Source organism: Lactuca serriola, chromosome 8, assembly GCF_051521515.1.
Source record: "Lactuca serriola cultivar US96UC23 chromosome 8, Lser_US96UC23_V15, whole genome shotgun sequence".
NCBI classification, from domain to species: Eukaryota; Viridiplantae; Streptophyta; class Magnoliopsida; order Asterales; family Asteraceae; genus Lactuca; species Lactuca serriola.
The window spans coordinates 44,666,156-44,738,244 of NC_136415.1; the positions used below are offsets into that span (position 1 = coordinate 44,666,156).

At 37.5% G+C, this 72,089-nt stretch overlaps 2 protein-coding genes across 3 annotated transcripts; both read left to right on the top strand.

Annotated features, from left to right (window-relative positions):
* The first annotated feature begins 26,954 nt into the window (after positions 1–26,954).
* Positions 26,955–42,391, top strand: LOC145068530 (Zinc finger, C3HC4 type (RING finger) family protein). 2 transcript variants are annotated; one of them, XM_079015508.1, is made up of 12 exons: positions 26,955–27,586; positions 27,688–28,405; positions 28,486–34,340; positions 34,458–35,908; positions 35,987–36,253; positions 36,328–36,545; positions 36,613–39,792; positions 39,891–40,023; positions 40,102–40,625; positions 40,726–41,616; positions 41,692–41,880; positions 41,986–42,391. In XM_079015508.1, the coding sequence occupies exons 1-12, from the start codon at positions 27,237–27,239 to the stop codon at positions 42,181–42,183; spliced, it is 13,974 nt and encodes a 4,657-aa protein (XP_078871634.1). In that variant the 5' UTR covers positions 26,955–27,236; the 3' UTR covers positions 42,184–42,391. The 2 variants fall into 2 exon arrangements, with proteins under 2 accessions (XP_078871634.1, XP_078871636.1); XM_079015510.1 differs by having other exon boundaries at positions 41,698–41,880.
* Positions 42,392–43,814: 1,423 nt separating this feature from the next.
* Positions 43,815–48,098, top strand: VCL1 (vacuoleless1 (VCL1)). The gene is made up of 15 exons (XM_079013534.1): positions 43,815–44,661; positions 44,750–45,040; positions 45,132–45,271; positions 45,652–45,757; positions 45,838–45,930; positions 46,039–46,128; positions 46,212–46,325; positions 46,412–46,519; positions 46,596–46,669; positions 46,760–46,814; positions 46,904–47,085; positions 47,178–47,307; positions 47,406–47,508; positions 47,596–47,693; positions 47,796–48,098. The coding sequence occupies exons 1-15, from the start codon at positions 43,885–43,887 to the stop codon at positions 47,955–47,957; spliced, it is 2,523 nt and encodes an 840-aa protein (XP_078869660.1). The 5' UTR covers positions 43,815–43,884; the 3' UTR covers positions 47,958–48,098.
* Positions 48,099–72,089: the final 23,991 nt, after the last annotated feature.

Below are 72,089 nucleotides of genomic sequence, written 5' to 3' on the forward strand. Positions count from 1 at the left end.
CTTAGGGTGGTTATTTTAAGCTTTGCGGAATACGCTAAGTATTATAATGAAATGGTTGTTCTTATCCTTACGAATACACTAAGTATTTCAATAAAATGGTTGTTCCTAGACTTACGAATACACTAAGTATTTCAATAAAATGGTTGTTCTTAGCCTAATGAACACACTAAGTATTTTTTTATGAGAAGGCTATTGCGAGTATTGTAAATGCACTGGGTATTTAGATAAAATGGATGTTATGAGCCTTAAAATACACTAAGTATTTTGTTGTTGAAAAAAGAGAAAATGAAGCAGATTGCAAAGGTACTTTGAGCCTTGGGTATTGACCGTCCCCCCGGGTGACAAGTTTCTTTTTAGAAATGAAACTTCCTTAGGTTTCTGACGTTCCACGTCCTTGGGATTTACATTCCCTCCATTGTTTCGAGCATGTATGCGCTATTACGGTGGGCCTCGATAACCTTGTATGGTCCTTCCCATGCAGGGCTTAGCTTCCCATGTGGTTGGGCGTGCTTTGCCTCGTTTTGCCTTAGGACGTAATCCCCTATCTTGAAAGCTTTCTCTTTGAATCTCTAGTTGTAGTATATCTCTACAACATTTTTATAGACTGCTTGGCGGATGTTCGACCACTTATTATTCTCTTCGATGAGGTCCAAGTTTTCCCTTAGGTCATGCTCATTGTTTGCTTCTTCGAAGTAGCCAGGTCGTTCAGGGTGATCCAATTGTTAGTTCTACCAGCAACATTGCTTCTGTGTCGTAAGTTAGGCTAAAAGGAGTTTCCTCCATGCTCATTCTTGGCGTTGTTATGTACGACCAAAGTACTTTTGGTAGTTTTTCAACCTAATTGCCTTTAGCTTTCCCCAGACGTTTCTTTATTCGACTCGCCAATGTTCCGTTGGATACTTGGGTTTGACCGTTGTCATGGGGATGCGCTACTGGTGTGAACCATTACTCGATCCCCTTCCCAACACACCAACTTAAGAACGGGTTTTCAGCGAACTGCAATCCATTGTCACTAATGAGTACCTCGGGTATTCTGAACCTTGTTATTATGTTCTTCCATATAAATTTCATCACATGTCTTCCAGATATGCATGCTAACGATTCGGCTTCTATCCACTTAGTGAAGTTGTCAACTGCAACTACCTGGAATTTCACCTTTCCAGGAGCCTCTGGGAATGGTCCAACATGTCGATTCCCCTTTGGTATAAAGGCCACATACTAGAAATGCTTGTCAGGAGCGTCGAGGGGAACCCCTTGGACTGGGGAGTAAGCTTGGCACTCTACGCATTTTCGCGTTATTTCTGACACATTTTGGTGTATGGTTGGCGAGTAGATGCCCATCCGAAGTATCTTTCCTGTGAGAGCCCTTGTCCCTTCATGCACGCTTGTTGGGCCGGCGTGCGCTTCTTTGCCCCTCGCTTCATCTATGCATTTTAGCCATGACGTCATGAACCCTTTCCGGTATAGTATTCCTTCTATGACTGTATATAATGGTGCTTTAATCTGTACTTTCCAAGCTTATTCGTAACTATCTAGCAGCATGTCATGCTGCAGATACTCGACTATCGACGTCATCCATGTCTGTCGTGCAGGAGTTAGAATGTGTACCCATCTTTCATCTATACTCCTCTCTTTGAGAACTTCTACCAAAACCTTCTAGGATAAGTTGTGACAACCCGAAGTTCGTTCCGTCGTCGTAACCCGTTTCGTCATTAAAAATTCGTCGTCTTGAATTGTTTCCGTTTCATTTCTAAATTAAGTCATTAATTTTGAGTTTGCTATTATGATTTAATGGTTTTCCAAAAACGTTAGAAACTCATGAAAACGCCCCAAATCATTATTTGGAAAAATTTTAGTTTTATTCCGTCAAGTTATAAATCAATTTAAATCGGGTACGACCAAAAGCCTCGCTTAACGTCAGTATCGGGTAGAATTCCACCGTGTCCCAAACTTTAAGCATATATAAAGTTGAGAGAGCCTCATTTGAAGCCTTTTCCACTCTCTCTCTACTTTCTCTCTCTAAAACTCGAAATTGAGCCAAATCATCCAAATCAAGCTCCAAATCATCAAGGTAACTATCCTAGCTCCTAGTATAACACCTTTGGCCTTCAAATTCGTGAATTATATGAGAAATAGGACCATAAACATGCGTTTACGGTCCTGGAACATCCTTAGGCCGTGAACACATGTAAATGGGGTTTTTGAGCCATAAAACCCTTCCAAACCTCATTTGGAGCTTAGATATGACCTAAGGACTTATTTGCATGGACTTAGAACACCTTAAACTCTTCACTTAGGGTGTAAACATGAGTTTACGGCCCAAGAACATGCTTGGATCGTAAACACCTATTCATAGGGAGTAAACTCATTTTTAAGTGTTAAGATGCCACTTAAACACACCATAAGCCTTGGAATAAAGTCTAGAAGCAACCCCAATCAAGTTAAGGGCCTTAAACATGCTAAAACTACCCCCATAGGAGCTTACGGCCGTAAACCCCCCAATAATGGGTTATTAGGCCGTAAACTCCTAAAACTTAGTCAAATGGTGCCTTAAACTCATTCCATGGCTTGTAGAATTAACTAGAAACAATTGTAATGACATAGGACCACCAAAAGCATCAAAGAAAGGTGTGTGGGGGAGTTTACGGCCGTAAACTCTTAGTTTTCTGCCGTAAACTCCATTAGATGGTCCATATGTTGGTTTAATCCATTCTTATACCTTAGATTCGATCCTAGCCAATTTTCCCAAGTGATATAAGACCATTTAGCACCCTAGAACACCCCACCATGAGTTTACGGCTGTAAAATCATGGGGAGTAGGTCATTAGGGCCGTAAACCCTCTTATGAGTTTACTCTTGAAGAGTAAACTCCATATCCAAGCCATATACGTCCCTAGATGTCACCGGGTCACTCCAAACACTTATTTTGAAGTGTTTTCACGTCTTGGAGTGTATAATCTCATCTAATTAGTGGTTCAAAGTCCAAATTAGATACAATTGTGTATCATTTCACATTACATAGGAACCACGCACGTTTTCAAGCCTTGAACTGACGTTTAGCATCCTAGCCGATACACTCCTCGTCCGGTGAGTTCATACCCCTACACCTTTTCTGTGTTTTTCAATGTTTTCAGGGGGGGGGGGGAATACAAGCAAAATTATAAATGTTTTCTAAACATTAAAACTGATGAAATTCTATAAATATCTGGCAAACTTTTAGATATCGTTACCCCTTTTGTATCATGCGGAGCATAAGGGATGTTTTACTGAATATAACTAAGTAAATTTCAAATCACAGTGTAAGAAACAATCAAAACAATCAAATTATTATGGGAATAATTTGGGATCTTTAGTTCTTGTTTTACGAGCTCATATTTATGTAAAGTTAATAGATAAACTATGTCTGATTAAGTTTATCTCTGTTTATACTGTATTATGTTTCAAAACGATTAGTATGTTGATAACGTCTGAGAACACCGTGAATAATTTGATACTAGCTTGTGAGATTCGTCATTATTAAACCCATTGGTTTATCAGTAAATCCTCCCCGGAAGTGTAACCAGAGTCTCCTGGAGGGAGAGCGTGGAATTTGTGAATAGATCTATTCGGGACTGACAATCCCACACCTAAACTGCTAGCTATAGTTAGGCGGGCATGCCTGGGGTGACAAATTCTGGAAATCGTCCGACGTCTGACGAACGTCAAGGAGGTCTCGGTGTCGTATTAGCATGGTTACCCGACTCACAATACGTATTAATATAAGTTTATTCATGGATTTGATTTTATATCTATCTTCTATCTATAGTTCTTATATCTAGTACGGGAGGGTATTCCCATGGTTTTCAGCCTACATCTAGTACGGGATGGTAATCTTATGGTTTTTAATCTATATCTAGTACGGGAGGGTATTCCCATGGTTTTCAGTCTATATCTAGTACGGGATGATAATCCCATGATTTTCAATCTATATCTAGTACGGGAGGGTATTCCCATGGTTTTCAGTCTATATCTAGCACAGGATGGTAATCCCATGGTTTTCAATCTATATCTAGTACGGGATGGTAATCCCATGGTTTTCAATCTATATCTAGTACGAGATGGTAGTCCCATGGTTTTCAATCTATATCTATCTATAGTTTTGTGTATATCTAACTACCTTCTATCTAGTACGGGATGGTATTCCCATGGTTCACAATCAATATTTTTAATGTATTAAAAATATCTACTGTTGTATTGGATGGTAATTCCCAGTGGTTTTCAATATATAGTTCTATGTAATAAGCTATACACTGTTGTATTTAATGGAAATTCAGAACTTTAACTAAACTTTACATTTAGGAAAATAAGGGTTTTTCCTCGGATAACCGAACTGTTCTTAACTAAACCGAATAACTAAACGGATAACTCAACTATACTTATAAGAAAATATGGGATTTTCTTGGATATCAAACTTTTCGAAAAACCAAAGGAAACTTGTACATTTTCAGAAAACAAAACTCTTATGAACTCACCAGCTTTATGCTGATTTTTAAACTGCTTGTATTCTCAGGTCCACATTAGACAGGTACCCAACGATCCTTTTGACGAAGACAGAGTACGTAGAAGACACGTCTTTACTTTTGTTCATATGATATATATGTATGACACTTGTAACACTTTGTTTTCAAACAAATGTAATAACTCTATGTAATGTATTGTTTTGTGTTTACTATGCTTACTATGTACATTGGTTGCGATATACATGATGTCCTCCGCCCCGGAATGTTTCCGCCTTCGGTTTCGGGGTGTGACATAAGTGGTCGAAGCATGTCGATGCTAACTTGCTTAAGGCGTCCGCTCTTCTATTTTTCCCTCTTGAGATTTGTTTGATGGTTAACTCTTTGAGAGGTTCGATGAGCCTTTGCATGGCCTTTACATATTTTTCCATTCGACTTTTTGATCAATTTATGGTAGGGGTAGCAGTATTTTGGGCTCACTTTATTTAGATCATAATAGTCGATGCACATACGCCACGTTTCGTCATGCTTTTTAACCATGACGGGGTTTGCAATCCAATTTGGGAAAACTGCTTCCCAGAGTATTCCTGCTTTGGTTAGCTTGGCGACCTCGACATTGATTTCCATGTTCTCGTCTCCCATTTGAACCCGTTTTTTTGCTTGATTTCCTTGGTACCCGGTTTGATCATGATTTTGTGTTCTATGACCTCCCTATCTACTCTTACCATGTATGTAGGAGTCCAGGCGAAGACATGATTGTATTTCTTTAAGAGGTTGATCAATGTTTGTCTCGTGGCCGGGGGTAGGCTATTAACTATGTCGATCGGTTGGTCCAGGTATTCCCTATTGATGATTTCTCTACCGCTTGCTGGCTCCACCCGTGACCTTTTGCTTTCCTGAATGATCTATTTTGGCTGCATGATTTCATGACATCATAATTTTCTTGGCGGTGTTTCCAAGACTGTCCCCAGTCCTTCCGCTATGTTGAATTTTATTATTTCGTGCATTGTCAACGGGACTGCACTGAATTTGAGTAGGGTCATCCGTCCGAGAACGATGTTCTGTTATGCTGGGTGTCGTATTACGACAAAATCTATAAGGGTTGTCTTCTTCTTTGCTTTGGCGTGATTGGTCAACATGAAGGGCATGTGGATCGTGCCCAGTGGCCATAGGTTGTTCCCTGTGAAGCCTGTTAGTCGCCCCGTTGCAGGTTTGAGGCTCTCTTTCCACCTGTCTGGTAGGAGACGGAAACAATGCTCGTAGATAATATTTGTTGAACTACCGGTATTCATGTATACTCGGTGGATATTAATATCTTTGTTGGACCCTTGAATTATGAATGGGTCGTCTCCTCGCCAGCCTGCCAATCGAGGATCTTTTGCTGAATACGTCAAGCCTTGCATAGATCTAGTGAGGTTGTCTATACCATCGTGTTCCTCCTGCATTCCCTTCTTTGACCTGATCATAAGAATTTCATGAGGTTAGTCATGCTCCCTGACTGCGTCCTTGGCATTTTCGGCATCGAACTTACCATGGAGAATCCGTACCACCTCCACGAGGTTCCCTTTTAATTGGTTCTTGTAACGACCAAAATTTCAAAACAATTAAAACTTTTCAAAAACCACCCATTTGAATAACGTTGTTACAAAAAGGTTTTCAATACATTATTTAACAGAGTATTTTCCCAGGTTCATATCATAAAACACCAACGCGAGGAACGGTACGGTCACGCCTTTGCCTTGCCACAGACTCCTGAGAACCTGAAACATAAAACCACATTGTAAGCCCGAAAGCTTAGTGAGATACCCCCAATATACCAACCACATATACGCCCTTCCGGGCCACGACCTTCTGGTCTAAAACATATCGCCTTCCGGCCCATAACGCAATGCCTTCCGGCCCATATCATATTGCCTTCCGGCCCATAACATATTGCCTTTCGGCCCATAACATATTGCCTTCCGGCCCACAGCATAAAAAGCATACATATCATAACAGAACATAGAACGACCCTGCATACCGGGTCACACCCCAGGTCTAGCAATCATACGCATAACACATAATCATATAACAGTTCACAGTCAGCAATCGATCAACAGACCACATAACATAGCATTACTCTATTCAAGATACCGGCCTAGCCGGTCACTAGCATAACATCACCCTACGAATCAGTCAACATACTAAATGCACACATACGCCTTTCCAGGCCATGACCTTCCAGTCCACATAGCAATGCCTTCCAGCCCACAACATGTAATGCCTTCCGGCCTGCAACATATAGCGCCTTCCGGCCCATATCATAACAACTGACAGCTACCCGGATTTCCATCCGATAAAAAGGTTGGCCTTGGTGCCATAAACCCTAGCGATATAGTGAGGATAACTCACCTCGAAACTGCCGACTGAACAGATAGCTCAAGCTGCTCCGATCACTGATACGATCTCCACCTCTGGACAGCCACCAATGCACTGAACTCAAACAATAATCAACAATTACCAAAATACCCCTGGAACCACTGGACAACCCTTGGTCAAAGACAAGGTCAAAGTCAACCCCTGATTAACCCTACTCGCCGAGTCAACCCGATGACTCGCCGAGTCCCCATACTCAGAACTTCACTCAATCCGCGATCTAACTCGCCGAGTCACCCCGAGACTCGCCGAGTTCAACAACTCTGAGTCCACTCGCCCTCAACTCACCGAGTCATCCCTTGACTCACCGATTCTCGACTCAACCAGAGAATATCAGGACTCTTCGACAAGACTCGCTGAGTCTATGGCTATCTTCAACCTACTCGCCGAGTTGTTCATACAACTCGCCGAGTTCCAAGCCATCTTCATCCGACTCGCCGAGTTGTTCTTCCAACTCGTCGAGTCCCAGCTCATCTTCAAGAAACTCGTCGAGTTCACCCATGTGACTCGCCGAGTACCACCGATCTGAATCCATACAAAAGCATTCCAGACCATGCAATTGATCCAAAACATAGATTTAGCCTCCTACAATTCATCCATCACGTAAAGTGGCAATCTTTACGTGAATCCATAGAGATCTAGGCCATATTCACTCATAACTAGGGTTTGGGACTTGCAAGCTTCACTAAACACTCCAACACAGGGACTTTCATGCTCTCTGATTCTCCTCTTCTCCAGATCTGAGGTAGCAACCGCAGATCTACCCTTTAGACTTCCAATTACATCCATAGGCAAGATCCCACAAACCCCAAAATGAAGAAACAACATACAATCAGACCAAGAACGAGATATTACCTCCAATGGACGCCCCCAACTGCAATGAAGTTGATTCCAAGCAAAGCCCCTTGCCCCAAGCCTTCAATTCCCACAAAATTCCTTCAATGATTACTTCTCCAAGATTCAATCCACTCAACAATGGAGCTCCTCTGCGATTTAGGGTTTCTGGAACTCAAGAGGGAAGTAAAGAGGCTGGGGAAGGAACATAATGTTCCTTATATAGGGCTCAACCCCGAGAATTAGGGTTTTCTCCACCCAGCGCCTACTCGCCGAGTCCATCTCATCGACTCGCCGAGTCGGCTATTTAACACGCGGTCAAGTCGCGACTCTACTCGCCGAGTCCAGCCATGGACTCGCCGAGTCACTCTTTCCCAATTAACACTTTTGGCCCTTCAACTCTACTCTCGCTATTTCGGGATGTTACAGTTCTCTTCCATTTCCTTTTTTTAATACCGAACAGTTGATGGTTTTGTGTGTATTTCTCTTGTGGTACTCATAATACCGTCCTTTTTCATCCCTTAATGGTTGCTTGTCAGAGACTGCATAGACGTCTGGTCGTCTGCCTCTTCTTTCGTCTCTTTAGAATGGCCTAAAGCGTCCTTGCGGGCGCTTTCCTTACCCGAAGTGTCTGCCACTGCCCGAGGTTTACGAGTGGTGTGATAGTGAGTTGTGACGCTTTGTGGACGAGGTGGTCATGGGTTTTAAGTATGCTTGCTTCCTTACCTCCCTGTCCTCTTATCTCAAGTAGTGTTCTACCTTCTATTTTAGCTCAGCCTGTGTCTGGGGTTTTTCTCCACGAGCTTTTGGGACAGCAGTCCCGGGAGGAGGCCCCATGATGTGTGTAAAACCAACTAGTTTTAATCCTACTAACTTAATCACATAGACAAACACACGAAAAGCAGTGTACCTATCGATTAGCAGTTTAGTTCAGGTAAGTAGGGTATCGAACACAGGAACGGTAAACAATTAAAAGAAATGCTAATATTATCTAAATAAAACAAGTAATGGAAATGGGGTTTCTTTTGTTTTGCAAGACTAGAAACTTAAACAATTAACTAAAACTTAAACTAAGAAATTAAGAGCTAAGCAAATAAAAATCAACTAAAGTCAATAATAAAGAGGACTTCTGTTTAGGTTCGACTCATTTGTTCCCATGGATGATTTCAATGTATCGGATTAATTCTTCATTGGCTACCGACTAATTAGTTTCACGTTCGCTATTACTAATCCTTAGGAAACAAATTAACTCAAGCAGTGGTCAGTTGTCTAAATTAACGGATTTCCTAGTTATTGATTCGGGTTAAATAAGACTTGTAATGGTTAATTAAATTGGCCCTTCAATCAACCTCTTGTTGATGTTTATCAAACAAGCTCACACATTAACTTACCTATCTTCTAGTTAATTCTAGTTTCACATTCGCTATTCCTAGACATACAACTATGTGGTCACAATAAATCATATGAAATTAATAACTAAGAGATGTTCATACAACTTAATTTCTGATTTATTAACAGAATAATAGTTATTGTTAACACATAAGGTTCTTTAACAAGATTAATAAAACATAATGACCAATTAAAATTAATCCTAATCAAATAATCAATCCATGTTCACAAATTCATCTACCTAAACAGAAGTTATGAGTTTTAGCTCATGATTACATCAGAAACAAGCTCAAAAACGAAACCAATTGGTAAAAACATAGTTCAAACAAGATATTAGGTAAGAGTAAACTTGATTTTGACTTGATTCTCCTTAAAATTGAATGTAGGGTTGATTCCTTAGCTTCCCACGCTCCAACAGCACCTTTTGTCGACAATTGGCCTCCAAGGGTTCATCTATATCCCAGGGTATCGATCTGAAAGTCCCTTTATATAGATTTTCACAAAACAGGGGCTACTCGGCGAGTCCAGTGACATACTCGGCGAGTCCGTCACTTAAAACCCGTGTACGGCAAGTCAGCGCGTCCATAATCGCGAAAGTTTGAAGTGACTCGTCGAGTTTATGGCCTACTCGTCGATTCTGTTTGGAATCAGCATTTTCTCAAAACATGAAAGTCGTCCGAAGTTATGTCTAGTTTTCAGAACATTTTGAATCTCATCAATCGGAGTTACGGTTCATGAGATATGGCCAAAACACTGACGAGGGGTCAAGCTGTCCAGCAACATCCTTCTTTCTTCAAAATCCAAGATCCATGCTTCCAGTCGCTAGTTCTGCTTCCTTTTCCATCCGAGCATGTCATTGTTGCTGAAAAATGAAATTATAAACTTATTAAGCACCTTTTTTTCATTAAATGAGATAAAATCAACATAAAGTATTAAGATAATGCATGGATTTTATAACTAAATATGCCCATATCACCCCACATGAAAGCGCATGCTATTAACCCTTTGTCATGGCCTGGGCATCTAATGTGGCGTTAGTGAACCTGGTAAAGTATTCTCACATCGTCTCTCCTTCCTTCTACTTGCAACCAACGATCGAGTGTGAATCTCCTTTGTATTTATGCAATTGCATGAAATTCGTCAGGAAGAGATAGTTTAGTTGGACAAAAATTGTAGATGCTCCCTGATCGTAGAATCTTGAACCACGTTCCTACGTTGCCATCTAAGGTTGTCGGAAAATATGTACACCATAATCGCTCATCTAGTTTGAGTGAGGTTGTGACATCCCCATTTTCACGGTCAGAAAAGACCGATTTATTTATGCTTATTTAAAAATCAGAGTATCCTTTTTGAAAAATAATATTGCGGAATTTGTTCCCATAAAACATGATAATGATATTATCAAAGCATTTCCGAATAAATTTATTTTATTTATGTTAATACATTGGGATGTCATCGCCAATACATAAACATAAGCATAACGAAATATTACAAGCCTTACAATAATTAAACTAGTGGCCTAATACTCCTTGAATCTCTCATCAGTATGTGTCTTTCATATAGCCACTTGTGATACAATAAACTTAGTGGGTTAGGTTGGAAAACATGGTGAGTACATAGGGATTTCAATCACACAATGTGATAATAATGTATATCTCAAACCTGCAGATCCAACTATTATCATTAACACAAATATATCATATCTCTACAGCAAATTTCCCCATCTCGTCGATTCCCACGTATAGATCCTATACAACGATCTTACAAGAGCTAGCCTAAAGGATCAATATAAACAACAAACTGACGCGGTTGCTTCATAAATTCCACGGCAGCAAACGAGGATCAATAAATATATCAAGTGAGGGTGTAGCACCCGGTTCCTGGTACGTAAATCTTATTTGAGTATTTCCCTTCTTTTAGCCTTGGACTCGGCGAGTCATAGGTCCGACTCGCCGAGTGGATGCGGGACCCGGGACACGTTTAAGTTGGCGACTCGGCGAGTCCATATCCTAGACTCGGCGAGTCACAGCTGTTGGATGAAACCCTAAGTTTCAGGGGTTTGCACCCTATTTAAACGACATATCCGCCCCAACCTCGCCCCCATTCACCCTCAGAGCCCTGTATCTCTCTCTAGCCTTGCTTCCTTGTGAGTTTGAAGTGTTTTGTGGTGTTCTTGAAGTTTCTTTGAAGGAAAAGAATAGGGAATCAAGAAGAGGAGAAGGAGGCCAAGCATCTCTGTGTCATTCCAACGTTTCCCCTAAGGTATAGCTCGTTTCCCCTCTGTTTTTAAGCTTATTGTCCCTTATAGCTCCGTTAAAGTCCTTTTTGAGCCATTTCCAAGATTGTGCATGCTTGAGGGTTTGCAATAAGTCGATTGGCCTCTAGATCTAGGCAAGATTGAGCTCCAGGAGCTCAGATCTGTTAGCTTTATGGCCCCATGTTGCTTGTCCACCCTAGATCTACCCTTTTGAGGCATTTTGAGCCCTAAAATCCATATTGGTGAATATCTACACGTAAAGTTGGAAACTTTACGTGTGATTCGTGTCCTAGAAGTCCAGATCTGTGAATGGCATGGACTGGAATCGAGCAAATCCATGTATTTAGTGGGTGCATGGCAACGACTCGGCGAGTCTGTTCGCGAGTCTCCGAGTTTGTCCCCTTTTCGTAGTGTCGAGTGAGCAGTGAGTCATGGGGTGTGACTCAGTGAATCGGAAGCTGAACTCATCTTTGGAGGCACTCGGCGAGTCAATGCCCTGACTCGGCGAGTTCAAGGCAATCTCCTTAGACCAAGAACAGACTCGGCGATTCGTTCATACAACTCGGCGAGTCTTAGCATAAGTGTTCATCGGATGAAGATGAACTCGACGAGTTGTTCATACAACTCGGCGAGTAGGATAAAGGACTTGAATATCAGTTTAGAAGGAGAACTCGTCGAGTCGTCGCCTAACTCGACGAGTAGAAACGGGATCCAGGACAATCGTTTGGGTAGGGACTCGGCGAGTTGGAAAGCCAACTCGGCGAGTCGGGTCAACTGAAAGTTGACTCTGTCTGTGACTTAGGGCATGATCGGGGGTAAAATGGTCATTTTACCCAAAGGACAGTTAGTAGTGTTTGATTGGGTACGTTGTGGGAATTGCAGCCGGAGGATTTCCGGAGCAGCAGCAGCAGCAGTAGACAGTCAGTTCCCGATCAGATCAGCAACTACTTCGAGGTGAGTTACCTTCCAGTAGCGGTGGGTCTACGGCCACAATGCCGGCCCACCGGTAGGAGTTGTATGTTAGATGATTGTCTTTGTGATATCATCTAGGTTTGCTACTACCTGATATGTTATATGCTGGCATGATATGTATATGTGATAGCTGTAGAGTTCGGTTGTTAGGACCGAAGGGTAGGTCAGACACCCCAGATATGTCTGACAGTACGTGATGATATGTTTGCATGCTGGCTTGTTATGTTATATGCGATAAAGGTAGTAAGAGGGGACTAGTCCCCGAGGATTGGTTGTTAGGACCGATGGGTAGTCAGCACCCCAGAATGGCTTGACACGGGTAGTCAGCACCCCATAATGGCTTGACACGGGTAGGACGGCACCCCAGAATGGCCGTACCGGGTAGTCAGGCACCCCATAATGGCCTGGCAGTATGTATGTTATGTGTTTGTATGGTATGTGGTACGATGGGGGAACTCACTAAGCATTGTGCTTACGGTTTTCAGTTTTGGTTTCAGGTACCTCCTCAGCTAGGGGAAAGGAGTCGACGCGATAACAACATGTCACACACACACTCTCTGGTTTCCGCATTTACGAGCTTCACTGGGATTTGTACTCTGATATTTTGATTGGTTGTATGATTTGGCTTTTAGACATGGTTCACGTTGTGTTATGGTTTGATCAACAATGTTTTTAGTTATTAATATTTTCTAAAGTAATGTTTTAAAACAAAAGTTTTGGTCGTGAAAATTGGGTCGTTACAGAGGGAAATGGAATAAGTTTCACCACAAACCTTCGTTCGTAAAAACAACAAGACAATTAAGTTAGGGGTAGTTATCTAGATAATTGTGCCTAGCAGTGGTCTGACATCGTGAGGTATTTCACCCCTATACTCACCCTATCCGAAAATATAACATCAAACTTTGCCTAGCAGTGGACTGATACCATGATGTATTTTACCCCCAAACTCACCCTATCTGGCAATACAACATCAAGCATACCTGGTAGTGGTCTATTACTGACACACTCTATTAGGCAGTCTACGAAGTTCCCTCAATTAATTCGTGAAAGGAAACGCTGACACATGAAGCTCATCCGATCACTTCATAAAAGAGACGATGACTCCAAAGCTCTTCAAAATAAAAAGTATGGGGAAATATTGACAAAGTACTCTCGTACATTCCTGTACCCCGACACGCAATAGTGTAAAAAAGAAGGACTTTGTACATGATAGTACTTTTGGCACATTATAGTACCCTGTTATGAGTATGACTCGTACCTTAGAACATAATAATACCTCGACACAAGCAACAACTAAGACACAAAGCTTTGAAAAAGACTCGGTACTTAAAAAGTACTTTTGTACGTAGGACATACTCCACCGATCATCAATCTCCTCGAACAGAGTTTCTACTCTCTATTTCGATCACACACGTACCCTTAACAAGATATTACCTAATATTCAAACTTAATTGAGCTAGGCATCTCTTTTAAGTCTTACTTCGTCACTAAGCAAGCCTATAATGCTTATAATCAACTTTCAATACTAACTTTGTTACGACAACACTATCTTAATTTAGTGTAATATTTTATACAGAGTATTAAGTATTAACATATGTTTATCTTCTGGTTTATACTACTTCCATTATCATTATCATGTAAATACATCTTAACACATAGAGAACCATGTCTGGTTCGCATAACGTATATCATAAAATATACATATAACACATATTTCCAGACAATAAGCATATAAATCCCATATAAACTTTCAACATATATTTAATACTTTTATTAATACATGTATTAAAATCATATTTATGAAAGAGACTATGCACTCACTTATTAAAATGACGACTCGAAATCCAGGCAGCACTTCGCTTCTAGCAACAGTCTTTTCCTTTGACGCAACCTAACATCATTATTACTAGATTTTAGTCTAATATTTATTGCGAAAAATTATTAGTCTAGATTTATAATTAAATCAAAGTCTACTTTAAGGCTATGTTTGGCGTACTATCTGAAAAACTGGTTGTTAGCTAAAAAGCTAGTTGTTAGCTGAAAAGCTAGCTGATAGCTGAAAAGCTAGTTGTTAAATAAAAAGCTAGCTAATAAAAAATAATATTTGGTTAAACTAGCTGAAATATATAAAATTACATAAAAGGACATGTAAGAATATATGTTTCTATAATTAATTAAGGGGTGTATTTGGAATTTTTTTAAAAAGCTCCTAAAAAGCTAGTATAAGTAGCTTTTCAAAAAGCTAGCTTATAAGCTACTTTTTGGCTTGCCAAACACGACAACATAAAAAAGCTCAAAAAATAAGCTAGTTGTGGCGTGCCAAACATAGCCTAAGATCTATCAAGTAAGTAACAACCAAGTAGGATCATATCGGAGGTAGGGTCTGTTTGGTATACGAACTATACTGTTTGGAAATCTCACTTTAAACACCTCACTAAATGACAACCTAGACATCATCCCCGTAAGTAGATCAATCAGTATAACGATTTGGAATCACTGATAAATCTTGTTTATAGGTCCATAATAACAATAATGAACTTAAACATAAATTATACTTAAAGTAGGGCAAGCATAACTCACTTACAAGGGAGTTTAGCAAAGAACCAGGCTCTGCGCGGGCAAAACTTCTGAACCGAAAGCTCTTCTTCTCGAGGCTTTCCGGCATTCTGGGACTCACTTCTAATATCTAGATGGTGCTAGGAGAAATAATAGAAGTTTTGGGTATGTTTGGGAGAGAGTTGGATGGGAAGATGTGAGAAAAATGAGTGAAAACGCCTTCTATTTATAGGCTGCCAGTAGCCGTGTACGCTGGGCGTATTCATTGGTATGCTGGGCGTAAAGGCCAAAACAGCAGTACGTTGGGCGTACATCGAGTTACTCTGTGCGTACTATGTACAAGTGTCGCAATCTCGCTCCAAGCCGTGGGAAGGAAGGGACGACCCAGATCTTGCCACGTGTCACTCGTTGGTTCCTCCAAAAACTAATTATCTTCTAAAATCCATAACTCTCGCATCCGAGCTCCGTTTTTGACGTTATTTATATTCACGTGTAGGTATCGACGGGATCTACAACTTTATTTTAGACTCCTTCGGCTAATTTTGAATTTATTTTTAAAGTTATATTTTAACAGGCTTAGACAGTTAAAGTCCTTTAAATATTCATAAATTTGTCATCCGACACATTTTCGACTGTCTTTATATCGTTGAGCTCCTATTAATGAGATATTAAATTATATTTTAGGTTGTGTCGGCTAATAATCAATCGATCTAAAATTCGATTTCCGGGCTGTGTATCGCTATGCTAAATCTTAGAAAAATCATAATTTTCTCTAACGAAGTCAGATTTGGACGTTCTTTTTATGTACGTTCTCGGTTTAATGTATACTATGACTTTTGTTTAGATCGATAAGGCCAAAATGTATTTTGTCAAAAATTTAGTTTTTACGATACGTGACGTCGTGTCGGTTTTGTCGCAAAACTTCGACGGGTCATAACTTCTTTGTTCTAAGTCGGATTTCAGCGTTCTTTATATGCACAAAATCCTTGTGACATATACTATAATTTGGTTAAGATTATTTATTCTAAATAATCTTCTATCAAAAATTCATTTTTAATGCTTATTATCTCTAAATTGAGTACCTGAATTTGCGGTCGTTACAGAGGTTATCGTCCACTCGTAAGTATCAATGTGGCTATTCGGATCTATGGTTCCATTGTAGGTATTGAGGTGTGGTAAACTTGTTGTGTTTGGAATTTCGTAATCTAAAATCTCCTTGGCGAACGGAGATGTTACACTTCTCGATAGACAATCTTGGTTTGGAATGGATAAAGCACCATGTGGGTTATACTGTTAGGTGGTGAGGCAAGGTTGCATTAACATGCCATTATATGCTGAGAGGTGCCCATGGTATGGTCCATAAAAGGGTTGTTATTGAAACGGGAAGGTTAATGTTTGGGTTAACAAGAGGGGTGGGTTATGTATGATTGAGTTGTTAGACATGAATGGTTGATGCTGTGAGATTGTGGTGTTGAAAGGCATGTTTGTCACAACGGAGATGTTTGGAAAGCCATTGTTTGTTCTCTCACTATTTGGTTCAGCGGCGGTGTTTGGAAAACCACTGGTTGTTCTCCCGGCAATTTGTATAATGGTGGTGTTTCCGAGAAAACTGGTATACCATTGATGTTGTCCACCGTTGGTGGTGTTCTGCTGCTTGAGATCACTGTCAACTGTGGTGTTTGGCGGAGGCGCTTTGTGTCATTACGACGACAGAGGAAACTGGTCCTTCGACAATCGACCCTCATAACTTGTTTGTTGGAGCAGTGGTTATCATCTAGCCGCAATCTTGTGATGTTTCACCGGTTACTGGTGTGAGAATTAGGGCGATAACTGGTTCCAACAACATCATAGGTCTGATGGGGCTTTTCGGTGTCCCACCAGTTCCGTCGGTGTCGTCGGATGCCATATTCAAGGGTTGAGGAGTGTGCTTTTGGTTTGTTGTTCGTCACACAGTGGATGACGCGAAATGATGTGAATTGGCCACCAGGCGTTTACTCCTTATGCCTTTGATGATTCCGATGAGCCTGCGAGGTCACAACGAGAGAAAACTGTTAGTTGTTCTCCAGGAGGAGGCTCCCGGGAAAACGCTCTGACGGTCAAGTTGGTAGACAGACGTGGGTGTATCTAGGGTGAATTGGGAGAGAGCGTCTTACATTCCAAGGCACCAAAGGTGGCCTTTTATACTGAACCCCTCTGCTAGTCCGTATAGGACAAGGGCGTCAAACCCGACAGGATCAGGGATGTTGATTGGATAATCGTGCTCCTTAATTTGTCAGAGTCGACGATTGGTTCAGATGTTAATGCTATGATCATCTTCCTTGTCGCCTAGAGCCATTATACTTTTGTCGCGGAGTAGAAGGCGCCTTTGGCGAGGTCGTGCCTTCTCTGCAGGCGCCCTGCTCTAGGTGCGACGTGCCTTGGGGAATTCTCTGGCACACCTGGGAGCAAATCTTTGTTCGTGCCAACGACACGCCATCAATGGTGAAGTTGTTACACTTCAAGTTGACAAATAGGACACAAAACCGTTGGAATATCCAAGTATTTGTTAGCTAGATTAATCCGGGAAGGAAGTCTATCCAACAACACACACAAAATCAAAATATTTACCTTTCTAGGCACAAAAGTATTTCATATTGTTTTGAGACCCAATGTAGGCAGAATCACATCATCAATCCATCTCCTAGTTTCTCCAACTATGAAAGAGCCATTTGTACCAATATCCCATAACCATGTATTAATCAGGCTAACATCTTGAATACAATCCAACATATCTGAGAATTGAACCAATTCTTCACCCCTTTGAATGACATGTTGTCAAGACCATGGCCAACTGTCGTTAGAGCTTTTATTTGCCACAGAACACTCCCTATCCAACTCAAGCTCTAATAATCTAGGGAATCTATTTGCCAAAATATCTCCATGCCATTTATCCTTCCAAAACTTTGTATCGATCCCATTACCAATTTTTCTTTTGATTAAGGAATCCACCACAACCTCTCAATTTTAGAGTCTAGAGATAGAAGTTTGTGACAACCCGATGTTCTTCCAAAGCAATGTAACACTCAAAAGTTTAATACAACAAAACTATTTAGAAACAACGAAATTAGCCTAAAAAAAATAAAATGTTCAAAATCTAAAGTTGGGATACACCAAGTGATAGATATCGTGCCAAGGTTTCAAAAAACATAAAGAACATTCAAAACCAAGTTATAATGAAAAGGTTTCGACTACTCAAATATTCACGACACACCTGGTACGTCATTATTAGGTGTAAAATAAGAAACTTCAATAAAATACATTTTAGCCTTAAGTATCTAACAAAAGTCGTAGATTTCGTTAAACGGTGAACGTGCATAAAAAGATCGCCTAAATTGGACTTCGTATGAAGAAGTTACGAATTTTCAAAGTTTCGTAACGGTAGTAGAGAACTAAAAACTCGAATTGAAGATCGAACGATATTTAGCTAACGCGGCCTAAACGAGAGTTGAAGATCTCCACAATAGGAGTAAGATGATAAAAAGACAAACGAAAACTGACGTCGGATAAAGAAACTATGAATTTTTAACGAACTTTAGCAGTCCCGGCCTATTAAAAACATAGCATTAAAAATAAATTCAAAACTAGCCGACGGAGTCTAAATGAAAGTTGTAGAGCATAATCTCACCTACGCGTGGATATAAAGAACATGAAAAACAGAGCCCGTACGCGAAAGTTACGGAATTTAGAAGATGGGAGCCAGAATTACGCCCAGCATACTCAGGTGCAGGGTCGAGTCCCATCGGCTGCAGCTCTACGCCTAGCTAGACCGGAGTTGTAAGCCATGACGCGAAGTTACGCCCAACGTAACGCGTACGCCCAACGTACTCCGCTGGTACGCCAAGCGTACTCGCCTTTCCAACCCTATAAATAGAAGGCATAAGCTCCAGGTTTTTGGCACACAATCTCAAACTCACACTTACTCTCACACTCTTGCAAGCACCAGAAGTCGTCCCGACACCCTCGATTTTCGCGCCCAAGCCCGACGAAGGTTCTACGCTACCGAGATCCCCGAGAAGCACGGAGACGCAGCTTTCCACGGTTGAAGTTCTGCTCAACGCTAGTCCCACTCTCCTAAATCCGAACAAGTGAGTTCATATCCCTACTTTTCAAGTCTTTTCATGTTTTAGGGGGGAAATACAAGTACAATACAAGAAACGTATCGATTTATATAAATATAATACAACTTCTATCTTATCATTATTCCGTATCAGCATTTTGCTTTACACAAAAGGTTAGTAATTCACCAGGTTATTTTCAACCAAATGGAATGCATTTTCAGAAAAACTATAATGGGTATAGTTTACGAGTTATTCATATACTTTTACGTATACATATTGGAAAAACGAAATACTTTCATCTAAACCGAAATAAAGACTTTCTTATTGTAAATCTATTTTATACTAAGTGATGTGAGACATTCAACTTCAACGTACTTTCATGTATGCATTTCAAGTCCTGTATTATAAGCCATAATCTCTTGGAGGGAGAACGTGATACTTGTATATAGATCTATATGGGATTGACAACCCCGCACCTAAACTGTTAGCTACAGTTAGACCGACAGGTCTGGGGTTACAAATGTCATAACACTACAACACCTGAAGAATGTTGTTACAGGCAGTATGTGTCAATAGAATGGTTATAAAATCACACGAAAGTATAAAAACAAGACTGATTTACGAGACTCATATATGCATTCAGTATTTACATTATTTTGAGCATAAAGTTTATCTTTATCATTCAAGTACGAAAAATACTAACGCACTCCAACTTTGGGGAACTATTCAAACTAAATGTGGAAAATATTATGAACTCACCAACTTTATTGTTGACACTTTTTCGAAACCACTTGTATTTCTCAAGGAATCGGTAATACAGGTAACTACCAGCTTTTGAAGAAGGAACGCTATGGCGTTTATTACCAAACATTTAAAACATCTTATTGTAATATTCTTTTGGAAACATGTATAACACAACAATGTACGTTTTTATTATATATATGATGGTTGTGTTACTTTCTTTACGATATTCAACTGTTATGGTATTACGTGAAGTCACCCACCCCCGAATGTTTCCGCCATTCTGGTTTGGGGGTGTGACAAAGTCAAAATGCGAGCCCATGGTCTAGCCCCAAGATTACGAGATCTACCAAATCCACCATTCAAACCATATAATTCCTTAATCACTTTCACCCAAATCAGATTTCCATTATTCAAGAATCTCAATCGCCGTTTTTTGAGAAGAGTTAAGTTAAGAGCACCAAGGCTTCCAATATCATCAAGACCGCCATTTTTTTCTATCGGCAATAACTGCATCCCATGTCACCTAAGGCATTTTATGATTATCCATGTCACTGTCATTGAAACAACTATCATCACTGGAACACGTATTGGAAAACGGGTGTACATACCTCACACAAAGTTTATTCGCAGCCCATCGGACCTACCATTTTCATTCTTATGGAAGCAATTTCCGATTAAAGTATGTTATGCTATGACTATAAACAAAAGTCAGGGATAATCACTAAAAAAATTAGAGTTTATTTACCCCAGCCTGTTTTCACACATGGTCAACTTTATGTCGCCTTATATAGAGCAACATCTCTTGATTCCATCAAAGTCCTCATAAACACCAATGAACACAATGCATATAACCTAACAAAAAATGTTGTGTTTAGAGATTTATTAGGCATGGTGAAAATAAATGAGGTTCATATAATCACTAAAAACATTTGCCCACTTCTCTCATATTCACATGATTCTAAATATTATCACTTTTACATGTCTATAACATACTAAAAATATCATATGATTACTAACAACTATTCCTCTTTTGCCTTCAGCAGAGACACCATTAGAGACATGATAACCATATCAGAACTAAAATATGCGTGTGTTGGAGAAGCTTTGCAAGTACAGATACTGTGTAAATGGAAACCATAATACCGTTGCCATGAAATATGGTTCCTTGGTGTTGACAAATATGTAAGTACTTATGATATGAAGTTTTGTCCTATATTATCTTTGTTATCAAACATTGACTTCCCATTGTATAAAACACATTAGGGGGGTGCCAAACAAATTTTAGGTCAAAGAACGAACCAAGACTATACAGAGTCTATCCTTGTTGTATCCAAGTGCTATACGATAGTTGAATACACATGTCCTCTACTGGATGGATACTATAAAGTTCTAGAGAATGATATCTACATAAATGTTGGTATTGCTTCTATAATTACACTGATTCTAGTCACAACCGTTCTGTATACAACTTGGTTTTAGTTCGTTTCTAAGGCACAACTATTGGACTTTGGAGAACACCCACCATATTGCCCAGGTATCTACACAAACACTTGGCAATATATTAAATATCTAGTCCAACCCTTATTTATTTTAAAAAATATCACACTATTTTCAATATTTTTTCCAATCGCATCAGGAAATCACCATCAAGTGTGAAAACCTTGTTATTTGGCAATTATCCATTACTCGTTGAATACATAACTGATCACATCTTACTTGCTTTCCGACACACATATTTCATTGGTGTCATTACAAAAATCTGAGACTGCAAAAAAAAATGAATAAACTTTTGTCCTTTTGATACTTACTGATGAAAAGTAAACAAAACATGGTTAAAACCATGTTTTCCTTCATGTACGTTCACTGCCACTAACCTCTGTCTTATAAACCAACATTAGTGATAATGAACGTCCAATCCACTTATGGGAAGAATACATGAGTTATCCCAAAAAGTTTAGGTGTGAGCATCTCATACCACCCTCTGCAACAACAGTTGTTGTAGTCACAAACCTAAAAACTTCAACAACAAATGGTAACAATAATAAAACACCACATCATAATCTAAATAGTTACATGTCATATGCTCACTTTAAAACCAAGTAAAAAACAACATCACATTTGTTCTGCATATCTTGCAAGAACACTAAGGTATGGATCATCGAGTGCAACTCATCTCTATGTCAACCCACCACTTTCGGATACAACACTACTGATTGACAGGTAAATAACACTTTAACCAATTTCTAACAGCTCAACCAAAAATCATCACACTATATTATCCCAAAACAATTTGCAGATTTACTGGCCCTCCGAGACCCACTTGTGTACCTAAGGGATTCCAATAACCTTAGATAACATCACAGGGAAAACCCGTGCTCAACATTTGGTATTACACATATTCATAATATCTCCACACATCACTCATAGAAATATTATTCAAAGACTACTGGTGTCAAGTAACATGTCCTGTTTGCAAAGATCCAATTTTGAAAAAGGAATAGGCATGTTTTGCAGTGCCCATGGAGCAGTCGACTCACCAACATTCCTGTAAGTCTAATTCCTTGTACATATATATACAAAAAAATAGCATTGTCGGATACCAATTGAAGAAACATTTATGCAGTTATAGATTAACTGCAACCATCACATATCCTACCTCCACCATATATACATCCATTACTGATAATGCAACTCGAAAAAATAATTGGACCCAGTCCATAAAAGCTTATATCCGATGATCGCCGACTTAACATAAGAACTTTGCCTTCCATCATCGGTGACTGCAAAGGATCACTAAAACCCATGTGAATTCAGCTGTTAAGAACATCAACCTCTGACAATATTCGCTTCCTAATTCTGGATATGGTAGACACTACCACCCTCAGCCAATCAACAATCCCAACAACCCAACACCCCTAACATACTCCAAAATAAACAACCTCAATCATACCCACCCGACATCATCAACAACTTCATAACTGTCACATGAAGCAAGAAGTTTGTCATACAAAATCACACGTAGATACATATCTTTTTCATTTGCAATAAAACACCAACATCTAATGCCCTTTTATTAATGTGCATGTGAGCCTTCACCTCGAAAACAACAAAAGCGTACATATAATTCAACATAGACAACAACATCATCCCAAACCATAACCTTTAACTACCTCTTTTTGCATGTTACAAGACAAGTAACATTTCACTTGGAACACCTTTATTGTTGTAAGCACTAGACATAAATCCAACTAGAAACACTATTTTCTCTTTTGATAACATTTCACGTGAAATACTTTTGGTATTGTAAGTAATAGCCATACAAATACTTCAAACAACAATTATGGTCTACATCACACAAACATCAATACACATCAACAATAATTAACATCACTACAAAAAAGAAATGTACATACACTTCGTAATACTCCATAATAATTCATTAAATTAAGAATATAGGAACTCATTACAAGTTAACTAAATCACCACAAAAACAATGAAAATATACATTAGGAGAATGTACCTTTTTTACAATGTTGAAAGAAATTACTATATTAATAAGAAAGAAAAAAACAAACATTTCTTTAATCATCAATACTCCAGACTAAATGAAAAAAATATGATTATTTGCGACACTGATCACCACCAAATAAATCAAACCACGTTTTTTTATAATACTAATTCAGAAAAAAAACACTCATTAAAATCAATATCACACCACAAAGACATAAACAAAAAAATACAAAGCTTATCACCTACCATGCTCCTTATCATGAATGTAAATATTAAAAGAGGTGAAAAAAAATATTGACACACCAATTCAGGCAATTCATGAAGACCAAAGAAATCGTTTGCCAAAAAAACACTTAAACACCTATGCACATTTATTATCAAATAACATTTTTTGATAACACTAATTTAGAAAAACACTCATTAAAATCAATATCACACCACCAATACATAAAAAAAAATACAAACCTTATCACCTACCTTGCTCCATATCATAAATGTAAATATTAAAAAGGGTGACAAAATTTAACATACCAATTAAGGCCATGCATGAAGACCAATGAATTACCACCTGACCAAGTCATCACCGTTTTCCACAAAAACACGTAATACCTATGTACATTTATTACCAAATATAGATAGGTTATCATGTACATGTATTATAGTCCACCAACCTCATAGACTATGAAACCGCTATAGACATATTCTATACAACCCCACAATCAATACACATCAACCAACCACCATAATTAGTATACAATACATTTCCTATATAAAGAACATTTCAGTTTGCACATCAACAGAAACCATCACAAACGAAAAGCTCATAAGATCTAAAATGGAGACTGTCATGCAAGAGCTCACCGACCAGGTGAACACAATGTAGCAAGCTCTCGATGCAGTCCAAAAGACATACACCACCCTCTATGATACGAGACAACAAATACTCCAACACTCACCAACATTTCTCACATACACCCACTACACAATCACAAGTGACCTCATCAAAGAAGTAGACAATGACATAACTCTGATGATGGACAACTTCGAAGCTATGCAAAAAAAGTTATTAACACTAGTGGAGGCCTATGCAAAGATCTTCAAAGACCTTCCCCACATCTAGATGACAACGTTGCAACCCTTTTGCTCCATAACTTTCATATAATATCATCCATGCAAAATTTCCAATTTTCTATGTATGATCTCAAAAAGTAATATATTATGCTTTTCGCATTTAATGTCTATTCCACATTTACATAACTAAAAAAATCATCCGCAATGGTATACAAAAAGAAACATATATCACATATACATATTATTATCCTCGCCAACTACAACTACAAAAGCCCCATAAAACAATTATTTTCGTATGCCCATCATTACGGATGATAATAAACCAGATTAAAAAGTGGATGGTAAATTAATTATATACGCCTACAAAATGTTCATTTAAAAGAAATGCAAAAACTTGATGCATAAGTTGACGTTCAGAAACATAACACTTTGGCATACTTCCACAACTGCTTTCTTGATGTTCAAAAACATGATACACTATCAAACCTTTTGATTTTACAATAACTTTTATCATTCTTTGAATAATTCGTATTAATATTTTTTTTTTGTTTACATATTAATTGCGTAACAATTTTTAACAAAATAGTCAATAAAATATCCAAAGGTAACATCTATTCTAACATTTATATTTAAGTGGAACAATCACCTAATTAAAAAAGGAAAAAATATCTTAATAAAGCAAATACTACAAGAAACCATAACATATGCTGCAACGTTTAGACGATTATACTTCTTAAATGCAACTATACGTTCTATCAGTCGCATCTATCATAATCACTTCGAACTTAATGAGCACATTAAGTATCCCATAACTACCGTATTAAACCTCACCAAACCCCATCCATTTACTTAAGATGACCATTACCCCTTCACTATCCCTTCATCATCTACACCTTCAATCAAATTCAACCAACAACTAAAAAATGAAGCCACAAGAAATGGAGAACATTCTTGAGATCCTCATCCAACAATTGGAAAGCGAGAAACTTTCGCTTAATGACATTGAAGACGAATATTGGGAACATCATAAAATAAAAGCGAAGATCATGGGTGAAATGGATAGCAGTCCCAAGTACAACAACTATCTGCAGATAGACAAAATCCTGTTCGACACCAACCATGAGGTGACGAAAATGATAGAAACTGTTCACACCATGTAGAAAAAGATAACAAAGCTGATACATGATTTGAAGAAAAGCATCAAGAACCTTTCGGAAGACAACCGACTGTATATGTAGCCGTTCCAAGGTTTGCATGGATGGATTTTTTGCGTTTTGATTTAGGATGTGCGACTCCATATGCTTTCCTTAATGTATTTGGTGTTAAATTATCCTCTATGTCATTATCAGCTATTGTTATGCAATATATAGGTATTTTATACGTTGTTTTTTCCTCTAGATAAACTTCAACCATTCATGCACATGTTAATAAGAAAATGCTATCTTACTACAAAATATGAAAACAAACCTACATTTATAGAAATATACATTACATTCATAGAATAAATATGTTATAACGTTAAATTTAAACTATTTACAATATATACACACGCAAAAAAAAAAAACAGAATACGTTACAAAACTCTTACCTACTTTCCGTTTAAATAGATAAATGTGATTACAAATAAAAAATGAACAAACCATTCGATCCGATAGACGATACACACCTATAATTTTATTGAAACCATAACTACTATAGGCTAGCATAGGAACTTTTACTACAATTACAAAACAAGCCACCACATCATCTAAATAGTAATCAATGCAATTTGTAAAAACCTATTACAAAAAAACAATGACACACAAAGAAGCCTACATGTCTCCACGTCAATAGCCAAAACCAAACTCAAATTTTACATTACTATATAAGAACCCCAACCTCCAAACTTCATACATAGAGGAAGATACAAAAAACCAAAAAATGAACAATCAAGCCCTTCAAAACGTTTTCCTGTCACTCATTGCTTACATCTGAGAGGTAGACGATCTCATAAAAGCAACTCAAACCAAACTTTAAGAAGGCTTCACAATGGAAGACGACTCTTACAAAATCATCTCCACACAACAAGAAGACCCAAATTAAAATATCCTAAAAACCATCCTTGAAGACGCCAAAGCTGACGACAGACGCCAAAGCTGACGACCTCTCCATGGAAGACAATATGCGTCTGAAAATATAAATGTATATCCTTGCATTTAAGAAGTATATCCTTCATGCTTAGATCAATCCACAAAAGGATTGAAAAATATAAATGTATCATCAAATATGCGTATGATGAGTAGAAAAAATGCCTACTATAATGACTTCCATATCAATATATGAATAAATAAAATGTCAATCTTATGTTTATTTTGCAAATAGTCAAATGCATATCAAATCTCTGTAAAATGGGGTACTTCACTAGTTAATGATTATTTTTAAATATTTTTTTGAAAATACCAAAAGTTTGGTCTATGCAATTTGTTATAAAAATCCTATTAACTTTAATGGCTTTCAATAATAAAAATAAATAATTACGAACGGGTAGATATAACTTTGAAAAAGACATTATATTCTTTATAAAACAATTCTAAACAAAATGTGTGTATATTTCCTTTCTTAGTCCCAAAGAACAAGAAGAAAATTCATATCAAAGACCAAAAGAATTGGTCTTGGATTTGATTAAACAAACATCCAATCTCTCCATCGAGTAAATGGTTTTAAGATCTTATTGAACAAGCGGATGCTTCCCCAATTCTCAAGTCTTTCATAAACCAAAACCCATTTATAAGACCAGCTGTTGCTTTTCAAAGCAAGAAAAGAAAACCCTCCTCTCAACCCCTCTATCTTCTCTCAATTTCTTCACAATCCATGATTAAGAATCTCATGGTTTGACTTTGCGTTTGCCCATCAATTATGGAGGAAGAATCATCATCATCAAGATCACTCCTCTTGGAGGATTTTGGTCAGAAGGTGGATCTTACCAGGAGAATCAGAGAGGTTTTGTTGAATTACCCTGAAGGGACCACGGTTCTAAAGGAACTGATACAGAATGCTGACGACGCCGGCGCCACCAAGGTCTGCCTTTGCTTAGACCGAAGGTCTCATCCCACCACCTCCCTCTTGTCCCCTAAACTCGCCCAGTGGCAAGGCCCTGCTTTGTTAGCGTATAACAATGCTGTCTTCACTGAAGACGATTTCGCTAGTATTTCCAGGATTGGTGGGAGTGGCAAGCAAAGTCAAGCCTGGAAGACTGGTCGTTTCGGGTGATTTTTCTATCCACAACTTTTACTACAACATCTCACTCTCTCCATACATCATTCATAATCGATTATGTGATTGTTGTGTTGTTTTGTTATCTGTTTAGGGTTGGCTTCAACTCAGTGTATCATCTGACTGATTTGCCATCTTTCGTCAGTGACAAATATGTAGTCCTGTTTGATCCTCAGGGTGATTTCCTTCCAAACATTTCCACATTAAATCCTGGAAAAAGAATAGATTATGTCACCTCATCAGCCATCTCTCGATACCAAGATCAGCTTTCTCCATTCTGTGCCTTCGGTTGCAACATGAAAACTTCTTTCCCTGGAACTATATTTCGTTTCCCTTTAAGAAATGAGTCTCAAGCAGCAAGTAGTAAGCTCTCAAAGCAAGCCTATTTGCCAGATGATATTTCTTCAATGTTTGAACAGCTATACGAGGAAGCAGTTTTCACACTTCTGTTCTTAAAGAGTGTAGTTTCTATCGAGATGTATGTATGGGATACTGGGATGTCTGAACCTAAAAAAACTTATTCGTGTTCCATTAGATTGAAGGATAAAGATACGGTTTGGCATAGACAGACACTTCTGAGATTATCCAAGTCTATGAACTCTTCAGATGATAAAACTGATGGATTTTCTTTAGACTTCTTGAGTGAAGATATAAATGGAGACAAGAGGGTGGATACCTTTTACATAGTGCAGACAATGGCATCATCATCTAGTAGAATAGGTTCATTTGCTAAAAGTATGTCTAAAGATTATGACATTCATCTCCTACCTTGGGCAGCTGTAGCAGCTTGCATCTCAGACAATTCTTCCAGAGTATGTGTGTGTGTGTGTGTTTCTAACTATTTCTTGTTACTGGAATTTGATTTGTTTTTAATCTTTTTTATGTTTTACAGGGTGATGTTTTGAAAGATGGTCGTGCATTTTGTTTCCTGCCTTTACCTTTAAAAACTGGAATGACAGTGCAAATTAATGGATACTTTGAGGTGTCATCAAACAGACGTGGCATTTGGTATGGTGCTGACATGGACAGAAGTGGAAGAATCCGGTCTCTTTGGAACAGGCTTCTTCTAGAAGATGTTGTTGCTTCTTCTTTTGTTAAGTTACTGCTTCAAGTCCAACATATACTGGGTCCCACAAACTCGTATTATTCTTTATGGCCTATTGGTTCATTCGAGGAGCCATGGAGCATTATGGTGGAGCATATTTATAAAAACATTGGTGATTCACGTGTCTTGCATTCAGATCTTAATGGTGGGAAATGGGTTTCAGTAATCGAAGCTTTTCTTCATGATAATGAGTTTTGTAAAAGTAATGAACTTGGGAAAGCTCTTGTACAGCTAGGATTGCCTATTGTTCATTTGCCTATTGCCTTGAGGGACATGCTTTTGAAATTTGCATCTAGTTTGAAAGTAGTCACTCCTGATTCAGTAAGGAATTTTTTAAGGAAATCGAAAGGTGTTAATAAAATAAGCAGAGATTTGAAGCTAGTGTTGTTGGAGTATTGTCTTGAAGACTTGATTGATGATGATGTTGTTACACATGCATATGATCTACCTTTGGTTCCTTTAGCAAGTGGTGAATTCGGGTCATTTTCTGAAAAAGGTGTATCTTATTTTGTCTGCAATGAATTGGAATACAAGCTCTTACAAAAGATACCAGATAGAGTAATTGATCAAAATATACCTGAAAACATACTAACCAGACTTACATCAATTGCTAAGATCCCTTCAGCAAACATACTTCTTTTTGATGTTAATTCCTTTCTCCAATTATTCCCCAAAATCATCCCTCCTGATTGGAAATACAAAACTTCAGTTTCCTGGGATCCAGAATCAAACCCTAATCATCCTAGCTCAACATGGTTTCATCTATTCTGGAAGTATCTTCATGGCAACTGTGAAAGCCTGTTGACTTTTGGTGATTGGCCTATTTTGCCCTCGGTTTCTGGTCATCTTTACAGACCATCAAGACAGGTGAAGCTGTTGAATGTGGATAAGTTGTCTGACAAGATGAAGGGTATACTTGGTAAAGTGGGGTGCAGGATTCTTAACAGCAGCCATGGTGTTGACCACCCTGATTTGGTCAACTATGTACGTGAAGCTGATGGTGATGGTGTCTTGAAGTCAATCTTTGATGTTGTCTCTTCAAATGATGACATTAAACACCTTTTTCTTCAAACCCTAGAAGCTGTAGACAGGGACGAGCTTCGTCATTTTTTTCTTGACCCAAAATGGTATATTGGGAACAATATGTCTGATACTGAAAGAAGGGCATGTATGAGACTTCCAATCTTTATGGTGTATAGTGAGGAAGAAAACTATAGCTACTCTGGATTAGAAGAACAAAAGTTTTTACCTCCATTTGATTGTCACAAGTCCTTACTCTGTAATGACTTTGTTAAAAGCTCATCTGGCATTGAAGATGAAATCTTGAATAAATACTATGGGATTGAGCGAATGGGGAAGGCTATATTTTATAAACAATACGTGTTCAATAAGGTTAAAGAATTGGCACCCGAGTTTCGTGACATCATCATGATGTCAGTTTTACAGGAGTTACCACATTTATCCACTGAGGATCCAACGATTAAAGGGCATTTAGCAAATCTTGAATTTGTTCCAACTGCTAGTGGTTCTTTGAAATGTCCAACAGTGCTTTATGATCCTAGGAATGAAGAATTATACGCATTGTTGGAAGATTCTGATTGTTTCCCTCATGGTGTTTTTGAGGAATCTGGAATTCTAGACAAGCTACAAGGTTTGGGTTTGAAAACATCTGTGTCTCCTGAAGCTGTCATACAAAGTGCACGCCAGGTGGAATTGTTAATGCAGAGTGATCAACAAAGGGCTCATTCTAGAGGAAAAGTTCTTCTTTCTTATCTTGAAGTAAACGCATTAAAATGGTCACCTGATGTTTCTGATCAAGGAACAATGAGCAGGATGTTTTCACGAGCTGCAAGTGCATTTAGGTCAAGAAATCTAAAATCTGATTTGGAGAAGTTCTGGATTGATCTAAGACTGATTTCATGGTGTCCTGTTCTTGTTTCATCTCCATTTGAATCATTACCATGGCCAATAGTGTCATCTATGGTTGCACCTCCAAAACTTGTGAGACTTTTTTCAGATCTATGGCTTGTTTCAGCAAGTATGAGGATATTAGATGGAGAATGTTCTTCAACTTCATTATCTCATTACCTCGGGTGGTCATCTCCTCCTTCAGGAAGTGTCATTGCTGCACAGCTTCTAGAACTTGGAAAAAACAATGAAACTGTAACAGATCCTGTTCTTCGCCAAGAATTGGCTTTAGCAATGCCTAGGATATATGCGATTTTAATGAACATGTTGAATACAGATGAAATGGATATTGTGAAGGCTGTTCTAGAAGGTTCTAGATGGATTTGGGTAGGTGATGGATTTGCAACACCAGAAGAAGTTGTGATCTCTGGTTCTCTTCATTTGGCTCCTTATCTACGTGTCATACCTGTTGATTTAGCAGTTTTTAAAGCTTTATTTCTAGAGCTTGGGATTCGGGAGTTTTTAAAGCCGAAAGATTATGCTCAGATTTTGGGGAGAATGGCTAGAATTAAAGGCTCAACTCCTTTAAATTCACAGGAGCTTCGTGCAGCTTTACTAATCTCACAACATCTGGCTGAAGTTCAGTTGTATGAAGAACAAATCAAGATCTTTTTACCAGATGTTTCGTGTTTCTTGGTTGATGCTACTGATTTGGTATACAATGATGCTCCATGGTTGATTGGTTCAGAAAACGAGGCCTCATTTGGAAATCCATCAATGGCACTGAATATGAAAAGAACTGTTCATAAATTTGTGCATGGAAATATCTCGAATGATGTTGCAGAAAAGCTTGGTGTTCATTCACTTAGGCGTATGTTGCTTGCTGAAAGTGCTGATTCCATGAATTTGAGTTTATCTGGAGCTGCTGAAGCATTTGGTCAACATGAAGCTTTGACCACCAGACTTAAACATATTCTTGAAATGTATGCAGATGGGCCTGGAACTCTGTTTGAGCTAGTGCAAAATGCAGAAGATGCAAAAGCTTCTGAGGTGGCGTTTCTTTTGGACAACACACATTACGGGACTTCATCTGTTCTTTCACCCGAAATGTCAGACTGGCAAGGGCCCGCTTTGTATTGTTTCAATGACTCGGTTTTCAGCCCACAAGATTTGTATGCAATATCAAGAATTGGTCAAGAAAGTAAACTGGAAAAACCATTTGCAATTGGAAGATTCGGTTTAGGGTTTAATTGTGTTTATCACTTCACTGACATTCCCACTTTTGTATCCGGGGAGAATATCGTCCTTTTTGATCCTCATGCATGTCACTTACCTGGAATATCTCCTTCACATCCTGGGTTAAGAATTAAATTTTCTGGAAGGAAAATATTGGAACAATTTCCTGATCAATTTTCTCCATTTCTTCATTTCGGATGTGACATGCAGAACTCATTTCCTGGAACTCTCTTTCGGTTTCCATTAAGAAATGCTAAAGCTGCTTCAAAGAGTCAAATTAAAAAAGAAGCATACTCCCCTCAAGATGTTACATCACTATTGACATCTTTCTCAGAAGTTGTCTCAAAGACATTGCTTTTTTTGAGAAACGTGAAGACTATCTCCATATATATGAAAGAAGGAGTTGGTAGTGAGATGCAGTTAGTTCATAGAGTCCATAAGGATAGTATTGGTGAACCTGAACGTGAAGCTGAATCCAACACGTTTCAGCTTATGGTTAATTTCATGCATGAACATAAAGAAGGGTCAGAGAAGAATCATTTTTTTGATAAATTGAAAAGACCGAATGACACGGGGTTGCCTTGGAAAAGTCAGAAGCTTTTGTTGACTGAGAAAAGTCAATCTGAAGAAAAGTCAAATGTATGGTTGACTAGTGAATGCTTCGATGGTCGCCAAAGTAAAAGAAACAACAAATCTCATAAGTCTATTCCATGGGCTTGTGTGGCATCATGTTTGAACAATATGGAAGTTGAAAAGAATTTTGAAGGGCAGGCGTTTTGTTTTCTACCACTTCCAATAAATACGGGTCTTCCTGTTCATGTGAATGCATATTTTGAACTATCATCTAATCGAAGAGATATATGGTTTGGGAATGACATGGCAGGTGGAGGGAAAAAACGTTCAGATTGGAATCTTTATCTTCTAGAAGAAGTTGCAGCTCCAGCTTATGGTCACTTACTTGAAAAACTCACATCAGAAATCAACAATTCTGATTCATTCTATTCCTTTTGGCCAACAACAGCAACATCAGGACCTTGGGTGTCAATGGTGGAAAAGCTTTACAAATTTGTTTCTGATTCCGGTCTTCGTGTGTTATACACTAAAGCAAGAGGTGGTCAATGGATTCCAACCAAACAAGCCATTTTCCCTGATTTTACCTTTGACAAGTCAAACTTTCTTGTTGATGCATTATCCGATGCAGGATTACCCATGACAACAATTCCTAAACCTCATGTGGAAAAATTCATGGAGTTTTGTCCGACTCTGCATTTTCTGACTCCTCAGTTGCTAAGAACTTTGTTAGTTCGCCGGAAACGTGAATTCCGGGATAGGAATGGAATGATCTTGGCACTTGAGTATTGTTTGCTTGATCTAACAACCCCGATTCAATCTGACAACTTTTATGGTTTGCCACTTTTGCCCCTTTCAAATGGTTTGTTTACTGTGTTTGAGAAGAGAGGATCGAGCGATAGAGTTTATGTCACACGTGGAGATGCTTATAATCTTTTGAAAGATTCTGTTTCAAACCACCTTGTGGATTCTGAAATTCCGGATGCTGTTTATGAAAAGTTATGTGATATGGCAAGAAGTGAAAGTTTCAATGTTTCGTTTCTGAGTTGTCATTTGCTTGAGAAGTTGTTTATGAGGTTACTTCCAACAGAATGGATGCACATGAAGGAGGTGATGTGGGTCCCTGGGCATCAAGGGCAACCTACTTTGGAATGGATGAGGTTGTTATGGAATTACCTAAATTCAAATTGTGATGATCTTTCTGTGTTTTGTAAATGGCCGATTTTACCAGTTGGAAACAATCATCTGTTACAGCTTGTTGAGAATTCATATGTGATTGAAGATGATGGGTGGAGTGAAAACATGTCATCATTATTGCTCAAAATAGGGTGTCTGTTATTGAGACATGACATTCAATTAGAACACCCACAGTTGAACAAATACGTGCAGTCTCCATCAGCAAGTGGTGTTCTAAATGCATTATCAGCAATTTGTGAACCAGGGAAAATAGGTGATCTTTTTGATAATGCATCAGAGGGTGAGCTGCATGAGTTTAGAAGTTTCATTCTTCAATCCAAATGGTTCTCTGGTGGCTTACTTAATGCATCACATATCAACATCATCAAACAGATTCCAATGTTTGAGTCCTTCAAGAGTAGAAAGCTGGTTTCTTTAACTAAACCTACTAAATGGCTTAAACCAGATGGCATTCTAGAAGGTCTTTTGGATGATGACTTTATTCGCATTGATTCAGAGAAAGAAAGAAAGCTATTGAAAAAGTATCTAGACATCAGAGAACCTTCTCGAGTCCAATTTTATAAAGGCTATGTGTTCAATCGCATTCCAGAACTTGTCTCTGAGCCTGGGATTCTCTTGGCTATTTTTGATGAAATTCGTGTTTTGATTAAGGAAGATAGCTCCTTCAAGAAAGAACTTATGATGACTCCCTTTGTTCTTACCAATACTGGATCTTTGCAAGAACCACAAAGGTATATTCTAAATACATTTCTGTTATATATATATATATATATATATATATATATATATAAAATACAGTTTAGTGTTTGATTCTAGTGTAAATGTGATTTATCTTTTATCTTTTACAGGCTATATGATCCTCGTATACCCGAGCTAGAAAAATTTCTGCACAAGGATTTGTTCTTCCCTTCTGACAAATTCTCTGATCCTGAAACTTTGGAGATGCTAGTTACCCTTGGACTAAAGCAAACCCTAGGCATCCAGGGTTTGCTTGATTCTGCTAAATCGGTGTCTATGTTGCATGATAAAATGGAACCAGAGGCTGTTGTAAATGGAAAGAGACTACTTGGTTGTTTAGATGCATTGGCACTCAAGTTTTCAACTGAGGAAGTGGAATTCAGTTTTAATGAGTTTGGGCCAGATGATGAAGCAGATAACTACTCAAGAAACACTCCTGAGGCGTTTCATGAAGATTATGTAGGCAAGCTGTTCGATGAAATGCCAGGAGACGAGTTTTGGTCTGAACTAAAAGCCATCAGATGGTGTCCTGTTTCTGTTGACCCACCTTTGACCGGACTTCCATGGTTAATGCCAGCTCAGCAAATTGCAGCACCGGATACTGTCAGACCTAAATCACAGATGTGGCTCGCTTCATCCATGATGCATGTACTTGATGGTGAATGTAACTCCATGTTTTTACAACGTAAGCTTGGGTGGACAGATCGGTTACATATAAGAACTTTGACCAGTCAACTCATTGGTCTATCCAAATCCTATGCTGAAGTTAAGTCAGACCCTGAATTTGAAGCTTCTCTACAAGAGCATATGCCAGTTCTTTACTCAAATCTGCAAGAATACGTTGGCACTGATGAGTTTGACCTTCTTAAAGCTTCTCTCAATAATGTTCCATGGGTTTGGATTGGAGATGATTTTGTAACTGTTGAAGCTCTTGCTTTTGATTCACCTGTAAAATACAGTCCATACTTGTATGTTGTCCCATCTGAATTATCTGTTTTCAGAGATTTGCTTCTTGCTCTTGGAGTCCGGCTTTCTTTTGACCTTTTTGACTATGCTCATGTTCTACTTCGGTTACAAAAAGATGTGAAAGGGTCACCACTTTCAGAAGATCAGTTGAGTTTTGTCCTTTGTGTTCTAGAAGCTGTTTCAGATTGTCAATCAGAGAGATCAATGTTTGAATCTTCCAACACACCATTGTTGGTGCCTGATTCTCGAGGGCTTCTCATGGCTGCAAGGGATGTGATGTATAATGATGCACCTTGGTTGGACAATAATACCCCTCTGGGAAAATATATCATACACTCGAGTATCAGTCATGATCTGGCTAACAGGCTAGGGATTCAATCCCTTCGTTCCATCTCTTTAGTCAGTGAGGAAATGACAAAAGATTTACCCTGTATGGACTATGCAAAAATCCATGATCTTCTTGAATTATATGGAGGGAAAGATTTCTTGTTATATGATCTTATTGAGCTTGCAGACTGCTGTAAAGCCAAAAAGCTTCATATAATTTTTGACAAACGCCAACATCCATCACAATCATTGCTGCAACAAAATTTAGGTACAAAGTTATCAGACTATTTACTTTTTACTTTATAGCCTATTGAATTTAAAAAATTTAAAATAATTTTTTTTACAGGAGATTTTCAAGGGCCTGCCATTGTTGCTGTACTTGAAGGAGCAAGTTTGAGTAGAGAGGAAATATCTAGCCTCCAGTTTCTTCCTCCATGGGGTTTAAGGGGTGACATGCTTAATTATGGATTAGGGTTAATGAGCTGTTATTCTATAACTGATCTTCCTTCAGTTGTCTCTGGTGGCTTTTTATATATGTTTGATCCTTGTGGTAAAGCTTTTACTCTGCCTTCATCAAGTCATTCTCCAGCTGCAAAGATGTTTACTTTGACAGGTATATATTAGTAATAATTCTGTTATCTTTCTGTTAATCAGGTTAGTATTCTGTTATGATTCTGTTAATTACAGGTACCAATTTGACTGAGCGATTCCGTGATCAGTTTAGTCCCATGTTTATTGGTCAAAAAGTTCCATGGTCATCAGACTCTACAGTTATACGAATGCCTATTTCATCAAAGTTCATTGAAGATGGAAGTGAGTCTGAGTGGACAGAAATAAAACTGATATTTGAAAATTTCATTAAGCATGCCTCTAGAACACTTGTATTTCTGAAGTCTGTTTCTGAGGTAACAAGAACTTATATTTCAGACATCTAGTTATTGCTTATAAAATTTAACATTTTCTTTGAATCAGGTGTCTTTATCAACATGGGAAGAAAAGGAACCACAATCTTCACAAGATTTTTTAATCTATGTGGACTCATCACATGCAGCATTAAGGAATCCGTTCTCAGAAAAGAAATGGAAGAAGTTCCAGCTATCAAATTTATTTGGTACCTCAAGTTCTGCAGTCAAATTACATGTTGTAGACATAAATTTGCATCAAAATGGAACAATGGTGGTGGACAGGTGGCTTGTTGTACTTAGCTTAGGTTCTGGACAAACAAGAAACATGGCTCTTGATAGGCGATACCTAGCTTATAATCTGACACCTGTCGCTGGAGTAGCTATACACATTTTAAGAAACGGACATCTTTCTGAAGCACAATCATTTTACTCCATCATGTCCCCTCTCCCTCTCTCTGATAGCATCACCATGCCTGTAACTGTCCTAGGTTGTTTCCTAGTACGCCACAACCGAGGTCGTTACCTTTTCATGTATCAAGATTCAGAATCACAACCAGATGCAGGGAATCAGCTGATTGAAGCCTGGAATCGGGAACTCATGACATGCGTCCGTGATTCCTATGTTAGATTAGTGTTGGAAATGTTTAAAATAAGAAGAGATCCATCCACTTCAACATTGGAATCAAGAGCAACACACGCGATTCACATGGCATTGAATGCATGTGGCACTCAGATATATTCGTTTTGGCCTACTTCTATTGACACTGAAGATGCAAATGGGACAAAGTCAAAAACCCTAAAAGCTGACTGGACTTGTGTGGTTGACCAAGTCATCAGACCGTTTTACTCTCGCCTTGTTGACCTTCCTGTTTGGCAGCTTTACTCTGGGAATTTAGTCAAAGCTGAAGAGGGGATGTTTCTTTCACAGCCTGGAAGTCGAATGGGTGGAAACATATTACCTGCAACTGTTTGTTCTTTTGTAAAAGAACATCATCCGGTTTTTTCAGTCCCATGGAAACTCGTGTCTGAAATTCAAGCAATCGGGTTCAATATACGAGAAATCAAACCGAAAATGGTTCGTGATCTTCTTAGAATGTCTTCAACACCAATTGCAATACCTTCAATCGATACTTACGTGGATGTTCTTGAGTATTGTTTGTCAGATATTCAGCTTCTTGACCCATCTGAGGATCCGGATCACAATTCAGGACCCGGACCGGATCTGGGTCGGGCTCCGGGCCCATCGGGTTCTACTTCACCTAACCCAGGTGACCCGATAGAAACACTTGCGAGTTTAGGAAAGGCTTTGTTTGATTTCGGGCGAGGGGTTGTTGAAGACATGGGTCGGGGAACGGAAAGGTACAACACGGGCCTGGGCCTTGGTGGGCCCATTAGAGGCCTGGACCGTAGGTTTGTAAAAGTAGCATCTGAGCTTAAAGGGTTACCATGTCCTACTGCAATAAGTCATCTTTCTAAATTGGGTGTAACTGAGCTTTGGGTTGGAAACAAACAGCAGCAATCGTTAATGGCCCGTTTGGGTTCGAAATTTGTTCATCCGAATATTTTGGAAAGACCGATTTTGGCCCAAATCTTTACAAATGATAATTTATTATCATTACTTAAACTGAAAATCTTTTCGCCTCGTTTGCTAGCTGATAACATGAGGTCACTTTTTCATGAAAATTGGGTGAATCATGTTATCAACTCGAGTGTAGCTCCTTGGTTTTCATGGGAAAATACCCGTGAAGGTGGGCCATCTCCTGATTGGACAAAACTCTTTTGGAGAAGTTTTAGTAATTCGGAAGATCTACCTCTCTTCTCTCAATGGCCACTAGTTCCTGTATTTCTGGGTCGACCCGTTTTATGCCGGGTCAAACATTGTAATCTGGTATTCATCCCGCCCCAGTTACCCGATTCAGAATTGGAAAATCCGGGTCTTGAAGATGATGATGTGGCGTGTTTGGATTCGTTGCCTGAAGAGATTCGGCCATATATGTTAGCATATAAAGTCACTGATAAAAAACACCCGTGGTTGTACTCTTTGCTTAACCAATGCAACATACCGATAGTGGACACTGCTTTCATGGAATTTGCTCCTCCACGCAACTATTTTCCGGTGGCCGGAGTCTCATTGGGCCAAGCCATAGCCGCCAAGCTTGTCGCCGGAAAAGCTGCCGGTTATCTCCCGGAGCTCACCTCCTTTCCACCTTCCGATTGCAACAGCCTGTTCTCCCTTTTGGCTTCTGATTTTTCATCAAATGGATCCGAATACACACAACAAGATCTTGAAGTTCTTCGTGATCTACCGATTTACAAAACTGTTATTGGAACATACAGAAAGCTGAATATCCAGGAAACATGTATGATCGGATCAAATACGTTTCTCAAACCGTACAACGAACATTGCATGTGGTACAACTCGGAGTCTTTCGAGAGTGGATTGCTTCGAGCTCTTGGAGTATCCGAGTTGCAAGATAAACAGATATTGGTTAGATTCGGGTTACCCGGTTTTGAAGAGAAGCCTCATTCAGAACAGGAAGATATATTGATATATCTTTACATGAATTGGCAAGAACTCCAACAAGATTCTTTAGTCATTGAAGCATTAAAAGAGACCAAATTTGTAAGAAGTGCTGATGAACAATCGGGAGATTTACACAAACCAAAAGACTTATTTGACCCTGGTGATTCATTGCTAAAATCGGTTTTTTCCAGTGAGGTTCAGAAGTTTCCAGGGGAGAGATTTGTTTCAGATGGATGGCTTAATTTGTTAAGAAAAACCGGGCTTCAAAACACGAGTGATCCGGATATTGTTCTAGAATGTGCTAGAAGAGTCGAGTTTCTTGGAGCTGAAAGTATGAAACCTTCTGGATTTGTTGATGATTTTGAGGAGGATTTTTCAGACACGAGAATGGAAGTTTCTTTAGAGATCTGGTCATTAGCTGAGACTCTAGTGAGTGCAATATTTGCTAATTTTGCTGTTCTTTATGGCAACAATTTCTGCAATACACTTGGAAAGATTGCATGCATTCCTGCAGAAAAAGGGTTCCCTTCTATAAGTGGAAAGAAAGGTGGTAAAAGAGTGCTGTGTTCTTACAGTGAAGCCCTTGTGTTGAAAGATTGGCCCCTTGGATGGAGTGTTGCTCCCATTCTTTCCAAACAAAGTGTGGTTCCACCAGAGTATGCGTGGGGATCTCTTCAGCTGAAAACCCCTCCTCCTTTTACTACAGTTTTAAAACACCTTCAGGTTATGAATCTTCTCTTTCTTTTTGATATTATAGGGTTTAATGGATTAAGAAATTATTAATCAATCAAGCTAATGAAGCAATGATGATATCATAACAGGCTATTGGAAGAAATTTTGGCGAAGACACTCTGGCTCATTGGCCTAATGAATCAGGATTAATAACTGTTGAGGAAGCTTCTTTTGAGGTTTTTAAGTATCTTGACAAGATTTGGGGGACACTGTCTTCCTCAGGTAATAAGTCATGTCTCCATTAAGTCAAAAAGAAACAAGAGAATAACTTTATTATCTTTTCTTCTTGAATGTTGTCAGATTTATCAGAGTTGAAGCGAGTGGCATTCATTCCAGCTGCTAACGGGACCCGTTTAGTGACTTCAAGTTCTCTTTTTGCCCGTTTGACAATAAACCTTTCACCATTTGCATTCGAACTTCCTTCACGTTACCTCCCATTTGTGAAGATTCTAAAAGAACTTGGACTTCAAGACACGTTATCAATGTCTTGTGCAATGGATCTTCTTTCAGATCTTCAAAAATCTTGTGGATATCAACGTCTGAATCCAAATGAACTCCGTGCAGTGATGGAAATACTACATTTCCTCTGTAATGAAACCTTAGAGCTCCAGAAATCAGATAGATCTAAATGGGAATCAGAGCTGATTGTCCCTGATGATGGCTGCAGACTTGTTCATGCAAATTCATGCGTTTACATCGATCCATACGGGTCCCGGTATGTGAAGTATATCGATTCTTCAAGGCTTAGATTCGTTCACCACGATGTTTCAGAAAAGTTATGTTTAGCATTCAGCATTCGAAAGCTTTCAGATGTTGTTGTTGAGGTAGTACTAAACTACTAAAAGTCTAAAACCAATCAAACTCTATCTTTTTTCTCTATTTCTTTTTTTGTTTATATATAAACATGGTTCATTTATTTTCCAGGAGCTTGATCAAGTTGAAAACTTGCATACCCTTGAAGAAATCGGGTCCATTTCATTGGCATCCATCAAGATAAAGCTGTTAAGCACATCATTTCAGGTTGCCATATTAAGTGTTCTCAGCAGTGTACCTTTAACCACTTCCAAAACTCCAGATTTGCAGACTTTACAACAATCACTCGAATCCATTGCTAAAAAACTACAATTTGTTCAATCCATCTACACACGTTTTTGGCTCCTTCCAAAATCCCAAGACATCACACGTTCATCAAAAGATTCCATAATCCCAGAATGGGAATCCGGATCCAGATCCAACCATCGATCACTTTACTATGTTGACCGGTCAAACACCCAGTTACTAATCGCGGACCCACCAAGTTACATTTCAGTCCTTGACCTCGTTTCAATTGTCGTGAGCCATGTTTTAAGGTCACCGGTCCCGCTTCCGATCGCTTCCTTGTTTCTCTCTCCGGAAGGTTCCGAAACCGCACTTGTGAACATCCTTAAACTTTCGTCCGATGTAAGGGCGACAGGTGGCGTTGGTGGGTTTCTCGGACGGGAGATACTTCCACAAGATGCAATGCAAGTGCAGCTGCACCCATTAAGACCTTTTTACAAAGGGGAGATAGTGGCGTGGAGGAGTCAAAATGGAGAAAAGTTGAAATACGGGAAGATTCCGGAAGACGTAAGGCCATCAGCAGGGCAAGCACTTTATAGATTCAATCTTGAAATGTCTCCAGGGAAATTGGAAGCTGTTCTTTCTTCACATGTCTTCTCTTTCAGAAGTTTATCAATCGGGAACAATAATAATAATATGATCCATGAAGATAATAGTAACAATGTGGTTGATACTACGCATGTTGAGAAACCAGAGAGTTCTAGTTCGAGGAATCAGGTTTGTGAAATTAGTTTGTTACCCAAAGTTATAGAATTATATAAAGTTTATATTATTTTTTTGATTTTTTTAAAGAAACAGAAACAACCGATTAAAGAACTGGAACATGGGCGTGTGTCGCCTGAAGAGTTGGTACAAGCGGTACAAGAAATGCTGTCAGCCGCCGGAATCCGAATGGACACAGAGAAGCAGTCGCTGCTCCAAACAACGTTGTCACTCCAAGAACGGTTGAAGGAATCTCAAGCCACACTTTTGCTGGAACAGGTATGCATATGTGTTTTACTATATAAATTAAATAGCCGCATTGCATTGTGTTGACCGGTCAAACGCTGATGTGTAAATAAGTGTTTTTGTGGGGAATATTTATAGGAAAAATCGGATATGGCGATAAAAGAAGCAGACACAGCGAAAGCAGCATGGCTATGTAGAATATGTTTGAGTAATGAGATTGATATCACATTGGTTCCATGTGGACACGTGTTATGTCGTCGATGCTCGTCTGCGGTTTCTCGGTGTCCGTTTTGTCGGTTGCAAGTTTCAAAGACAATTAAAATATATCGGCCTTGAAAGCAAAGGGTATATATAGGAGGAGTACATAATTCAATTATTTTGTAGGTCATACCATGATGTTATTGCCTATACGTTTTTGTGCATAGTGAAAACGTATTGTTATGTATGGGACGTGGGAAGACTTGAATACTCAATTTTGTATAGTGGCTTTCATCGGTTAACATTTGTTTCAGTGATGGAAAAGGAAATGTTTATACCTCCTTAATGCCGGCCTGCTTTTTTGCCATAAAAATTAACCAATCGAGGAGGGTTATTGTCAAAATCAGGATTTTGATTTTAGGATTGATCCTACGATCCTACAAGCCAAAAACAATGTGGATAAAAATATTATCGGTTATGTAGCAAGATTTGGACTTAAGATGGATCTCACCTTTTTTTTTTGGGGGTTTTGTAGTGCCTATATTTGTAAACTCTAAATGTTTTTACTAATACTAGAAACTTAATCTCACATGTTAGTTCAATTATCCAACATGTAGTCTTCAACATTTCTCATATCTACTCGAAATCGCGTCTAAAGTTTTGTCCATTGAGCTCGACATCACGTACTGGATGAAGGCCTCAAAACTCGGTGAGTTGTCTCATTTATATGGGGGTGTTCATCTTTGGATATCCAATGGTTATTTACACAACCGATTCAATCTAATCATCTGTTGGATATTGGATAATGACAACCATTCTAATCGACAGACAAATTTGGCCGATCCGATCAAATTAGAAATTGCAAATTGGAATGGATCAGTTTTATGTATTGGATATTTCATGAAATTGGAATCTATCCAGTTTTATCCAATTGGATCCATCCAAATTTTAGCCGATTTATAAATTATCAAATTTATCTTTATTAATAATTTTAATAATTGATATTAGATATTAATTGTATTATAATCGGATGAATATTATAGTAATTGGATTTTCATTGCCATACAATAACTGAACCGATTCAATGGGATATTGAAATTTCGAAACTGATCCAATATGCGTCTAATATTAAATTCAACTGTGATTGGATATCTAATATGTGTCAGTCGGTTTGAATTGGATCGTTTTTTTACACGTCCCTAGTTATATGATGGATGACAACTTTTTTATACGTTGTCTTTTGTTTTCATTGCACCTTGTATAAAACTTTATAAAAGAAAATAAGTGTATCATAGAAGGGGACAATGATATTAATAGTATATCATTTGTCAATGTATAATTATATTTGATAGTTAGATTTAAATATTATGCATTACTTAAAGCTTATCACCATGTTCCATGTTACCAACTTTTTATACAACTTGTAAACCGGTAAATAAAAATGTATTTATAGTTTTAAACTTATAACTATTTTAATTTTGATTATTTTAAAGAAGGACCAAACACCATACCTTACTAAAAACATTGCTTAACATGTCTCGCATCATCTCATGCAAAACATTATTATCTCTATTCAAAGCAATAACAAGTTTTCATATTGCGTTATTCGTAAAATTTTAATCATATTTATATTTTTGTTCCTAAATAATCATGTAATAATAATAATTTTGATGTTAATATGGATAGAACATAGATAAACTATAACTATTTTTGGATAAATTTCAATATATTTTCCAATTATTTTAAGATGTCACAATTCATAAAGAAAATAATTTGGTTTTTCATTATAGGACAGTTCATCTCACAACCAATCGGTTGAAGGTCACCGCCGATCACTACATGGCAGGCGTCTCCATCGCCGCAGAATGGCAACTTCTCGGCGACAAGTACTACCGAAAACCAGAGCTCTACCAATTACGATGGAAAAACATCGATCTTGCTCGAAACAAGGTCGCCTGCGCCCCATTCGGTGGTCCAATTGCCGTCATTCGAGACGAATCCAAGATCGTCCAGCTCTACGCCGAATCCGCCCTTCGTAAACTCCGAATATTCAACTCCTGCGGCCGCCAAATCTCCGAAACTGTCTGGAGAAACCCCGGCGGACGTTTGATCGGATTGTCGTGGACCGAGGAGCAAGTATTAGTCTGTGTGACACAAGATGGCACCGTTTATAGGTATGACATCCACTGTAAGATAATTGAATCAAATGTTAGCATGGGTACGGAGTGTTTCGAACACAGTGTGGTTGAGTGTGTGTTTTGGGGCAATGGGGTTGTGTGTATCAATGAGGCTTTTCAGTTGTTCTGTATTCCTGATTTGAAAAACCCTAAACCCTGTAAGCTCGCTGATACGGGGTTAGAGGAATTCCCCCTTTGTATGGCGGTGATTGAGCCGCAGTATACTATGTCCGGGAATGTGGAGGTGTTGCTCGGAGTTGGAGATCATGTGTTGTTGGTAGAGGAAGATGGAGTTCAGACTGTAGGTGATGGATTAGGAACTCTGCAGAAGATGGTTATCTCACATAATGGCAAGTTAATGGCGTCATTCACTCACGATGGTCAGCTTCTTGTGATGCCCACTGACTTCTCAAGCATCATCTTTGAGTACAGTTGTGAGGTTGGTTTTATGACACTCTTGTTGATACAAAAAACCATATTTATCTTGTATTATGTATGGGATGCCATTAACATCTTGTTATGTACAGTCTACCCTAGCTCCAGAGCAACTTGTTTGGTGTGGAATGGACAGTGTGTTGCTGTATTGGGATGATATGCTTCTGATGGTGGGCCCATATGGAGATCCAGTTCGCTATCTTTATGATGAACCCATTATCCTTATCCCAGAGTGTGATGGAGCTAGGATATTGTCCAACTTAAACATGGAGTTTCTTCAACGGGTCCCAGCTTCTACTGAATCTATCTTCAAGATTGGGAGCACAGAACCAGCAGCTTTATTGTATGATGCTTTGGATCATTTTGACAGGAGGAGTGCAAAGGCAGGGTGTCATTTTGATCTTTGAAATTTGAATTAGACTTTACATTTCTTTCTTTCTTTCTAAGTTGTAATGTTGATTTATTCCATTCCAGGCTGATGAAAATTTGAGGCTGATAAAAACATCGTTGCCTGAGGCTGTTGAAGCCTGTGTAGATGCTGCAGGACATGAGTTTGATCCTTCACTACAACAGACACTACTGAGAGCTGCAAGCTATGGGCAAGCGTTTTGTAGGTAAGTTTTTCATCTGTTGGTAGAAGATATATATATATATATATATATATATATATATATATATATATATATATATATATATATATATATATATATATATTGTGATAATAGTGGATATGGTGAACAATCATCTATATATATATTTGATTTGTCCACTTGATGTTTGAAGGCTTGGAATAACTTTATTGAATGCAAGTGAAGTCTTTCATGTAACGTATGTTGGTCTAAAACTAGTAATCATCCTTTTGCCATAATGTTAAGCTTTCTTTAAGAAATGAGAGAAGCTGATAATGTTAAGCTTATAAATGGTGGTGGTGGTTTTAAGTTTTAAGTTTTTCTATTTTTTGTTAACGATAGTGATATCCAGTTGGCTTTGGCAGCCAATTTCAACGTGAGAGCATTCAGGAGATGAGTAAAACATTGCGTGTTCTAAATGCTGTTAGAAGCCCAGAAACAGGGATTCCACTAAGCATACATCAATACAAGGTCTTTTTTTTTAACACCTAAACATAATTCACTTTCACAATTATTCTTTATTACATTAATGCTTTTAATCTGTACTTTAGTTGCTTACACCATCAGTTCTGATTGGTCGATTGGTTAATGCCCACCAACATCTCCTGGCACTCAGGATATCAGATTACCTTGGAATGAACCAAGTAAGTTTTATGTATTGTTCTTCACCAATCATTATGATGTATAATATATGATATGACTTGTTCAGTTTTGATTGGTGGATTGATTCTTTTTGAGGTTTTTTTATCCAGGAAGTGGTTATCATGCACTGGGCTTGTTCAAAGCTTACAGTATCATCAGCAGTTCCTGATGTTACTCTCCTTGAAATTTTACTTGATAAGGTTGTGCTAACTGCTAAGTTTTATTATATGGTTTATAATTTTGTTACAATTTCAATGATTACTGACTTTTTGGGAAATTTCAGTTAAAATTGTGCAGAAGCATTTCTTATGCTGCAGTTGCTGCTCATGCAGATCAGAGTGGCAGGAGGAAATTAGCTGCTATGCTTGTTGAACATGAACCTCTCTCCTCAAAGCAGGTTTAGGGTTTATTACTTAGTTCAAAAATACAAGATATGAAAAATTTAATGAATGATATATAATATGATCCATATCAACTTTTCAGGTTCCTCTGTTACTAGGCATTGGGGAAGAAGATACAGCTCTGACTAAGGCAACTGAAAGTGGCGATACTGATCTTGTTTATCTTGTTCTCTTTCATATATGGCAGAAGGTATTTATTGTTTTTTTATTTGATTAATTATAAATATAATACTAAAATTAATTTCTCAAATTATTGACTTGTATAGAGACCAGCATTGGAGTTATTTGGAATGATACAAGCTAGACCTATTGCACGTGATCTATTCATACGTTATGCAAGGTAAAAGGAGATTGTCATAAGTTTTTTCTATTTAATTTCATATGAGAATATGAAGATTTTTTTTTTTGATGGATGTGTCTATTATTTCAGGTGCTATAAGCATGAGTTTCTCAAGGATTTCTTTCTTTCTACTGGTCAACTTCATGTAATTGGTTATGTTTTGGGATAAACACTGATATTTTTGATTTGGTAAAACAAAAGTAGAAGTTAAGTGTTGTTGAATGTTGTATGTAGGATGTTGCCTACTTGTTGTGGAAAGAATCATGGGAATTAGCAAAGAATCCAATGGCAAGTAGAGGATCTCCACTTCATACTCCACGTATAAAACTCATTGAAAAAGCTCAAAACCTTTTTGCTGAAACTAAGGAGCATGTTTTTGAGTCCAAGGCTGCTGAAGAACATGCTAGATTATTAAGGTATTATGATTATGACATGTTTTGAAAATTTAAAGAACTGGATTTTGGAGTATTATAATTTATAATTTATAATAATAATAAATTTATTGCAGGATGCAACATGAGCTAGAAGTAAGCACAAAACAACCAATATTTGTTGATTCAAGTATCAGTGACACAATCAGGACATGCATAGTATTGGGCAATCATCGGGCTGCACTCAGAGTCAAAACAGAATTCAAGGTCAAAGATGAGTCACTCACTAACTGAATTTTATGAATGTTTGATTTAATTTAAGCAATGGACTTATATTATGGTATAATTCCAAAATCTTGAATCAGGTTTCAGAGAAAAGATGGTATTGGCTCAAAGTTTTTGCCTTGGCAACAATCAGAGACTGGGATGCCTTAGAAAAGTTTTCAAAGGAAAAAAGGCCTCCAGTTGGTATATAATCATTTTGTCAAAGTTTTTTTTTTTATATATAAATTTTGTATGGGAAGTAATTGAATTTTATAATATTTGGTGAGATAGGTTTTAGGCCGTTTGTGGAGGCATGCATTGATGCTGAGGAAAAAGGTGAAGCTGTGAAGTACATTTCTAAGCTTGCAGATCCTCGTGAAAAAGCAGAGGTTTGTATATATTTCTTTATATTTTTGGAATATAATTCAAATATGTGGATTTGGAGTTAAAAAAAATAAAATATGTTTGTGTGTGTTGTTGACAAATGACAGGCGTATGCTCGAATAGGCATGGGAAAGGAAGCTGCAGATGCTGCATCACAGAGTAAAGATGGGGAGTTGTTGGGGCGTCTGAGAAACACATTACAAGATTCAACAGCTTCATCACTTTTTGATACTCTCAGGGATAGACTATCCTTCCCAGGTGTTTCCTAGTTGTCATTATCATGCAGTGTGAGTGTGTGTGTGTGTGTTTTTTGAGTTGTTTGCTATATTTATTTCAATAAAAGGGAATCTTGATGTAAAAATTTGTTGTATAAACATATTATTTATTGTAAGTTGAGATTTTGGGCTTGAGTGTGATTTGCAAAATTTTTGTTTGTTTTCTTGATTCGTGTATTATTTATATTTTGCCTTGAAATCGAACTCATTCAATACAAGAAGGAATTGATTTTGGATTTTGGTTTACTTGCTAATTTATAAAACAGTTAGGTGTTGGTTGTTTGTTTTTTCTGATGCAAAATGTCTGCAGTCTGTGGACCACATCTGTAGACCTCTGCAGCAGAAGAGGTGGACCAAACGTCTGCATTCTGAAAAAAAAAAAAGATTGTTTGTTTTTTTAAAATCTGCAGGCTACTAAAATAAACTAAAATCTAAATAAACTTAGTTTTTTAAACTACAAAGTGATTTTTAATATATTTATGACTTTGTTATAAATAATTAACAAATCTAAATCAAATTTTATGTATTATTGTATAAAAAGTGAAAATAAAAATGGTACAAATTAACGTATATATTTGATAAAAACCGATAATTTTGGTCGGTAGGTTATGCATTGTAATTAAGAATAAAAAAATTTGATATATAAATGAATGGAAATAAACTTCAATTTTTTCAATTAAATTAATTAAAAACGTGTCATAAATATTTTTTCTAAGAAATTGATGATGTTTTATTAAATAATGTTTTATAAAATTTGGCATAAAATATATATATATATATATATATATATATATATATATATATATATATATATATATTCATATTTATACTTCAACGACCGTTATTGTAATAAACATTTATTTATAAATTTGTCAAAAAAATATAATGTTTGTGTCGTTGAACTTTTTTTTAAGTATTGTAATTTTTTTTTCAAATTTTTTATCACTAATAAAGTTGGAATAAATATAAATTCAAAAAAATTAAAGAAAAAAATAAAGTATATGTGTTTTTTTAGGCTAGAAGATGTCTGAAGATGTTAGAAGATTTTGGTCCACATCCGCGCCAAGAAGAGGACGCACAGACATTTTTAGGTCTGCAGTCTTCAAAAAAACAAACAGTCTGCGAAGGCTAATGTCTACGCGTGGTCTGCGCCTCATAGGCAGAAGAGCCTAGGAAGATCTGCGGACAAAAAACAAACACCACCTTAAATACAACTTGTTATCATCAAAGATCAAATACAGTAAATCACGATAAAGAGCCGAGCTAGGCATTACTAGTTTTTTTTTCCTTCTCTTCTGTAGTTCCTTGCTTCTTTAGTAAGTTTACCTAAAAGGTATATAAGAACAAAATGGTAAGCTACAAAGAATGTAGTTAGTAACCTACTCTATAATTAATATGCTTAACTATCACCAGGTACTCAACTTATGATTCACCCATAATGCAAGAGTAAATAACATATGACTAAGATACAGACACCACATGGGCATTGCCATTATTAAATAACCATATATATATATATATATATATATATATATATATATATATATATATATATATATATTCACATGCATTGGAATCGTACCGACAAATCATCAAAGAGATATATGTTACTATGTGCATTGAATATCACACCGACAAATCACCAAATAAATATTCGTTGCCACCTGCATTGGATATCGCAATAAAAATCACATATATGTTTCCCGTTCTATCGCCTCAATACTGAATACTAACACCCAATCTATCTATCATCATTAATTTCCAACAAATCAATATGATAAATACAAATATTCATCGCACCGGTAGCTATTAGACTCTATGGTCTATTAAGCCTTAGTATATCAAACACTACTGCTTGTTAATCTAGTATCAATTAGACACAATTGTCTACTACACCAAATTATTAAATAACTTCACTAACTATTTATCAACAATCCAATATTAATATTAGTTAGCATCAATGAAACTCATACACTAAATAGATATTGCCTTGAGACACTTGTTATAAGGCTCACTAATACACCCAAATTAGTCACATGATACCCCTATGTGACGTAAACTTTTCACCAATTAATAGCATAAAATGAATATCATGTATTACGCCATAAAATACATTACACTTAAGAAATATCCAATCTCTTTTGCACCTTATACATAGATAATACCAAAAGCACCGTATATGGTATATTGCACATCATTGAATATAACCATCAAAAGTTAATACATTACATATAGCGCGCGCGCACACACACACACACACACACACACACATATATATATATATATATATATATATATATATATATATATATATATATATATATATAACACTTACCATAAATATTTAGGGAAATCTCCAAAAAAATTCAATATTTTGGGTCAGTTTACGGTTTACTCCCAACATTTATATTTTGAACAGAAAAGTCTCGATTATCTAATTTTATACGATAATCTGTCATTTTATGTTGAAAAAAAAGTATTGTTTCATTAATTAGGACAAAATTTAAAATAATCAGGAATTTGTTCAAAAAAATAAAATTTAGGATTAAACCGTAAACAAATCCAAAATATTAAGATTTTATTGGAGATGTAACATCCGGATCCCGAGACGAAAAAGAAGGTGACTTTTGGTCTTGGATTCATCTAGCAACTCTTCTTATCATCTTGTTGTACATCTTCTGGACTCTTGTGACATGTAGAGGTGACACTTGGTGCAATATTCTTTTCTGCTATCTTTTCAGGTTGTAAGGTGAGTTTTCTTACCATCTTAGTGGGTCGAAGGCACCAACGTCGACCTACTGTATTGTTTGTGTAGAATGTATGCTATTGTATGACTTTTACTGATGTGATTAAATGGTATATGCATATATACAATCTAGGCTCAGAGTCATTATGGACTCGGGGGGTTGATACAGACCCGACACAACCATTTGCTGTCATTTGCGGTTGATACGGACCTGACACACAGTCACATGTTGTAATATTATATGTATGATGTATGTGATTTTTTAGGGAAACCCACTAAGTCTTGTGCTTACGGATTTGTTTATGGTTTCAGGTTCTTCCAGTACAAAATGGAAGGGTCCGGCATGATGATCCTCCCCTCATGATAAATGGAAGTACATTTCTAAGCTTGCAGATCCTCGTGAAAAAGCAGAGGTTTGTTGTAATGCCCCGAACCTTGCAGGTATATCTTGAAAACCCTTCTTCCTTTTATAAGTTGTCATTGTTGGTCCTTGCAGTTGGTTGTGTTGGGTCGCGAGAAGTATAAGGACTAAAGTTGCAACTTTGGGACTAGGAAGAGTACGCTAAGCGTACATAAGGGTACGCTAAGCATACTAGGCGCGCCCTAGTACGCTGGGCCTACACTCATGTTCGCTGGGCGTACTTATGTCCGATGGAAACCCTAATATTTGGGGTTGGGGACTATATAAGCATCCTTGTGGCTCATTCTTTTGCTTACCCTCAGCCTCCATACCTCAGAAAAACGTCCCAAACCCTAGTGTGTGTGTGTAAAGTGTGAGTTGGTGTGCATTTTGAACCTTGGAAAGTGAAGACTTGCACCAAAGAGCTAGAGAAGGAAAGCTAGGCCATAGATCTGAGGTTATATTGTGCCATTGAAGCTCCAGAAGGTAAAAAAGCTTGAAGCTTTGTGATTATTAGTTATAGATCTAGACATTTAACTTTATGAAAGTCTTATTGTCCCAATAATCCCCAAGATGGTGCATGTGATGCCTTAGACGAAATGAGTTGTCCTTTTAGACCTTAGGAGAGGTCTTGAGTGATAAAAATAAGTTCCCAACAGTTAGGTTTGTCCCATGCATGAAATGAGAAGGTCTTAATGGGTTAAGACCATGAGTAAGGACCTTCTAGATGTCCAAAGTGATAAGGTCTGGAACTTTACGGTCCCATGGCATATTTGGTCGATGGATCTGAGATTTGGTGTAACACCCTGCTCTAAAAGTATTCGTTCGCGGATTTCAGAAACCAAAGCTAGGGGCGTTTTGGTCATTTTTGGGTGGGAGTTTATTTTGAGAAGGTTGTGGGTCTTAGTTGTGCTGCTAGAAGCGTAGGGCTTCTCGCCACCTTTCCGTGGATATAAAGTTCATCAGAAACGGATTTAGAATGAAGGAGTTATGACAGTTTGAAGATATTGACATAATAGCCCTTATGGAGAAAAGTTTGCATGGAAGGCCATGCATGCATGTTTGGAACACGCGTGGGTACGCCCAGCGTAAGCTGGGTTACGCCCGACGTAATGGGGCAACTTGGTCGCGATGTCCAAGGTATACCCCAGCGTACGTGGAGGTACGCCCAATGTACGCTAAAAGTTATGGATTGAGCACTATATAAAGGACATAATGGTTTCATCCTTAGCCCCCATATGAGCCTCCCCAACCTCAGAAGAAACCCTAGAACGTTCATACCCTCATTTGGTGAGATCTTGACCTTGGAGAACCCACTTTGGTGGTTTAAAGCTTGGAAGAGAAAAGAAGAAGGTTGGCAAGGAGGAACCTTGGAAGCTAGAGCTTGTAGATCTGGGATAAGTGCCTCATTTCGGACCTCTTCAAGGTAAAAAGTTTTGAGCTTGATGATTAATCTCTTAGATCTCCTTTAGTTCAAGTTTATGGACTTTTTGGTCCCAAGATTGGGTCTTTGAGCCCTAAGCACGTTTCTAAGACCAGGGTTGCCTTCCTTAGAGTCATATGAGTCGCGGGAGCAGTAAAGTTCCAACCTTTATGGTCCTATTAAGTCCATGCATGAGATCTAGGCCCCTTTATGGAAGTAGAAGTGTTTTGAGAGTTTGGGTTGGTTTGGGCCATATAAAGTCACCAAGTCAGTGACTTTATGGCTTAATACATGGAATAAGACTTGGATCTGAGTTTGTAGCTTCTGAATCGGGGTATTAAGCACTTCTTGGAAAGTTGACTTAATGAGGCTGTACGCTGGGCGTACAAGGAGGTACGCACGACGTACAAGCCATCAGCCAGTACGCTTAGCGTACCTAGGAGTACGCCCCGCGTACGTTGTCAGATTTGGGCCTTGAGCTTTTGGGCCTCGGTGTGGGTTGTGTTTTGGACTATAGGTCTTTGGGCCTTAGTGGGCCATCAGGAGTCAGTGTTTAGGGGCCAAGTATATGTATTGGGCATAAGTTAAGGCCCAATAATGGGATTGGGCCCAATGTAGCAAATTGGGCCATTTATGGGTCAATGGTGGGTTTGGGAAGCCTACTTAATGTTGGATCTTTTTATAGTATGTTTTGGGCTCTAGTTGTGGACCATTATGGGGTAGGGGTAAAATGGTAATTTTACCCTGAGAGCGATTATGATATTGGGCTAAGTGATATTGTGATCTTGGTAATTCGGGGAGCCGAAGAAGCAGCAATCGGGAAATTCCAGTCAGCAACCGGAGGGTTATCAGCAAAGTTCAGCAGCGCAGGTGAGTTTCCCTTTGTGTGAATGGGCTTACGGCCACAATGCCGGCCCATGTAGTTATGAGTAGGAAGACCCGGGGGTTAGCCCTAGGCACTGTTTTCTAGTATGATATTCAGGACCAAGGTCCGATGTCGGGCGGGTGCCCAAGGAATGATTTGTATGATAGTTTATACTTGTTGTCTGTGTGATACATGTATGTGCTTGGTAGGGAGGTGAGTGTGGGTGAGGTCCCGTATCTCACTAATTGCAGAGTGTGGATGGTGTTCCACATCTCATTAGCAGCAACGCAGGGGTGAGGCCCAAGGTAGGAAGGGAGTGAGTGTTGGTTAGGCCCATATCTCACTATCAGTAGGAGCGTGGACGGGGTTCCATGACTCATCAGTAACAGGACATGGGCGGGGCCCAAGATAGGCGAGGCCTAAGGACAGGAATGCAGTAGTATATGTCCAGTTTATGTGTTATGATATTATTGTATGTTAGTATATGCTAGCGGCGGGGCCCAGAGACAGGCGAGGCCTAAGGGAAACAGATCTGTACACCGAGTGGGGCTCGAAGCAAGGCGGGGCCTGTTGTAGCGGACGAGGCCCGGAGTAGTGGGCGAGGCCTAGTATTTTCAGTATGTGTATGTGTATGGTATGTGGTAGGTTGGGGAACTCACTAAGTTTCGTGCTTACGGTTTTCAGTTTTGGTTTCAGGTACTTCCGGTAGCGGAGGGAGAGTTCGGGGTGATCGCATGGCACACATCATTCATTAGTCAGCCTGGGATGTTTTACTCTGATAATAAAAGTATGTTTTGGAAACTAATACTCTGAATTATGTTATGGTTTATGATATGTTTTTATGAATATGGTTTTAGTAATGATTTAAAGAAAAAAAATTAATCGTGATTTTCGGGACGTTACAAGTTGGTATCAGAGCCTTGGTTTGAGGGATTCGGACATACCCTCGGGTGTGTCTGGACTCAAACTAAGGGATTGGTACAAAATTTTTTGAAAATACAATTTTGTAAAAAGAATTTGGGAAAGAAAACAGTTTTAGAAAAGCAAAAAGAATTCAAAAAGAAAAGAATTTTGATAAGAGAAAAAGGTGTGGTGCATGCAATCATCCAAGCTCAAGTAAGTACCCCAATATACCCATACAAGTTTATACTATGATTATTAGTTAGTAGAACAACATGCTAGATTAGGACTAAGGATCTAAGGAGGATGCCTTATGTGCATGTTATATGTGCTTTTGAGCTGCATGATAGCACTGGTTAGACAGTAGTAGGGTAGTCCGTTTAGGTTATGTCTGAGTATGTGAGATTATGCTGCATTCTAGTACAAATTCTTGATATGAGATTATGATTGCTTGAGTATGTGATGGTTAGAATTTCCCTTGTCTGAATGCTGCTTGCTTTGTGCATTGTGGGATTCTGAGTGATGGGAGTTAGCCATTAGGTGAATACGTCATGTCACATGTGATCAGGGTTGAATAATCTCAGAGTGATGGATTTGGCCATATTGCGCAACTCTTGTTTGAGTCTAACCGTTGTAGGGACGAGTCTTTTACTCGAAGGATTATCTGAGCCTCGTCACATGTGATGGTATTCAGGTGATGGCTAATTGGCATTACAAGGAGGCCTTCAGCAGCTGAGGACTGGTTTGGGTTGAGTCAGAGGTTTCCCTAGGGTAAGCCTAGGATGAGGTAGTGCTGGGAGCAGTAGTAGTAGAAAAAAAAAGGATCTGGTGGAGTCGAAGCAGTTCTTGAGGAAAGTACGGATAGATGTGGAAGGTAGTATGGGCTCGTACTACTGAAAGCAGAGGATCCGTACTCGATTCGGGAAAGGCCGAGATGAGACCGGGAAACTTGTAGTGTGTGTGCATGATCCCTCAGCAGTGATGAGTATTCTGATAGTCGTTGTATTATGTTTTCAGCATGGTGACATTGCGAGAGAGGCCAACGGGCGGATCAAGCGCCGGAGAGGGATCAGGCTCGGATTCAGGGGCCGAGCAGCTCGAGGAACGGATGAGGGAGTTGATATCAGCTGAGGTTACGCGCAGTATCCTAGATCAGACTCCTGTGATCTTTGGCACGGTCAAGGAGGGTATACTGGAGATCTTGGATGAGAGGCTGGGAGCCTTCCGTACCGAGATAATGGCTTTGATGGGAGCGCGTACTATGACATTCTGAGAGTTTAGAGCTTGTGAAACACTAGATTATCATGGGGCTAGGGACCCCATCGCCAGCAGCAGGTGGTTGGCCGATGTCGCCAACGCATTCCTTACGAGCCGGTGTCCTGAGGGGGACAAGGTCATACTCGCCTCCTGTCTTCTGAAGGACAGAGCGAGGGATTGGTAGGAGGAGATTGGTCATGCTATTGGTGATGATGCCGCGTTGGACGCGATGACATGGAGCGATTTGTCGGCCAGGTTCAGGGCTGAGTTTTCACCGATTATTGAGGAGCAGCAGACGACTGAGACGGTGACGAAGATCACCGCCAAGTTCAGAGAGAGGGCCCTCCTTGTTCTGCAGTATGTCGCGGATGAGGAAATGAAGAAGTCTCGATATCAGGAGATGCTGAGGGCTGACATCAGGGAGTTCGTGAGCAGGTCCGACTGTAAAACGTTGGAGGATATGATCGCTCGGGCTAGAGAGAGGGCGATTGATTTGGAGTAGGTCCGGAAGAGGAAGTCGGACGAGGTTCAAGTAGCCACGGGTTCAGGCAAAAGGCCCAAGGGGTCAGATTCGAGATCGAGGGATTACCAAAGTCGCGCCCGATGCGGGAAGTGCGGTAGGATGCACGAGGGTGCGTGCAGGAGTGGTAGTGGTGGAGATTCGGGCCGCTTCAAGTGCGGCCGGACTGGTCATTTCAGCAAGGATTGTACTGCTACCACCACTCAAGGGTCAGACTTGATATGTTTTCACTGCAGTCAGCGGGGCCACAAGAAGGCCCAGTGTCCCAGTTTGCTTTCGGCATGACGGGTGATGACACCTGCCCCTACAACTTTGAGGATCACAGACGGCCGTCAGGGTCGAGCAGAGGCACCTACGCTAGGAGGCAGGGCTTTTTAGATGACTACCATGGAGACGCGAGCAGCACCGGACGTTGCAGGTATACGACTTTTGTTTTGTTTTCTTTATTCATGATTATATGGTTATGATTCTGCATCATTATTGGTATAAGTATTTTAGAATTGTGTGGTTTGCTTGTGATTTAGTTATATGCCATCTACATACCTTGGATATTAAAATGGTAGTTAGCGGTCATGCCCTATGGAAGCAGGTTACTTAGGATGCAGTAACTATAGCATGCTTATGTGGGACTCAGTAGTGTCCCGCTTGATTCAGGAAGGTGTTATTGGGAAATGGGTTGGTTAGATTTCTAGCTGTGGCGAGCTTGGATTCTTCAGCAGATTGATTGTGGTATAGTAGAGAAGATTGGGAATACTTCTCAAGAATGGAGCAGTGAGGTATAAGCAGGGTCAAAGTGAGGGAGAACTCTCCGAGTGTACAAAGGTAAGAGCACGCAGATCCAGAATGAGTACGCGGCCTCTGAGAAGGAAAGGGAGTAGCATAGTGATTGATGGATTGAGAAGTTCAGCGTTGGGAGTTTGAGAAACTTCCCAACAGTTAGTTCATGTAATCGAGATGGTTAGTATCTGGTATGGAATTCGGGTTGGAGGATCGCATGTAGGACTCGAGACAGTTGGAATGAGAATCTTGAGAACGGTTAGCACGAGGTGCTTTCGTGTTAGTAATCAGTAGCAAAGACAGCAGGTAGAGCATGGTAGAGCGGCGGGAAAGCCGCAACTTTCTTCGGCAGCAATCAGAGGTGGAAAGTGTTGTAAGACTGTGGGTAAGCCGTAGCATTCCCTAGTAGCTTAGTTAGTGGAGAGTGGGCGGAGGCCCGTATCTCTTAGTTAGCGGAATTTGGGCGAGGCCCTTATCTCCTAGTGATCAAGGTAAAGATCAGGAATGGGTAGTTTATGAGAATAGTATGGGGCTTGCCTGCATAGCCCTAGAGAGGTGAGACCTTGGGAGAGGCCACTCCAGGATGTAGTTGGGTGAGACCCATGGGCGAGGTCCGTATGTGAGTAGCAGTATAGGTGAGGCCAGGGTTGCTTGGTAGTATAGTCAGGTGAGACCCATGGGCGAGGCCCGTGAGTTTAGTAGCATAGGTGAGACCTAGTAAGGACCTTAGGGTCAAGATAGGGGATCGAGGATCCCAGGATTGTAGCGTCAGAATGGTAGAGTAGAGGGGGCAGTATTAGGTAGCCTAAGTTTTTCCGAAAGTCGCTGGGAGCGACTAAGAGTTTGTATTGGGGCTAGCGACCGGTCGGAGCCGGTAACCCTGATGTTGATAGATTAGTAGGGACCATGGTGGTCCCGATTCATCCGGAAGGCAGATAAGGGACAACAGATTTTCGGTTAGTGACGTGTTCGGCATAAGGAGTGGTCAGGATTGCAGTTTCAGCGGGAGATTTATCCCTGATGAAGTATGGAAAGGTTTGATGATCTTGGAATGACGCGTCGGGAAGGCCAATGGCAACGAAGGGTAAAAAGGGGTGAACCCCTAGGATGTCTAGCATAAGTACTCGGGGAGTACCAAAAGGATTGTCAGTTGAGTAGGTTGGGTTCCTAGGATGGTCAGGGTTAGGATGAACCCGAGAATATTAATCGCAAGGGTTAATGATAGTCAGAATGACCTGGCGGAAGGCCAACAAAGGAAATCAACGGGTGTTAAGTCTATTAAGCAGAGTGTTGGAAGCAGATTCAGGGCGGTTAGCAGTAGAGAAACTTCGAGGATGAAGTTTAGTTTAAGTGGGGGAGAGTTGTAACGCCCTGCTCTAAAAGTATTCGTTCGCGGATTTCAAAAACCAAAGCTACGGGCGTTTTGGTCATTTTTGGGTGGGAGTTTATTTTGAGAAGTTTGTGGGGCTGAGTTGTGCTGCTAAAAGCGTAGGGCTTCTCTCCACCTTTTCGTGGATATAAAGTTCATCAGAAACGGATTTAGAATGAAGGAGTTATGACACTTTGAAGATATTCACATAATAGCCCTTATGGAGAAAAGTTTGCATGGAAGGTCATGCATGCATGTTTGGAACACGCGTGGGTACGCCCAGCGTAATGGGGCAACTTGGTAGCGGATGTCCAAGGCGTACGCAAAAAGTTATGAAACCCTAATTTTGGATTGAGCACTATATAAAGGACATAATGGTTTCATCCTTAGCTCCCATATGAGCCTCCCCAACCTCAGAAGAAACCCTAGAACTTTCATACCCTCATTTGGTGAGATCTTGACCTTGGAGAACCCATTTTGGTGGTTTAAAGCTTGGAAGAGAAAAGAAGAAGGTTGGTAAGGAGGAACCTTGGAAGCTAGAGCTTGTAGATCTAGGATAAGTGCCTCATTTCAGACCTCTTCAAGGTAAAAAGTTTGGAGCTTGATGATTAATCTCTTAGATCTCCTTTAGTTCAAGTTTATGGACTTTTTGGTCCGAAGATTGGGTCTTTGAGCCCTAAGCACGTTTCTAAGACCAGGGTTGCCTTCCTTAGAGTCATATGAGTCGCAGGAGCAGTAAAGATCCAACCTTTATGGTCCTATTAAGTCCATGCATGAGATCTAGTCCCCTTTATGGAAGTAGAAGTGTTTTGAGAGTTTGGGTTGGTTTGGGCCATATAAAGTCACCAAGTCAGTGACTTTATGGCTTAATACATGGAATAAGACTTGGATATGAGTTTGTAGCTTCTGAATCGGGGTATTAAGCACTTCTTGGAAAGTTCACTTAAAGAGGTTGTACGCTAGGCGTACAAGTAGGTACGCACGACATACAAGCCATCAGCCAGTACGCTCAGCGTACCTAGGAGTACGCCCCACGTACGTTGTCAGATTTGGGCCTCGGTGTGGGTTGTGTTTTGGACTATAGGTCTTTGGGCCTTAGTGGGCCATCAGGAGTCAGTGTTTAGGGGCCAAGTATATGTATTGGGCATAAGTTAAGGCCCAATAATGGGATTGGGCCCAATGTAGCAAATTGGGCCATTTATGGGTCAATGGTGGGTTTGGGAAGCCTACTTAATGTTGGATCTTTTTATAGTATGTTTTGGGCTCTAGTTGTGGACCATTATGGGGTAGGGGTAAAATGGTAATTTTACCCTGAGAGCGATTATGATATTGGGCTAAGTGATATTGTGATCTTGGTAATTCGGGGAGCCGAAGAAGCAGCAATCGGGAAATTCCAGTCAGCAACCGGAGGGTTATCAGCAAAGTTCAGCAGCGCAGGTGAGTTTCCCTTTGTGTGAATGGGCTTACGGCCACAATGCCGGCCCATGTAGTTATGAGTAGGAAGACCCGGGGGTTAGCCCTAGGCACTGTTTGCTAGTATGATATTCAGGACCAAGGTCCGATGTCGGGCGGGTGCCCAAGGAATGATTTGTATGATAGTTTATACTTGTTGTCTGTGTGATACATGTATGTGCCTGGTAGGGAGGTGAGTGTGAGCGAGGTCCCGTATCTCACTAATTGCAGAGTGTGGATGGTGTTCCACATCTCATTAGCAGCCGAGCAGGGGTGAGGCCCAAGGTAGGAAGGGAGAGAGTGTGGGCTGGGCCCGTATCTCACTATCAGTAGGAGCGTGGACGGGGTTCCATGACTCATCAGTAACAGTACAGGGGCGGGGCCCAAGATAGGCGAGGCCTTAGGACAGGAATCCAGTAGTATATGTCCAGTTTATGTGTTATGATATTATTGTTTGTTAGTATATGCTAGCGGGCGGGGCCCAGAGACAGGCGAGGCCTAAGGGAAACAAATATGTACACCGAGCGGGGCTCGAAGCAAGGCGGGGCCTGTTGTAGCGGGCGAGGCCAGGAGTAGTGGGCGAGGCCCATTTTTTTCAGTATGTGTATGTGTATGGTATGTGGTAGGTTGGGGAACTCACTAAGCTTCGTGCTTACGGTTTTCAGTTTTGGTTTCAGGTACTTCCGTTAGCGGAGCGAGAGCTCGGGGTGATCGCATAGCACACACCATTAATTAGTAAGACTGGGATGTTTTACTCTGATAATGAAAATATGTTTTGGAAACTAATACTCTGAATTATGTTATGGTTTATGATATGTTTTTATGAATATGGTTTTAGTAATGATTTAAAGAAAAAAAAATTTAGTCGTGATTTTCGGGACGTTACATTTGGACTTAAGAGCTTAAGCCATTAAGCACTTATTAAGGTTTTGGTAAAACCTCGCGTACGCCCAACATAAAATCTATACGCCCAGCATACGGGGTCAACGGTCCCGATGGCAGTCAGCGTAGAACAACATTACGCCCAGCGTAACCAGAGTGGTACGCCCCACTTATGCTCTCTATTGGGCCCATGTCAAATGGGCTTAGGGTTTATGGGCTAAATAGAGTTGGGTCTTCTTTAGGCTCTGCAACTAGGATATTTTGGGCCATATTATGATAGTGGATCATGGGGTTAGGCCCAATAAGGAGGTTGGGGACCAATTTGGTAAATTAGGCCAATAATGGACTTTAGAGTTTGGACCTTCATGATAAGGACTTGGTGTTGGGCCTTGGCCAACAAAAAGGATTGGACTTTACGAATTACATGGAAGCTTAGTGAAGGGATTGATGTCAGGTAATAACCTAGTATTTATTATGTGTATCAGCTCGGAATTTCCAGTGAGGCAACAATTAGAATTTCGGCATTTCGGCACTACTAGTCAGGTGAGTTTTCCTCACTGCACTCAAGGGTCTAAGGCACTAAGGCCGACCCTTTGAATTGTCATTGGTTACGCTATGCTAGTATGATCTGTTAGATCGGTATCCTAGAGGATAGGATAGTAAAATGTGATATGTGGTATGACATGTCAGTTAGATATCCTAGAGAGTAGAATAATATTATATGTTATGTGGTATGATTCGGTATATCAGTTTGTCGTCTATAGATAGTTATGTGATTATCTGTTACATGCGCACATGTTTGTTTATTGGTTGAGGCTTGTTTGATTTGTGCGAAAGCCAATAGACGTAGGCATTCCAACCTGTTGGTTGCGGGCCTGGAGTATTCCATCCCGAGGATGACTGGACTCATAGTATTTGGGCATTCCAACCTGTTGGTTGTGGGCCTGAGGTATTCCATCCCGAGGATGATTGGACCCATATTATGTTTTTGATTATATTTGTATTGTGTGAGTATGGGTATTTTGGGGGAACTCACTAAGCTTTTGGGCTTACAGTTTCAGTTTATTATTTCAGGTACATCAGGGGATCGTGGCAAGGCAAAGACGTGATCGTACATCTCCTCATATTTTGTTTATGTTTTGGGAAAAACTCTGATATAGACTATTTTGAAAACAAGTTTGTAATCATTATTAGTTTTTAAATGTTTTTTAAAAGTTAAAAATTTGGTTTAAATTTTATGGGTGTTACATTTGTACATATTTCTTTATATTTTTGGAATATAAACTAAATATGTGATGTGGAGTTAAAAAATAAAAAAATGTTTGGGGGGGGGGGGGGGGTGTTGTTGACAAATGACAGGCTTATGCTCGAGTAGGCATGGGAAAGGAAGCTGCATGTGCTGCATCACAGAGTAAAGATTGGGAGTTGTTGGGGCGTCTGAGAAACACATTAGAAGATTCAACAGCTTCATCATTTTTTGATACTCTCAGGGATAGACTATCATTCCCAAGTAAATCCCTAGTTGTGATTATCATGCAGTGTGTGTGTGTTTTTCATGAGTTGCTTGTTATATTTATTTCAATAAAAAGGAATCTTGATGTAAAAATTTGTTGTATAAACATATTACTTATTGTAAGTTGGGATTTGGGGTTTGAGTGTGATTTGCAAAATTTTTGTTTGTTTTCTTGATTCGTGTCTTATTTATATTTTGGCTTGAAATTTAACTCATTCAATAGAAGAAGGAATTGGTTTTGGATTTTGGATTACTTACTAGTTTATAGATTCATTTTAAACTAAGAACATAATACCTTAGAATGTGGCTCAACCTTCACTCTCACATTTACAATATACCACTCTTTAAAAATTATGTATTTAAAAAAAATGACCAAATGATCATTAAATAATAGATTGAAGGTTGGTTTAACATCCAACTTTTTAACCTAAAGTATATCCAAAATTTTTCCTTTTAAATTTATAAAATCACCCGGTGTATGTATATATGCTAAACACAGTAAATCATGATAAAGATCCGAGCTGGGCATTACTACTTTTTGGTAAGTTTAGTTATCTTCACTTCTTTGGTAAGTCTACCTAAAATGTGTACAAGAACAAAACATAAGAATGTAGAACCTACAAATCATGCATATATAATCTCAACCACATTTATTATTATAAATAACTCCTTGTTTCAGACATCTAAATGTCTTTCAATTAGTTACTGGAATTATATATTTCACAAAATATAAATTCTCAATAATTACACCAATTTAATATAACTTTCAACGATAGTACCAATATATTCTCAATCAAAAATGATTTACACGACTTGTATCATGTCCCAACTTGTCAAGTCCACTTAATCAACTAAACTGTAACATTCATTGTGTGTTGCCACCAAAGTACTCCATACTCTATAATTAATGTGCTTAACTATCACCAGGTACTTAACTTATGACCCACCCATAAGCCAAGAGTAAATAATATGGCTAACATCGATGCCAAATGGATACCCGTAGAAACCACATTAGACATTGTCATTATTAAATAACCAGATAGATATCTATTGTCACCTGCATTGGAATCGTATCGAAAAATCACCAAATAGATATATGTGGCCACATGCATTAAATATCGTACCGAAAAATCACCAAATATGTTGCCACCTGCATTGGATATCGCACTAAAAATCACCTATATGTTTTCCGTTCTACACTTCTACCGCCTTAATACTGAATGCTAACACCCAATCTATCTGCCATCATAAACTTCCAACAATTCAATATAATAAATACAAATATTCATCGTACTGTTAGCTATTAGACTCTACGGTCTATTAAGCCTTAGCATATCAAACACAATTGCTTATTAATCTAGTATCAATTAGACACAACTGTTTTTTACACCAAATTATTAAATAACTTCATTAACTATTAATCATCAATCTAATATTAATATTAATTAATATCAATGACATTTATACATTGAATAAATATTATCTTAATACACCTCTTATAAGGCTCACCAATACACCAAAATTAGTCACAAGATACCCCTTTATGTGGTGTAAACTTTTCACCGGTTAATACCACAAAATGGATATTATGTATTACACCATAAAATACATTACACCTACAGAATATTCAATCTCTTTTACACCTTATACATAGATAATACCATAATAATGATATATGGTATATTACACCTCATTGGATATAACCATCAAAACTTAATACATTATATATATAGCGCGCGCGCACACACACACACACACACACACACACACACACACATATATATATATATATATATATATATATATATATATATAACATTCACCATAAATATTCAGGGAAATCTCCAAATAATTTCCAATATTTTGGTCAATTTACGATTTTGTACGATTTTATCTGAACATTTATTTTTTGAACAGAAAAATCTTGATTATTTAATTTTATACGATAATATGTCATTTTATGTTGGAAAAAATAAGGGTTGTTTCTTAATTTGGGCAAAATATAACATAATCGAGACTTTTCTGTTCAAAAAATAAAATTTAGGATTAAATTGTAAACTGACCCAAAATATTAGATCTTTATCGAAGATTTCCCTAAATATTTACGCACAAACTAATACAATATACTAAAATCATAACATAATTTCTCCATTATAGATACCCCCATATAAAATAATAATCACAATATATCTAGATATCAATTATTTCGAAAAGGAGTATGGTTACTCACCTTGAAATGTCTTGTAGGAATTAGCCTCCGATTCTTGAACCTTGTCCTTGTTCTTGTTTTTGTCACTCCGACAACTACCAAAATAACATATGATTTTTGAATATCATTACTCAAGATATAACTCATTCATATGTTTAACTCAACATCCTCACCAAACACATAATACTCAATTATATAGAAAACTCATTAAGCTCCATGGATTATATATCCACATGTCTTGATCCATCAAGACATAAGCTTAGATCTCATTTTACCAATTTGAACACAACAGCTCAAAGTACAAGTCATCACTTAATCACTTTACCAAAATTAATTATACTCCACATATAACTTACATACATGTCTTAATCTATCAATACATAAGCTCAATTACTTATATCGAGCAAATTCACCAAATTAGGGTTTCAATTCATCTTTCTCTGTTTCAAGAATTAGCCATGATTTTCCCAATGTTGCCTCCCAAAGCAAGATTACGTCACTTTATACAACACTATCTAATCATAATTTCTCTTAATCAAAACATACAAAAGGTTAGGGTCTGTTATCCCCACAATTCTACCATATATACAAGAACAAAGCTTGTAGAATAAAAAACTATCTCAATCCAATGTATGGGACTATAGGCTTGAATCTTTTGATATCTTTAGCTCCAATATCATGCACATGCTCCTATGAGAACGAGGGTGCCAGAAAAGAGGCCAACCTAACATGTTAGTGATTAAGGTGTTGTTTGTTTTTTGGAAAAAAAAAACATCTTCAGACCTCTTATTGCTGTGTGGCGCAACACACGCGCAACACTTTTCATCTTGCAGCTGTTTGTTTTTTAGAAGTCTTCAAAGTCAAAAATTTCTACGCGTGCTCTGTTTGGCGCAACACTTGTATTGCCTCTTCCAACCTCTTCTTTTTTTTTTCTTGCTGAAAATTTTATTTTATGTTGTTGAAATTTTATTTCACTTTTTTTTCCTTTTTTTTTTGTTTATTCTTGTTGAATTTGTTTTATATTGAATAATGATAGATTCTTGATGAAATATCATTATTTTTTACTAAATATCTTTTTTTTTTGTTGAAATATCATTATTTTTTATTGAAATATCATTAATTCTTGCCGAAATGTTATACATTATTAAATTTTCCGTACTAAAAAACTATTTTTGATTTATAAAATTAATTTATTTTAATTTTTTAATATCTGCAGCAGTATGCAAATGTTAAAAAAACAAACACGCTTCTTATTACAGTCTGCAGCCGTTTAGTCCATCTCTTCTACTGCAGAGGTGGTCTGCAGACTTCATGATTTTTTTGCTTCAGAAAATCAAATAGCACCTAAGTCTCATTCAGTTGTAGGCAGGTGTTGATGCACCGTGTTCAGCTCTTGTATGCGTTGTATCCCTCGTCATTACTTTAAGTATAACATCTTACTATCTCACGTGTCGTGTTCCTCTTCACCAACGCATCATGTACTCAAAGTACATTACCCTTCCAACACTTCAGAGCATTTTCAATAGTTTACCAAAATGTTCTCGTTGGCAATGCGTTAGATAACATCTTACTTGTCATGTCACCCAATTGATTATTTCTACTATTAATTGATGATTTTATAGATCATTTTATGTTGTGTAAATTGTATATGAAACGTATGTTGATATATATATATATATATATATATATATATATATATGTATGAAAAAATAAATACTATAATATTTTATAGACCTTTTTAAGTTGTGCAATTATATATAAAACATAAGTTGATTTGTATATAAAACAAATAAGATCTAAATACTACAACTTTTAACAACATAAAAACATTACAATATTTAGTATAACATTTACATCAAACAAAACTTATTAAACATTTATAGATCATTCAAAATGAATATTTTGAAATCAACATACATATGATATATAGAAACATTGTTATAAAAAAATGCATTGATATAACCATTGATGCCACAAAAATCATTTTTTAAACTCTTTTCATATTTGGATCACAAATAGTTTGAAACATATTTAGATCAAAACTTATTTATAGTAACAATTATAGCTATAGTGTGTATAAATAAGTGGAAAATAAAAAAACATTGAACATTAATAATCATAACTTCAAAAAAAACTCTTGAATGTAGTGAAAAATAAAATGACATGACTAATTACATTAAATTTGGAATCAAAACTACATTTAAAATAGAAAACTCTTGAGTTGTAATAAGAGTTTCAAACTTTTGAGTTGTATGCAATAATGTAATATAAATATTGACAATTATATGTTAAAATAACAATATTATTGAAATTTATCATTAAAATAATGATTTTTACACTAAGTTGTAACTAATTTTATGATTATTTTAAGTATATGATAATATAGATATAATAAGTTGTGTTTGAATTGAATTAAATAAAGTTTTAGTTTAATAATAATTATAGGTAATTTTAAATGATTTCGAAATAATTTATTTAAGTATTTTTATTTCATTTATTATTATTATTATTATTATTATTATTATTATTATTTCAAATAACAATTTTTTTAATATAATATAATCTACTTTGTAGTTTTAAATTATTTTAAGCTATTATTATTTTTACTTGATTAAAAAGTATTTATTTGAAAAAATTTCATTATTATATTTTAAAAAAAGTTATCGTACTTAATTGTATTTTTACTTTTGTCCTTAAAACTATGATATATTGGAAGGGAATGAAGAATCCAAGTAAAATAATTATTTGAAATTCAAAGCTAGAGTATTTATTAAGTATTAAGACCAATCTTAAAAAAAAAACATGTTAAGAGTGGGTTAGGGAGTAAGTAGTGTTACACGTAAAGTATATTTTTATCACTTATATTTTCTTATAAAAGTATTAATATTTTCTTTATTTTTACTTTAACTTTACGGTGAAGAACGAGTTAGAAAAAAGAAATTGACTAATGTAACAAAATATAATATAATACTTATTTTTATTACCATAAAAACATTTAAAAAATGGATAAATACATATAAATTTTGCAAGAACATAATGAATGTATTTTTATAACACATAAATAATCTTTGCTTTTCAACAATAAAGTCATATCATATTCAAAATCCTTCATTCTAATTTGTCATTATCACCAATAATTTGGAATAATAACTCTAACTGATAAATAACTTAAATGTTGATTTACCAAAAGCTCATGAGAAGTAATTATTAGTCTCACTTCATCATCTTTTGATTATAAAATGACCCATAACACATAAAATTAAAAAAGAATGACTCAAGTATACCTTTACACACATACCCAATTTTGAAGCTTGGTTAATATATAAAACTTTACATGCACCAAATTTGCATTTACTTCCATTTACATTTAGAAAAATTGCAATTGCTCTCTTACATCCATGAAACAACTCGTATAACTCTTCAAACTCGACCAATATAATCTTTCATTTTGTGTTGACATACATGCAATATGCAAGCTACAATTTTCTTATATAGGATAAATATTTCATTTAATGCATCAATTAAATAGTATGATTTGAAGAGTTTTGGAAGTTACAAATCACAACATTGTATAAGTTGAATAGTCTTAAAAGTTTCAAATACATTAGGTTCAAGGAAAAATGTTTGCTTTATAAGATACTAGTTGAATCCTCACGCGTTGCGTGAGAATATAATTATTTAATTAAAATAATAACATTTATCAAATTATGATATAATATTTGTAGATGGAAAACCAATGTTGGTAGCAAAACAAACTTTATAGTTAACATATTAGTTTTATTAATTGTAATAAATTTATATCATAAGTTATTTCCACTATTAATTCATAATTTTATAGACCATTTTATGTTGTGTAAAATATATATCAAACATATATTTATTTCTATATATAACAAATACAAAGTAGTATGAAAAAAATAAATACTAAAACTTTTGATAATTTTATAGAGCGTTTTAAGTTGTGAAAATTATATATAAAACGTATGCCGATTTGTATATAAAACAAATAACAAATAGTATGGAAAAATACTATAACTTTTAATAAAATAAAAACACTACAACATCTATTATAACATTTACATAAACCAAATCTTATTAAACACATACAAATAATTTAAAATGAATATTTAGAAATCAACATACATTTAATATATAGAATCATTGTTATAAAAATGTGTTGAAATAACAATTGCTACGAAAAAACTTATATTTTTTAAATATTTCATTTTGAATCACAAATCTTTTCAGATATATGTTTTTTAATCAAAACTTACTTATATACTACTAATATAGTTGCAGTGTGTATAACAAATAAGTGGAAAATAAAAAGGCATTGCACATTAATAACCATAAGCTTAAAAAACTTTTAAATGTAGTGGAAATATAGAAGCATGGCTAGTTACATTAAATTTGAAATCATAATTACATTTGAATTAAAAAACTATTGAGTTGTTGTCGGAGTTTTAAACTATTGAGTTGTGCCCAATAATGTAATATAAATACAAACAATTATATGTTATAAAAACAATATTATAAGCATTTATCATTGAAATCATAATTTTTAAACTAAGTTGTAACTAATATTATAATAATTTTAAATATACGATTATAAAGATATAAAAAATTGTGCTTGAATTAAATCGAATTAAGTTTTTGATTTAAATTATTTAAAACTATAAGTATTTTTAACTAATTTATAAATACTTTATTTGAATATTTTGTATTTCCTATATTATTATTATTATTATTATTATTATTATTATTATTATTATTATTATTATTGTTGTTGTTGTTGTTGTTGTTTCAAATAGCAATATTTTTTAAGATCATACAATCTATTATTTAGTTTTACGTTATTTTAAACAATTATTATTTTTTACTTAATTAAGAACTACTTATTTGAAAAAAATTTCATTATTATATTTAAAAAAACTATCATACATTTGTACTGTACTTTCATTTTTGTCCATAAAGCTATGAAATATTGGAAGATAATGAATGATCCAAATAAAATGGTGATTTGAATTTCAAAATTATAGTAATTATTAGGTGAGGAAGAGTGTTACACTTGAGGTATATTTTTATCACTTATTATTATTTTTTTATGAAAGTATTAATATTTTATTTATTTTATTTTTCCTTTATGATAAAGAACGAATAGGGAAAAAAGAAATACATAAATGTAATAAGTAATAATTTATTTTTATTACTATAAAAAATTTAAAAATGGATGCATCCATATAAGTTTTGGTAGAGCATAAAAAAATTATTTTTATAGCACACATAATCATGGTTTTCAACAATAAAGTCATATTATATTAAAAATCATTCGTTCAAATTCGTCATTATCACCAACAATTTGGAATAATAATTGTAAACTCCTTTCATCAAAATCAATTATAAAAAACTACATCGATGCTATTTACAATAAAATAAACAATAGAAACTAACATAATATATAACATATAATAGCATAAAATACATGTTGAATAATGTTGTCTTGGACATAAAATATATTTCTTAACATAAAAGAGAGATACAACATAAAGATACATACATGTTAACAGTTAATTGCTCTAACTGATAAATAACTTGAATGTTGATTTACCAAAAGCTTATGAGAATTAATTATCAGTCTCACTTCATCATCTTGTGATAATAGCAAGCATTTTTACTTGAACCTCATGTATTTGAAACTTCTAAGACTAGTTAGCAGAGTGTGGGCACTGGCAGGGGGGCTGTATCTCCTAGTAGCATGATCATGTGTATGGTATGTGGTAGTTTGGGGAGACTCACTAAGTTTCGTGCTTACAGTTTTCAGTTTTAGTTTCAGGTACTTCCGGTAGCAAGGGGAAGAGCTCGGGATGACTGCAGTTTACACACCATTTGATTAGCCTGGGATGTTTATACTCTGATTTACTTGACATGTGATTGATATGGATACACTATTTTGATACTTTAGATATCATGGTTTATATTTTGGTAAATGATTTTTAGTAATTCTGGTTTAAATGAATAAAAATTTTGGACTGTATTTTTTGGATGTTTCATTTCTAGTTTCTTTTATTATTATTTTCATAAAACAATAATTATTCTCTAATTAAATACAAGAGTTGAATTTATTTATTAATATCAAATATATAATAAATATTCAATAAGTACCAACTTGATTAAGGTGTGACCCTATAGGATCATATGTTATTAGCAACATCACTCAACAATGATTCTTGAGCATATAGATCCAACAATATCAATGTTGGCAGAAGTAAGAGTGTATATGATAGAGAGGATGTACAAACAAAAGCAGAAGGGGAAAAAATGGAACTTGGATATATGTCTTGCCATTAGAAGGATGATTGAGAAACTTAAAGAACAACAGAGGTGTACTACTTACTTGTAATGCAACTTTTTTTATTTGAAATTACTTACTTTATACCATTTCATCATAGGTATTGGGATGTTACTCCAAGTGGTTCGTGAATACATGAAGTAGAACAATTGCATGAGGTTTATGCAATTGACTTGGACCAAAGAACATGTGGGTGCATAGCATGGCAGCTGACTGGTATACCATGTGTACATGACATTGCTGCAATCTTGTTTTAGAATGGGAATGCAGAGGAGTATGTTGCAATTTGGTTCACAACAAAGATGTTTGGAAATTGCTATAGATATAACGTGAAACCAACTAATGGAGCTGACATGTGGCCGGAAACATGTCTTCAAAGCATCTTGCCACCAAGGCATTAGAGAATGCCCGGGAGACCAAAAGTGAACATAAAGAAATGCCCTACAGAAAAAGAAGGAAAGCATATTGTTAGCAAGAAGGGGGCATTCCAAAATGTGGTAATTGTCATTAAGAAGGTCACAACAAGAGAAGATGTCCATTGCTGAAATAAGGTTTGATTCCTAATTACATTCTTTCTTTATTAAGATTTTGACACTAATAATTTTTTGCTTTATAGATGAACAAGTACCTGAGGAACATGTGGTTGCTGAGGAGGTTGGGGCTGAAGAACAAGTGGATGCTGAGGAGGTTGGGGCTGAAGAACAAGTGGCTGATAAAGAGGTTGTTGAAGAAATGGTGGTTGATGAACAAGTAGCTGATGAGGAGGTTAGGGTTGAAGAAATGGTGGCTGATGAACAAGCAACTAAGGAACAAGCATCCGAACATGTAGCTGTTTAACATGTACGATTTGTTGCTCAAAAGTGTAATAGGATAAAGGGTGGTCCTTCGCAGAGGAGCACAAAGCTTAAGTTGATGAGAAAGGTGGTGACAAAGGATGGTAGTGGGGGCAAGTATTGAACATCCGGTCACCTTAATCTAGGATATTTGCTTTTGTTTGAACTATGCCAAAAACTATGAAATGGCACATCGTTAAGTGCTTAGTGCACACATAAAACAATTATGTATTGTAGGGGCTCTTCTTTTGGTGCTATGCGCACATTTACCAACATTTAGTGACTTATGCACATGTTTTGAATGAATATCATTTACTGTTTATGACCTTTAAATTGTTTGTACATCTAATGTTTTATATTCTGCTTTATGATTTTTTTTACCAAACCGCCCATATATATACTGTTTTGATGGTTTTAAAAATAGTGATTTTAATATTTTTTACCAATCATTTGTTTGGACCAAACTGCCACTGTACACAATTACACATAACTGCCACTGTATGCAATTTTTTTTTTTTGTTAAAACCAAATGGAAAAGCACATTAAATAGTTTTTGACCAAATTACCTTGTTTTTATCGAATTTCTTTATGGTTTTTAAGATCTTTTTTATGCCTTCTAATACTTTTAAGA

Coding starts and splice junctions, on each gene's coding strand:
- LOC145068530 (XM_079015508.1), top strand. CDS start 27,237: ATGGAGGAAGAATCATCATCATCAAGATCACTCCTCTTGGAGGATTTT. Junction 39,793..39,890: donor CAGTTTTAAAACACCTTCAG/GTTATGAATCTT, acceptor ATATCATAACAG/GCTATTGGAAGAAATTTTGG. Junction 40,024..40,101: donor GGGGACACTGTCTTCCTCAG/GTAATAAGTCAT, acceptor GAATGTTGTCAG/ATTTATCAGAGTTGAAGCGA.
- VCL1 (XM_079013534.1), top strand. CDS start 43,885: ATGGCAGGCGTCTCCATCGCCGCAGAATGGCAACTTCTCGGCGACAAG. Junction 45,931..46,038: donor ATTACCTTGGAATGAACCAA/GTAAGTTTTATG, acceptor TTTTTTATCCAG/GAAGTGGTTATCATGCACTG. Junction 46,326..46,411: donor AACCTCTCTCCTCAAAGCAG/GTTTAGGGTTTA, acceptor TCAACTTTTCAG/GTTCCTCTGTTACTAGGCAT.